General features: G+C 51.8%; 4 protein-coding genes across 5 annotated transcripts in view; 3 read left to right on the plus strand and 1 right to left on the minus strand.

Moving 5' to 3' along the window:
* Nucleotides 1-2,817, plus strand: part of LOC115399594 (neuroblast differentiation-associated protein AHNAK) — an 8,137-nt gene extending 5,320 nt beyond the window's left edge. Inside the window, exon 5 of the mRNA XM_030107079.1 lies at nt 1-2,817. This exon is cut by the window's left edge and continues 1,271 nt beyond it. Coding sequence (XP_029962939.1) covers nt 1-2,671 — 2,671 coding nt within the window. The 3' untranslated portion in view covers nt 2,672-2,817.
* Nucleotides 2,818-3,972: 1,155 nt separating this feature from the next.
* edaradd (EDAR-associated death domain) lies at nt 3,973-18,328 on the minus strand. Of its 2 annotated transcripts, none has more exons than XM_030107151.1 (6): nt 17,978-18,328; nt 9,716-9,774; nt 9,455-9,497; nt 9,058-9,131; nt 8,482-8,530; nt 3,973-4,689 (listed from the first exon to the last, which is right to left on the minus strand). In XM_030107151.1, exons 1-6 carry the CDS (start codon nt 18,012-18,014, stop codon nt 4,316-4,318), a joined length of 636 nt encoding a protein of 211 aa, XP_029963011.1. In that variant the 5' UTR covers nt 18,015-18,328; the 3' UTR covers nt 3,973-4,315. The 2 variants fall into 2 exon arrangements, with proteins under 2 accessions (XP_029963011.1, XP_029963010.1); XM_030107150.1 differs by having other exon boundaries at nt 9,058-9,134.
* Nucleotides 18,329-19,876: 1,548 nt separating this feature from the next.
* pdzd8 (PDZ domain containing 8) lies at nt 19,877-45,223 on the plus strand. Its single transcript, XM_030107082.1, has 5 exons — nt 19,877-20,940; nt 25,915-26,040; nt 27,516-27,618; nt 39,417-39,579; nt 39,670-45,223. Exons 1-5 carry the CDS (start codon nt 20,003-20,005, stop codon nt 42,030-42,032), a joined length of 3,693 nt encoding a protein of 1,230 aa, XP_029962942.1. The 5' UTR covers nt 19,877-20,002; the 3' UTR covers nt 42,033-45,223.
* Nucleotides 45,224-46,242: 1,019 nt separating this feature from the next.
* Nucleotides 46,243-47,688, plus strand: LOC115399390 (cilia- and flagella-associated protein 53-like). Its single transcript, XM_030106713.1, has 2 exons — nt 46,243-46,788; nt 46,903-47,688. Exons 1-2 carry the CDS (start codon nt 46,243-46,245, stop codon nt 47,686-47,688), a joined length of 1,332 nt encoding a protein of 443 aa, XP_029962573.1.
* Nucleotides 47,689-52,120: the final 4,432 nt, after the last annotated feature.

Genomic DNA, 52,120 nt, shown 5'->3' on the forward strand with positions numbered 1-52,120 from the left:
AATTCCAAATGTTGATGCCGACATTAATGCACCAGATGTTGACTTAACGTTACCCAAAGGAGATCTTGACATAGATGGTCCTGAAGTCCCTTCTGGTAAAATCAAGTTCCCAACTCTGAAAAAGCCAAAATTCAACTTGTTTGGGCCAAAGGTGACAAGCCCAGATGTTGACCTTGATGTTAGTGGAAAAGCCCCTGATCTCAGTGCTTCCCTTGACAAACCTGATGTTGATTTAAATTTGCCTGATGGTGACATTGATGTGAAAGCTCCAAGCGCAGACATCAAGGGCCCAAATGCCAAATGGCCTAGTTTAAAAAAGCCAAACTGGCCACTATCAGGCCCCAAGGTTAATGGTCCAGATATGAATGCTGATTTGTCTGCCCCAAATGTTGATTTGCCAGATGCTAATCTAAACTTGCCAGATGCTGAACTGAATGGCCCTAAATTAGATGTTAATGCTCCAGACATTGATGTAGATGCTCCAACAGGAAAACTGAAATGGTTCAATATCAAGAAACCTAAATTTGGCACACTGAAAGCACCAAAAGCTGACATTGATGCTGATTTGTCTGGCCCTAATATTGATTTTCCAGATGCTGATGTGAAGTTGCCAAGTGCTGAACTGAATGGCCCAGGTTTAGATGTAAATGCTCCAGACATTGATGTAGACGCTCCTTCTGGAAAGCTTAAATGGTTCAACGTGAAGAAACCTAAATTTGGCACATTGAAAGCACCAAAGGCTGACATTGATGCTGATTTGTCTGGCCCAAACATTGATTTGCCAGATGCTGATGTAAAGTTGCCAAGTGCTGAACTGAATGGCCCAGATTTAGATGTAAATGCTCCAGACATTGATGTAGATGCTCCTTCAGGAAAGCTTAAATGGTTCAACGTGAAGAAACCTAAATTTGGCACATTGAAAGTACCAAAGGCTGACATTGATGCTGATTTGTCTGGCCCAAACATTGATTTGCCAGATGCTGATGTAAAGTTGCCAAGTGCTGAACTGAATGGCCCAGATTTAGATGTAAATGCTCCAGACATTGATGTAGATGCTCCTTCAGGAAAGCTTAAATGGTTCAACATAAAGAAACCTAAATTTGGCACACTGAAAGCACCAAAAGGTGACATTGATGCTGATTTGTCTGCCCCAAAAATCGATGGTGGGATTGACACTCCAGGCATCGATATCGACTTTCCGAATGCCGATCTCAAAGGAACATCTGTGGATCTTGATGGTGCAGATATTAATGCTGATGCACCTGACTGGAAGCTAGGAAAATTAAAATTTCCAAAGTTTAAAGGGCCAAAAGTCAAGGGTCCTGAACTGGATGCTGATTTTAAAGGACCCGACATTGATGTCGGTCTTGATGTACCCAAGGTGGACTTGGACACCCCTGACGTTGACCTGAAGACACCCGGTCTCTCTTTGCCTGGAGGCAGTCTCGATACACCAGATCTCGATGTTAATTTACCAGAAGCTGGGGTTGATCTTCAAACTCCAGAGGTCCAAGGTGGGAAGTTAAAGTTTCCCAAGATGAAAATGCCAAAGTTTGGTTCCTCTGGACTAAAAGTGAAAGAACCTAATTTTGAGGTTGATGCTAACCTAAAGAGTCCAGATCTCTCCATAGACACAGAGATGCCCAATGCAGACCTAACAGCAGATGGGCTACGTCTGAACACTCCTGGATTGAATACCAGCACTCCAAATCTGGATGCAGGTATCGACTTACCAGGCTTGAACCTGGCAGGGCCTAGTGTAGAGGCACCCAGCTTTGATCTGCCAAAAGCACCAAATGTAGATGTCAGTTTACCAAAGGCAAATCTAGAAGCACCTAATGCCACAGTGAAATCCCCAAAACTGGATATGAGCCTGCCCAAAGGGCCTGATATTGACATCGGCGACTCCAAATTGCCTCATTTCAAGATCCCAAATGCTATGTCGGGTCTTGATGTTGACGCTGGAATAGACGCACCCAAGGTCGACATCGGCACTCACTCAGCAAATGCCAATATTTCTGCTCCTAATGTGGATGTGAAGCTTCCAGATGCAGATTTTAAAGGGCCCTCTGTTGGTGTGAAGGTGCCAGATGCTGACATAAGTCTCGAAAAGTCCAAAAAATCTCATTTCAAGCTTCCAAAGTTTGGTTGGGGTGGAGGATCCAAATCAAAATCTTTGGACGCTGACATCGATGCTAATCTTGAAGATGTGAACGGTGACGCTGATGTGTTATATAGTGACTTGGAGGTTCCTGCATTCAAGTTCCACACTCTGCCAAGAAACAGCATTGATGTGTTTGGAGGACTGGCCGATGCTTTTGGCATGTCCAGACAAAACTCAGAAGAGAAGGACTACGTCGTGAGCAAAGGGGTCCGCTTGCCAGTTCTGAATGCAACACACAGGGACGGAGAAAAGGTTGACATCTTGGAAAGGTTGAGAATGGCGAAAGAAAAAACTCCCTCAGCTAATGTCACACCAACTGAAGCCAAAAGCGCCATTGATTTGAAACTCTCCCCCTCTGGCCTTGATTCCTCTCTAGTAAGAGGAGGCACGTTCAAAGTAGACAAGCCGGAGGGAGCGCTGAACTTGGAGGCTCCTGAAATCTCCACAACCAATGAAAATGACAAATTCTCCCTGGGCCTTTCAAACATGCTCGTGCTTAACAACTAGGGATATCATGCTGACTAACTGTAGCTGAGTTAGCCCAAGAAATTAATCTTCTGTCCAAAAAAAAAAAAACCAAAACCCCACAACATGTAAATATATGTAACTAAACCCTACTCCACCCCAACAAAGAGCTGCTGCTGGTTCCTGCCGTGTATTAACGCCTTCTGATGAAGATAGGTTTTGTATATGAAGTAACCTGAATGTATGTTGTTATTTATGTGAGCTCGTCTGATTCTAACTGTTGAGAATGTTTCTGTTGAAGCCACTGTCTCAGTATTGCATGTGATCACAGCCAGCTGTTCCCATTAGAAGATACACATTCTGTGAGTGAACGTCCTTGATAACTCTCTACTCAGAAAATCACTCGTGTACTTTCTACAGTATGTCTTTGTGATTCTTTACTCATATGACACGGAATTTTAATGAAAACTTTATTTGGTAAAAGAAGTTTGTAAAAATGGGGGATTTAGAATTAGAATATTCAGAAAAGTGTTTATTGATCGCTGAAAAAATCTACAACTTCATTGGAAAGTGTGATTTTTTTTTTGTATTTCTAATGTATTTCCATAATTTGCATGCAAATAATTGACAACTCTACAGACTTTTCATGTAATCTTTGTATTAGCATAGAGAACTCTGCGTCTGTGTAAGAACACACTCTGGGTATGATTTTGTGTTACTGGAGTGTTCCTGATGTCACGGTTCAATAAAGATGAGAATGTGACGAGCGCCTCCTGTGCTGTGAATGAGCCTGGCATCCTTTCACCTTCACATGCTCACAGAAGTGTCCTGCTGTTTCTCACCTGCCGGGAGTTTGCATGTTCCACCTCAGGGCAATGGTGTACCTGCTGCCAGCCATAAAACACATCTAAATTCATTTTGGTCAGAGGGTTAATGTATATTTAGATTTCTTTTTTTAGTTGTTCTTTATTGTTTAAACAATGATCCGTTTGGAATTTTAGCATAAAAACTGAAGCCTTGTTGGGGACGCTGTCACCTGAGGGAGGAGCCGGCCTCCTGATACCAGCAGGTGGCGCTATGGCGGAGTGTAGTTGTTGTCACTTGGCTGGGATCAGATCCGGACTCGGATGCTATGATAATGATGTCTCAGTTCACTTCCTGTTTCATGGAGAACATTCCCCCAGCGCCTCGGTTTCAAATTCCAATCGAGTCCAGAGAACGACTGATTACCATGAATGTCTCTTTATTGACTGACTGATTGATTGTTATTGGCCATTATGAGTCCTCCTACACCCCGGGCACCAAACTGCCCCCCCCCCCCCCCCCCCACACACACACACACCCCACGTCAAAAGGCATTTATTTATTTATTATTTTACCTTTAAAAATAAAACGGTCATTTATTTAGTCCATGCTGGCCCCAGCTCCTGGGGGTCAAAGGTTCAGCTCAGGGTTCGAATCAGGGAACCTTCACTCTCCTGGAGGTCACCGCCGCATTGACTGATAAATTTATTAAAAGAACTTTTTCCCTTTTCTCATGAGGATATTGATCATGTTTCCATCACTGGATCAACCCCAGTAGCACCCGGTGGTTCAGACCGTTACACAGGAACCCCCCTCCAGAAAAATCTGACTCAAATTTTGATTTACACAGTTACACAAAGAGCCGCCCGCCCCGCCCTGCCATCAGCGCGCCTGCTGCCAGCGCGACGGCCAGTCCTTCTCCATCCAGCTCTGCAGCAGCCGCAGCACGTCGATGCGCTGGTACAGGCGGCACAGCTCGGTCAGCTCGCCCACCGTCTTCTGGTTGTAGCGAAGCAGGAACTCCTGGGTGGGGCTGTGGGACACGGAGCCCTGCGTCCGGTGCTCCAGCAGGGTCAGCTCGTCATAGCTCATGCCCCAGCGGCTGGCAAAGTTCTTCCAGTTCTTGATGGTGCAGTGGCTGGGGTCCAGCTTGAGCCGCAGCGAGTCCAGCAGGTCTTTGTCGTCCATCAGGTCGCTGATCTTGGGCGGCGGCGCTGAACAGCAGCACTTCAGGATCTGCAGCTCTTTGGGGTAATCTGGGGGGGAATAAAGGGAGACGGTCAGGGACACAAACATCTCAGCACCTTCAGCGCTCTGTCAGGATCGGCCCCCATCCTGGACCTCCTGTCGAGGCTCCATCTCGCCTCCCCTACGTCAAACATCCTGTCTGACTTCAGTTTCACACCCCAGAGTCATTTTCCAAATCACTTCATCTCTTGGACAAAAAAAGACAGGATGACTGAAATGAGAGAAAAGAGGAGAAAAAAAGAAGCAAAACTGCTCAGAGAAGAGATCCATCCATCCATCCATTTTCCACCGCTTATCCGGGACGAGATCACGGGGGCAGCAGTCTAAGCAGAGATGCCCCGACCTCCTGTCCCCAGACACTTCCTCCAGCTCTTCCGGGAGGATCCCAAAGTGTTCCCAGGCCAGCCGAGAGACATAGTCTCTCCAGCATGTCCTAGGTCTTCCCCGGTGTCTCCTCCCGGTGGGACATGCCCGAAACTCCTCCCCAGGGAGGTGTCCAGGAGGCATCCTAAAGAGATGCCTGAGCCACCTCAGCTGGCCCCTCTCGATGTGGAGGAGTAGCGGCTCTACTCCGAGCTCCTCTCTGGTGACTGAGCTCCTCCCCCTGTCTCTAAGGGAGCGCCCAGCCACCCTACAAAGGATCTTTGATCCGGGATCTTGTCCTTTCGGTCATGACCCAAAGCTCATGACCATAGATGAGGGTGGGAACGTAGATTGACCGGTGAATCCAGAGCTTTGCCTTTCGACTCAGCTCCCTCTTCACCACAACGGACCGATACAACGACCACATCACTGCAGACTCTGCACTGATCTGCCTGTCAATCTCACCTCCATCCGTCCCCCACTGTGAACAAGACCCCAAGATACTGAAACTCCTCCACTTGGGCCAGAGTCTCTCCACCAACCTGGAGAGGACAGACCATCTTCTTCCGGTCGAGGACCATGGCCTCATATTTGGAGGTGCTGATCCTCATCCCTGTCACTTCACACTCAGCTGCGAACCACCCCAGTGCATGCTGCAAGTCCAGGTTCGATGAAGCCAACAGGACAACATCATCTGCAAAAAGCAGAGATGAAATCCTGCGGTCCCCGAACCAGACCCCCTCCGGCCCCTGGCTGCACCTAGAAATTCTGCTCATAAAGATTATGAACAGAACCGGTGACAAAGGGCAGCCCTGCCGGAGTCCCATATGCACCAGGAACAGGTCCGACTTCCTGCCGGCAATGCGGACCAGACTCCTACTCCGCTCATACAGAGACCGGACGGCCCTTAACAAGGGGCCCCGGACTCCGAATTCCCGAAGCACCCCCCACAAGACACCACGAGGGACGTGGTCGAATGCCTTCTCCAAGTCCACAAAACACATGTGGACTGGTCGGGTGAACTCCCACGAACCCTTGAGCACCCTATGGAGGGTACAGAGCTGATCCAGTGTTTCACGACCAGGACGAAAACCACATTGTTCCTCCTGAATCCGAGGTTCGACTATCAGTCAAATCCTCCTCTCCAGAACCCTGGAATAGACTTTCCCAGGGGGGCTGAGGAGTGTGATTCCCCTATAGTTGGAGCACATCCTCCTGTCCCCATTTTTAAACAGGGGAACCACCACCCCTGTCTGCCAATCCAAAGGTTCTGTCCCCGACCGCCACACGATGTTGCAGAGACATGTCAACCAAGACAGTCCCTGCACATCCAGAGACTTGAGGTATTCGGGGCGAATCTCATCCACCCCCGGTGCCTTGCCACTGAGGAGCTTACCGACCACCTCGATGACTTCAACTTGGGTGATGGACGAGTCCACCTCTGAGATCTCAGCCTCTGCTTCCTCTGAGGAAGACATGGCGACAGGACTGAGGAGGTCCTCGAAGTATTCCTTCAATCGTCCTGTAATATCCCCAGTCGAGGTCAGCAGCTCCTCCTCCACTGTAAACATTGTTAGTGGAGACCTGCTTTCTCCTCCTGAGATGCCGGACGGTTGATCAGACCTTCTTCAAGGCCGACTGGTATTCTTCCTCCATAGCCTCCCAAACTCCTCCCAGACCCGAGTTTTTGCCTCCACAACCACTCGGGCTGCAGTTCGCTTGGCCTGCCGGTACCCGTCAGCTGCTTTGGGAGTCCCAAAAGCCAGCAAGGCTCGATAGGACTCCTTCTTCAGCTTGACAGCAGCCCTTACTTCCGGTGTCCACCACCGGGTTCGGGGGTTGCCGCCACAACAGCACTGGAGACCTGTAGACCACAGCTCCGGGCAGCTGCTTCGACAGTGGAGGTAGAGAACATGGTCCACTGGACTCAATGTCCCCAGCCTCCCTCGGGACATGAGAGAAGCTCTCCCGGAGGCGGGAGTTGAAAACCCTGCTGACAGAGGGTTCCACCAGACGTTCCCAGCAGACCCTCACAACAAGTTTGGGTCTGCCAAGTCTGTCCGGTTTCCTCCTCCGCCAGAGAATCCAACTCACCACCAGGTGGAGATCGGTCGACAGCTCTGCTTCTCTCTTCACCCGAGTGTCCAAGACAGGAGGTCAGAGGTCAGATGACATGACAACAAAGTCGATCATCGACCTCCAATCTAGAGTGTCCTGGTGCCAAGTGCACTTATGGACCCCCCTGTGCTCCAACATGGTGTTTGTTATGAACAAACTGTGACTAGCACAGAAGTCCAATAACAGAACACCACTCGGGTTCAGATCAGGGAGGCCGATCCAATCACCCCCTTCCAGGTCTCACTGCCACTGTCCACGTGGGCGTTGAAGTCCCCCAGTAGAACAATGGAGTCCCCAGTTGGAGCACTGTCCAGCACCCCTCCCAGGGACTCCAAGAAGGCCGGGTACTCTGCACTGCTGTTCGGCCCATAAGCCGAGACAACAGTGAGGCAGCTGTCCCCGACCCGAAGGCACAGGGATGCGACCCTTTCGTTCACTGGGGTGAACTCCAACACATGGTGGCTGAGCTGTGGGGCTATAAGCAAACCCACACCAGCCCGCCGCCTCTCACCGCGGGCAACGCCAGAGAAGTGGAGAGTCCAGCCCTTCTATAGAGGTTGCGTTCCAGAGCCCAGGCTGTGAGTGGAGGTGAGCCCTACTATATCTAGCCGGTATCTTTCAACCTCCCTCACAACCTCGGGCTCCTTCCCCCCCAACGAGGTGACATTCCATGTCCCTAGAGCCAGTCTCTGTGTCTGAGGATCGGGTTGCCGGGCACCCTGCTGTCGGCTGCCACCCAATTCACATTGCACCCAGCCCCTACGGTTCCCTCGGCGGGTGGTGAGCCCACCGGAGGGTCGGCCCACGTCGCCCCTTTGGGCTGAGCCCAGCCGGGCCCCGCAGAGAAGAGATGAAATAGTGAAAATGGTTAAAAAGCTCTTCCTTCCTGTGGCTGTAAGACTCTATAACTCCTCTCTGTAAACATTATTTGGTGTGTTTTGGTGACTTTCATCCTTTCAGTACCGGTATTAGCCACCAGTAATCTTGTACATTTTAATTGCGAAACTACTTATACAAATTTTACCCTGTTTTATTTGATATTTATCTTTAATCTGTGTGGAGCTTTTTTTATTTATTTTTATTTATCGTTTATTCTATTCTATAACGTCAAAACTGAAGGAAAAATACTGGAACAGAAGGATGGAACAGGTGAACCAGGTACACAATCAGCTGGAAAGGCCATGAACTGCTGCGCTGGCCTCGTTCAAAGGCGGAACATGTTTTCCAACCCTCCAGCCAGCTTCAGGCAGCACGTTTCAACAGGCAGAGGAATCAAACCACCAAACCCTCGGTCCCCCCAAATGCTCCGGCAGTCTCACCTGGCGACGTGGACGTCGGGCAGCAGCAGTCCTCCACGTCTTCCACCGGCTACAGGCAGAGAGCAGAGAGACAGCGGTGAGGACAGTAACCATGAAAACACTGTTTCCTCAGCAAATCACAACATAGAAAGTTTCATCTGAGGTGACGGATCGACTGATTGCAGCTGTTTCTGGCAGACTGATGTGTCTTCAGCCCCCCCCCCCACCCCCACCGTCACACAATTCGTGAGGTGTGTTTGTGCAGTGAAACATGTCTGGACAGAAGCCGCGCAGCAACTCGAGCACCTGAAAACCCCAGAGCCCGCCCCAGAGGGCGGCGTCCGCCGCCCCGAACCCCCCCCAAGTCCTGGTCTCATCCAGCACGCCGTCATCAGCCCTGCTGCTCTGCGTCTCCGCAGGGGGGCAGCTCCGAGTCGCTGTCTGAGTGTTTGGGGAGGGGTTGATCTGCTCGTCTGACAACAGAGAGCATTTCCAACACCTGTGGACGTCCATCACCTCGGATCGCGGTCCTATAGCCCCTCCTGCAGCCTGGTGAAAGCTCGTGCTCGTGCTCGTGCACGTGGCTGTGGTACCGACCTGTCTGATTCTGTCCTCCGAGGCGGGGCTCAGGTACCCAGGCGGCATGGAGCTCAGGTGGAGGGTCACGGCGTCTGCTGGAGGACAGGAGCAGATTCACATGGAGCCGACCTGGTTTATTTTCTCTCCTGGTTAAAATCGCTGAAAAGACCATGAACAGCTAAAACCGCTAAAAAGAGAGTAGTAATGAAACATCATGAAGGTACGGCTAACAGAACCATCACAATAACTCCTCTCCTGGCTCCAGCAGAGTTTTGCATTTGGGGGAAAGTGGGACAAAGGGCTGTTTGGACTGGAATGGAGTTCTCATCACGGCTAGTTGTTACTGTGATCCACCAGGATCCAGGTGGGACCAGGAGCCTGTTCGGACCGAGCATGAGGAACGTTCTTTATTTACCATGATGATCTGTGGCCTGCACCGGATAGTTGGCCTCCAGGGACTGTGGGAGAGACGAGAGACGACAGGACGGGGTTAAAAGAGAGGACGACCGACTGCGAGAAGAAGGAGTGTCTCCTGAAACTGAAGAAACAGACTGTGCCGTGTGCGGAGGGGGGAGGGGGGAGGGGAGGGGAGGGGAGGGGAGGGGAGGGGGGCCTGCCGCAACTTGTCGTGGACGGGCCCTCCGGCGCAGAACAGACTGAAAGACGGGCTGCTCACAAACTCTGCCAGGAAGCTGGTGGTGTCCATGTCCTCCACCGGGTCTGAGCTGCTCCGACCTGCACACAGCACAAGAACCAACACAGCACCGTCACTTGGCGTCAACTTTGCACCAGTTTCTTTCATTTCGGAAGCGAAGCCAAAGCAGGAACCACAGAAAAACCACATCCTGCAGCCGCGGATGAGAAGCAGCCTGAGCCTGAACGGAGGCGGCCGACTGATTCACCCGCTAAACATAGACAGCGAGGAGGAAGACGGACGTTTCCATGAGGCCATGTCATGTCACCACAACCAGCGTTCGAATCCCAACACAACTCATGACAGAGGAGCGTTTCATTAGCGATCAGACTTTATTTCCGGACAGTGTTATTAATCACCGTTGATAACTTTTCCACCACTTTGAAATGAAGGTTCTTATCTACAAACAGAGCCGCTCCACCTCCACTCTTCTCCTGTCTGTACCGACCATCTCAGAACCTTCCAGAACAAATCCATCCCCCTGTCAGTGTAACCAGGTTTCTGACACTGCAATGATGTTAAAAGGGTATTTGAACTGACTTGGAGTCTGTGATGCTTTGACAGTTTGCATACAGGCCTCTGCTGTTCGGATGGATCATTGAGTCTTCTCCCGATGGTCTGGGGTGAAGCTTCCTGGATCAGTTTGTCATCTCTTAGAAAGGCAATGTCTCCTCTTTCTCCAGCAGCTTACATTTTTGGCAACAGCTCTTTTCTCTTCTGGTGGACAGAGTTCAGTAAAGTCCTCATTAATGTAGATTGTTGTTCCCTTGAGGCGTTTTGCCTTCTGCATTGTACTTCCTGAACAACAGGTTTCCAGATAATCCCCTTTTTTCAGTCACAAGCACAGATATTTTAAAGATTTCCGCCTGCATGTCGCCATGGTGTTCGGATTTCTTGGCCTTGTTAAACTTGTTGTCCACCTCTTTCTGTGTGAAGTTCAGGCTTTGCTGTCCTGAACGTCCTTTAGATCTCATCAGTTCTTGTGTTTTCTGAGTCCATAATCAGTTTAATGAGGCCCTCAAGGCTCGAGTCTTGTTGTAACGGCACCCTGAACACAGCTTCCTGTTGTGTCAGAAGCTCCAAGTCATTTTGACAAGTGTCTCCCATCAGGCCACAGTCCTGGAGTGGTTTGCTCTCTCGTCTCACAGGCTCCGCTCCAGCTCTGTCCTGACGTTTGCATGTTCTCCCTCAGCATATATCTGATTTCTGCAGGACTCCAGCTTCCTCCCACAGTGTGTTAATGTGTGTTAATGTCCTCTGTGTGTGTCCTGTGGTGGACGGCTGTCCTGTCCAGGTAGATCAATCATTTGCTGAAATCATGAAATGAGCATTTTTTTTTTTTTTTTAAATTTAGTTCAAATTCTGTCATCAGCTTTTTGACTGCCAAATATCAAATCATCATTCTTTACATTTGAGGTTTCCTGGCATTTAAAACTCAGAATAAGATTAGTAGTTTAAAGTTGTATTTATGTTATCAGCCAATAAAACCGAACAGAGACTTGATCAGCTCAATAGAAAATCCAGAGAAGTTGGAATATGTGAAGCGGCCTGAAGACCCAAGGAAAAGCAGCATTACAGGAGACAATGGGAACACTGTGAGCCGTCCAATCAGACAGAATATTTGTGTTCACGGATGAGTTGGGAGAGCAGCACAAAGGCAGCTTTTCAGGCGCGGAAAGCCTCCGTCAGCCTCCGTCACTGTGAAGCCATTGTGCTCAAAGGCCTCCCGAGAACCGGCGGCTGTGGCCTTTCTTCAGTTACAGCCGTGACGGGGACTCTGGAGGAAACCGCACCGTGGATTAAATGATCAGGTGTTGCCGGCGTGCGGAGACAGTCGGACTGTTTCTGGTAGAGAGAAACTCGTGACAGACCGATGACGACAACGCCGCCGCCGCAAAGAGTTCACCACGAAGCTCCACAATGAGACGCTGGTGGAGGAATTTATCAATCGTCTGATTGCTCATAAAGTCGAAGCTGACAAGAATTAAAAGAGCAAACGGAGAGCTCCGGAAAAGATCGGAAGAACAAGACAGAGAATATCTCAGAGTGAAGTCTACAGATAAGAGTCACGTGGAGCCAGCTGGCGAAACGTTTCCACAACCACTGCGTGAAATATGGCGAGGTCCCGGGGTGTCCAACCCCCGATCAACCCTAGAGAAAGAGCAGTCGGTCCAGACCTGAGGCTGGGTCTGCTCTGCGTCTGGATCAAGACTAGAAGAGGAACCTCGAGACAGGAGAACCTTCAAGGTCTGCTGCTCCTGAGCAAGGGCTTGTTCAGATCCACCGTGAGGCTCCCATTAGAGACTCACTCACTCACTCACTCACTCACTCTGCTGGACGTCCACACCGGGGGGCTAAACATGCGGCCCGGGGACCTAAACCGGCCCAGAAAGTTGGACGAAGAAAACGTTCCTGGAGCGCTGTGTGAGGGTCGGTGTGGAAAGAGAATAAAGACAAGAGAACCGTGTATGATTTGTAGCTAAACGTGATTGTTGGCGGCGGCGTGTCGTTTTGGTGTTGGGCTGGAGCTCACTCTGGATCTGAGCAGCTCGTCGTCATCACACTTCTTGTTTTAGGGAGGTGAAGCCCCTCCGCCGGCTCTGACGCTGCCCACATAACGGGAAATGCTGACGCTGAGCTCTGCTCCCGCTGCCTGCACCACGAGGGAATTCCCTCAAAGGCAGCAGGTTATCATGAAATCAGCGATATTTATAGCCAACAGTCTTCACCTCTGACGATGTGAGGTAGTGCGTCCTCACTACTTTGGTTTTCCATTTGGGTCCACAGTTCAGATAGTACGATGGCCGAGTTGATTTCAAAATCTTCTGGACTGCAGAAGCAGGAGACGACCAGAGGTTCAGCTCCGAGCAGTTTTCTCTCTCTACCAACTCTCAGGTCCTTCACCTTGGTTCACTGGACCTCTGACATTTTAAAAACAGAATAAATACATGATGAAAACACTTTTTTAAAAAGGAGGATGGGCAGTGAAACAGAAAACACTAATGTGGAGGAGACAAACTGGGCTGCTGGTTTACGATCCAGCTGTCACTGCTCTAGGAGGAAATGAAGCAGAAATACTACAAACATCTCAGTAACAACAAAGTTTAAGATATATTAAAGTGAAAACAACATAGTCTGAGCTGTGCAGACGACCAGAGGCCTGCGGCGCCGAGACGGTTTCCCCTCATGGACGTACCGTCAGGGTTCACCTGGTTTACTGTGCTATGAGGCTGGCTCACCTCTAACCAGGTAAATCACCAGAACACCTCCTCTGAACAGCAGTCTCAACGCCCCGCCAATGACCAATCAGATCTCTTAACAAGACCCGGCCATTCTAGAGAGAATCCTGGTTGGTGGTCCTGGTTAGAAGATCCTGGTTCTTCACTTGTTCTCAAGTCCGTTTAGTTCCACCAGGATTGAATCTGAGATAATGAGCTTCAGAATAATGGTCACACAGCACGTCTTTAAGTTACTCGGTAACAGAGTTGGTCATTTCCTCCAGAATCCCCCCCTGGTTGTTGTCTCAGCAGCAGGGCTGCTTTCGTCCTGGTGATGTTTGAATTCTTCACATTTCAGTAGAATAACTGTCTGCTCCTCATGGTGAAGTAAGCTGCTCTGGTTGTGATTGGTCGGATGCTGCAAGCTCCGCCCCTTTGAGATGAATGCACGCTGATCAGCATGGGGTTGAATTACTGAGTTGATCGGTCCAGGTCCGGGTCGGCTGATGCAGCTTCCAAGAACAGGCCTCTGGAGGATTCCGGGTAAGACAACTGGTTTTCTGCGTCGTTTCCTGTTTGTGGAAGGTTTGAAGAGGTGTGAAGTTCTTCAGCCTGAGCAGAAACGCTGCCATTATTCTGTGATTCATTTTGCTCGTCTGGGTTTTTTCCTTCCTTCTGTGTTGACCTGGTGTCTGGTTTGTTATGTCCATTTCCTGTTCTGGGGATCTGTTTTCACCTGATCTTTCAGCGCCGGCATGCAGATCCTGTTTAAAACCATCCTGTTCATCAGCTGCCCAAACCTTTGAGAGTCAGGCCGGCAGTCCTAGTAGAGGAGAGTACTATTACTACTAGAGTAGACAGTAGAGTAGCCGCAGGTCAGTCTGTCACAGGGCACCAGCCAAACAAGCAAACCCCCAGAACCAGAACCCAGCCCGGCTTATCCCAAACGAGCCAAACCGCCACAAAGACAAGACGTCCACGGCTCAACGGCGCAGATGAGGAGCTGAAAGGTTGAAATGTGTGATTCAAGACAACAGAGGAGCTCCGGCAGCTCAAACTAAGGTCACCCCTCTACTCTACTCTACTCTGTTCTATTCTAACGGAAAAGTGTCACAATTGAAACAATTGAAAACTTGAGCAGCATGAGGTCTTAATGTTATGGCTCATCGACGTGCACTGACATTATTATTCCCTCTGCGAGCCGCTACTAGCTAGCTAAGTTATTTTTACCAGAATTAAGGATAATTCAGCTGAAATGTTGAGGGATTCCCCCTCATCACATTCATCCATTCACACACACTCACACATCAGTGGAGACAAGCTGCCATCCGAGACGGGATTCAAACCGCCAACCTCAACATCTATATGGTGAATACTGGGTTGGCCCTGTCGGGTCTCTGGTTGTGCAGTGCTGAGCGGGATGAGTGCAGCATTGTGCGCTGGGGGAATGCGGGGCGTGTGTCTGCATGCGGCTGCAGCGGTGGAGATGAAATATAAACCACATCACAGCGCTCCGCTTCGGGGCCATAATTCCACAGGTGAAGCCGGCTTCAGCGCCGTGGCCACCCAGGTCTGCCGGGAGGACGGCGCGCACGGCTCCGTCCTCTACCCGGCGCCGCACATGAATGGAAGGGAGACGGGCGGCAAGACGGGACCTGACGCAGAGACACACACGTCTAGACCCACAGCACACACACCTCCGCCAGGGAGGCGAGTGTGTCTGCTCAGGATCAGACTCGGGATTACCGACGCTCATCTTCGTCTTTGATGAAATGCGGCTCAGAGCAGGCGGATCAGCGTCACACATTCACACGTCCACACACACAAACCCTCACGGGAAGTGGACATCCACTAAACCCAGGGTCACACCCCACCTGTGGAGGTCAAACCCAAACCCTAACCCAGACATACGAAGCCGGCGCTGCTAACCAGGAGCATGAAGTGTTGCTTCTGCTCAGCACATCATGTGCCTGCATGTTCCCCTGCTCTGACACACACACCTCGAGTCAAATGCAGGGTGTGCGTGTGTGTGTGTGTGTGTGTTTCAGGCCACACAGGAAGTGATGATACATATTCCTGACCTGAGAAGGTGTCAGAAAATCAGTGAAGGTCATAAGCATCATCATCCCTGCAGTGGGAGTTACCTTTCCACTCGGAGTGACCTCACATTGACTCTGGAGTAAAAGTCAACCGGTTCTCTGGTCGCTCCGTCAGAGCCTGTGGTCTCTGGTGGTTTCCAGCCCCAGATTTTAAACCACTGCTCTACAACACACAGCGGCTCAGACACACCAGCACTGCACACAAGGTCAAGAGAGGCCGACAGATGACATGTTCCTCTGGATCAGCTGAGAGCCACAAGTCCCTACATAAGCTCCTCTATAGAGACTCTACAGCTCCTCTACACTCACCAGCCACTTTATTAAGTACACCTTGCTAGTACCGGGTTGGACCCCCTTTGCCTTCAGAACTCCCTTAATCCTTGGTGGCATAGATTCAACAAGGTACTGGAAACATTCCTCTGAGAGTTTGGTCCATAGTGACATGACATGATTTGTCGGCTGAACATCCATGATGCCAATCTCCTGTTCCACCACATCCCAGAGGTGCTCTATTGGATGGAGATCTGGTGACTGTGGAGGCTGTTTGAGTCCAGTGAACTCATTGTCATGTTCCAGAAACCAGTCTGAGATGATTGGAGCTGGATGACATGGCGCGTTATCCTGCTGGAAGCAGCCGTCAGGAGACGGCCCACTGTGGTCATCAAGGGACGGACAAGGTCAGCAACAATACTCAGGCAGGCTGTGGCGTTGCAACCATGCTCAGTTGGTACTAAGGGGCCCAAAGAGTGCCAGGAAAATACCCCCCACACCATTACACCACCACCACCAGCCTGAAGCATTGATACAAGGCAGGATGGATCCATGACGCCACATTCTGACCCGACCATCCGAATGTCACAGCAGAAATCCAGACTCATCAGACCAGGCAGCGTTTTTCCAATCTTCCATTGTCCCGTTTGGGTGAGCCTCAGTTCGCTGTTCTTGGCTGACAGGAGTGGCCCTGGTGTGGTGTTCTGCTGCTGGAACCCGTCTGCCTCCAGGTTCCACGTGTTCTGGTTCAGAGATGCTCTTCTGCAGACCTTGGTTGTAACGAGTGGTTCTTTGAGTTGATGCTGCCTTTCTTTCAGCTCCAACCAGTCTGGACATTCTCCTCTGACCTCTGGCTTCAGCAAGGCATCTTCGCCCACAGAACTGCCGGCCACTGGATATTTTCTCTTTTCCGGACTGTTCTCTGTAAACCCTAGAGATGGTTGGGTGAAAATCCCAGTAGAGCAGCAGTTTCTGAAACTCTCAGACCAACAACCCTGCCACGTTCAAAGTCACTTCAATCACCTTTCTTCCCCGTCTGATGCTCGGTTTGAACTGCAGCGGGTCGTCGGCACCATGCCTACAGGCCTAAATGCACGGAGTTGCTGCCATGTGATTGGCTGATTTGAAATTTGCGTTCACGAGCAGTTGGACAGCTGTGCCTCATCAAGTGGCCGGTGAGTGTATATGTAGTGACTGCCTCAGTACAGCACCCAAGGAGCTGCTTGGGGTCAAAGGTCATGCTCAGAGGGCCTCAATATAAGCGGAAATATTTGCTCCAGTGAACTTCGATGAGTGGCTTCACCGTGGTGCAGTGGTCAGCCTTCCTGCCTCACAGTGAAAATGCCTCTGTCTGATTCCCAGCTGTGAGGGTTCCTCCGTGGAGTTCGCATGTTCTCCCATGTGGAAGATGAACATCGGTTTCTGTGATCCGTTCAAGATCACCATGACCACAACAGCATTGCCACACACTCTGCCGCCTCAGACACACACTCTGCCGCCTCAGACACACACTCTGCCGCCTCAGACACACACTCTGCCGCCTCAGACACACACGGTGAGCACATTGATTCCATGATGAGGATGAATTTGCACCTTCACCACGGTGCGTTATTCACCCCTACCTACATATGGTTGAGATGAGGTGTTGGACCTTCTGATCCGCAGGAAGCTCCTGGAAATAGTCACACTTTGCCCCAAGCCTCTTTCGTGGAAATGTTTACATAGAACAAGAAAAATGCAGAAGACAACCATCTTGATGCTCCAGAGACGATCCAGCTTCGAACATGACCACACTCCAGTCCAGGGGCCGTTCAGGACGGAAAACGAGTCACTGATGAGGAAATAAAGCTTCGAAGCTACAGAAATCTAAAGAGAAATCTAAAGAAGGTGCCTTCACTCACTGGATCTCCTCCTGCTACAGCCCCTTCCCTGCTCCATTCACAAAAAGCCTTCCCTGGTCCAAGGTAGAAACGGGTGGCTTCAGGTGCATATTCTGACAGGTCCTGGAGGGAAAACGATCACCGAAACTGTTTCCAGAATTAGGCTTGAGGTATATTTTGAAAAAGCACCACAGTGAACTCAGGCCACGCAGGCTCACAGCTCGCTGCTAATCATGATCACACAAGCAGCTTGTTTCCATTTGCTGAACTCAACTGATGATAAAAGTGGGAGGAAGCTGTGGCGAGCTTTTTTATTTTTAGTGATGGCTTCTCGAAGTCGTCACTCATCATTTCCAGTCACCATCCTGAACCTGATGAAATGATTCAGCCTGCGGCCAGAGAGCCCACCGACAAGAAACAGCGTTCACACTGTTCAACGCTCTGGGTGAAATCCCACAAACACACTGAAAACACCCGGCAGCTTAGAACGCTGGAAACAAACGCTTTAAAAGCCCAGAGAGGAATGTGTCCACGCATCTCCAGGACCGCTGGACGGACACACACTGATGAAGACTTCCTCTTCTCCTCATGACCTTGGAGCTCATGAGGCTTCCTGCTCTGCTCTCAAAAAGCCACTGAGGGACTGATCTGTCTCACTAGATGACCTCTGAGGGTCAAACCAGAGGTCAGACCCAGGAGGGGGTCTGTCTATCTGGTCCAATACCTGGGGTTCTGGTCCACTCAGACTGATGAAGGCGAGGATGATGATGGACTCACCGAAAGCTTCCTGACACGCCGCGCTCAGGCTGCTCATCTTGGAGCTGCAGGAGAAACCAGGCCGAGGAGAAACCAGTCCGAGGGTCCCAGGAGGATCTGGTCTGAACCTGCTCTTAATCCGGTCTGACTCCAATATGAATCCAGTCTGGATCTGGTTCCGGTCTGGATGTGGATCCAGCTCCGGTCCAGACCTGGTCTGAGTGAGGTCTGGCTCTGGCTCAGCTCTGAGTCCGTTCTGGATCTGATCTGAGTCAGGTCTGGATCTGATCTGGATCTGATCTGGATCTGATCTGGATCAGGTCTGGCTCCGGTCTGAAAGCCTCTCCTCCGCTCCGAGCTCTCGCGCCCGGCGGCGGCTCACACACTGATCTCACACCTGAGCGCGAGCGGGGAGCACCTTTGATGTTGCGTTCAAAGCCGCTCGGAAATCCCGCTTCCTGCTCAGACTCTCCGCTTCCAGAAACAATCAATCTTTCAAATTTCTGCTTCAATTTTTTTTCCTTCCTTTTTACAGACTCTATTTAACGATCAAAATGTATGTATTAAACACTTTTTATTCATTAAAATGCAACTGAACATTCTTGAAATGTTAAGGTGGAGAATTTCTATAGTGACCAAACTCTCAGATGACTAGTTTTATTATACATACTGACAAACAAAAGCAGATGCATTGACATAATGTGAGGAAACACATGGATATATCAGCAGACACGAAGATATAATTTATGTAGACACATAAATAACATAAGTTAGAAACATAGACATTGAAATATAAACACATAGAAATATAAAAGTAGACAAAAACATAAAAGTAGATGCACAGACGCTTTAAGCTTCCTGAGCCGTTCTGACACGTTCTGTTGGATCCACTGCCTGCATGTTTACCTCCCGCCACTCCTGCACAGTGGTGGCTGCTGTTGTCACAGTCTAAAGCACATGTATTCTGGCTCTGGTGTTGGTATCTCTGCATGACTGTGAGGCTAAACGTGTGTGCACACACCGACTCTCATCAACACAAAACCTGGAGTCCAGCCATCCTCTGCAAAGACTCATCAGAGGGGGAAGGGAGCAGGAGCCACGGCAGAGACAAACTGAACCCCACGGGGGCCCTCTGCTGGACAGGAGAGCTGATGACATGTGAGAAGAGCCAGGAGCAAGCCTGGCACGAGGTCAGAGGTCAGAGTCAAGCCTCAGAGGAAGTGCTGCTGCTGGCAGCAAGCTGTGCTGGTGGCTGCAGCAGGCTTTTATCTTGATTCAACACGATGCACAGTGCAATCTTTAATTCCTGCAGTGCAAAATAAGAACGCAAACACACCTGCCACTGGGACATAACATGTCAGGAAAGCACACACACACACACACACACACACACACACACACACACACACACACACACACACACACACACACACACACACACACACACACACACACACACACACACAAAACACACCTCAAAAAGATAAATTTCATTTCACACATGCAGTCCAAGCTCCTTATTTAAACAGACACTGATTGCTTGTAAGTATAACTGAAAGTCCTTGTTTAAGACAGTGTTAATTTGCCCAAATTCATGCATGTAGGTTTATGGGTGTAAAACTAAAATGATGCTAAAATTATAAGAAAGTAACATGAAATTGTTCATCATTATATACAAAGAAACCAAAAAGTTCATGAAGCAATACAGTTTTCCATAGTTTCATGGTGAGATCATGAAGGTAAACCAGTGTGTCTTTGAGTGAATTATGAGTCCATGAAACCACTGTCCACCGTGCCAGCTAAACCCTGATGTTGTTTTCATTAAAAATCCGCGGCACCTTGAACGCACCAGAGGAGCATATTGTTCCACGTCATGACGCACGTCGCCGTGCCCCCGCTGTCCAATCAGGAGCGAGCAGAGCTCAGGAAGGAGCAGATAAATGGCAGCCGCTCCGAGCGCGTCCAGGTGGAACCCGCTTTGTTACCGCGGACGGGCGGAATGAGCCCCGCGTGAGTCCGGGACGCAGCGCCGACGGTCCGGCAGCCATGATCTACCTACTCGTCCTGTCCGCGCTGTCCGGGGCGCTGCTGACGCTCGTGCTGCAGTTCCTGCTGGTGTACCGGAGGGAGCCGGAGCCCGCAGGCAGGACGGAGCAGTACGTCAAAGTGCTTCCTGACGGCGCCCTCAAGGACTACTTCAGGAGCCCGCAGGGCCCCGGCGAGGCGGGCCAGCCGCAGCCCGACAGCCCGGGCCCCGCCGGCTGCGGGCCCGGCCGGCCGCTGGAGGCCGGGTCCGGGTCCGGCCCCGGCCCCGGCTCCGGGCGGCCGCTGGACGCGGCTGTCAGCGGCGGAAGCCCCAAACAGCAGCAGCAGCCCCCGCCGCCCCCTCCTGCCCCCAACGCCGAGCCCCCCGAGCCGGCCAAGCCGGAGACCTGCCATTTCCTGAACGCGATCTTCCTCTTCCTGTTCCGCGAGCTCCGGGACACCCCGCTGGTCCGGCACTGGCTCACCAAGAAGATCAAGGTGGAGTTCGAGGAGCTGCTGCAGACCAAGACGGCGGGCCGCCTGCTGGAGGGGCTCAGCCTGCGGGACATCTCCCTGGGGAACTCCCTGCCCGTCTTCAAGAGCGCCACCCTGCTCAAGCCCGTGCACGTGAACGAGGACGGCATGCCCGAGGAGCTCAACTTCGAGGTGGACCTGGAGTACAACGGCGGCTTCCACCTGGCCATCGACGTGGAGCTGGTGTTCGGCAAGTCCGCCTACCTGTTCGTCAAGATGAGGCGCGTGGTGGGCCGGCTCAGGCTGCAGTTCACGCGCATGCCCTTCTCCCATTGGTCCTTCTCCTTCCTGGAGGACCCGCTGGTGGACTTCGAGGTCAAGTCCCAGTTCGAGGGGAGGCCGCTGCCACAGCTCACCTCCATCATCGTCAACCAGCTGAAGAGGGTCATCAAGAAGAAACACACCCTGCCCAACTACAAGATCAGGTGGGCCACACACACACACACACACACACACACACACACACACACACACACACCAGCTGCGCATAAGGCCTGGTCTGTCCCCGGCTGGACAGGATGTGTGTGAGGATTACAGATCAGGCTGACTGGGCTCCGGTCCAGAGGATCCAGCTTCTTCTGCTGCTCCGGGCGGAGGGAGGGGGAGGAGGGGGGAGAACCATCCACTGCTCCACCGTGCCTCTAGCCATGGTCCTGAAGGGCCCCTGTCCTGAAGTAACCCGTGGTGTTTACACCCCCGTCGTCATGCCGACCGGATGGTCCTGATCTCATCGGAGTGTTTACATGGTTCTGGTTCATGGAGTCACAGCTGATGAGCCACGGGAGGCGGACTCTGCTCAGACATGAACACATGAACACAACAACCCGCGCATGGTCCTCCAGGTGTGGAGGTATCCCACAATCCACTGAGAGACTCAGGATGACACACGCTGATACACACCTGCCGGGTCTCCAGCATCATGAGTCACCTGCAGCTGGGGGCGGGGCTGGGGCGGGGCTGGGGGCGGGGCAGGGGCTGTCCAGATGTGGATGCAGAGGTTCCAGTGTTGAGGTTTTGCTGGTTGCTACATAGAGAGGCTGTTGGAACTGGAAGCAGGCGAGGTTCAGCTGCTGGACGCCAGGGTCACACTGTTAACGGGACTTTAACTAGAAGGGGGCGGGGCTTGGTCTCCACTTCTTCTCCCTCTTCTTTGGGCTGAAAGTGGCCTGTTTATCTGGAATGACCTGCTTCATCCTCCAGCTCGAGTGTGATTTGTGGAGCTAACGGCCTCTGAATCCCCTCCAGAGACCGAGTCTGTTGTTCTACCTGCTCTGCTCCCAGCCCACAGGGGGCAGTGTGGCGCTACCACACCGCCCCCACAGCCAGAGCAGAAGAGGAGATTCTCTTTCAGATCAAACCAGTCGTCTGGCTGTGGTAGGTTAGCTAAATTCACTCTGCTGAGCCGAGAGAGGATGATGATGATGATGAAGACAGAATCCGGACGGCAGAGCGACACCACCGAGGAAGAACCGAATCCAGCTGCTGCTCAGTCAGTGACGACAGACGCTCCGCTGCCAGGTTCCAACCAGGGATGCTCTGTATCTCAGGATCAGCGTCCACCATCAGGACTGATGTTGCATTGAACTTTGCCGACAACCACAGTTCTCGAATGTTTTTCCTGGTTTCTTCTTCTAAACATAGTTTGAGTTTATTTTCTTTAACTTGACCGTCTGAGCAGTTCAGCCTCCGCTGATCCAGTGTGTTCAGGACAGGCCTTGATGTGTCTGATTCAGTCCGTTTCACAGATTTCAGTAGAATTTTCTTTAAATTATCAAACCTTGTCGACGAAGGTTGTTTAGGAAGTTCAGGAAAGTAAAGAAATCCAGTGTTTAAAATCATCAGAGAAACTTGTTTTTATACCGCTATCGGTAAATATCGGCTGTTGAGCTCAGCTGTGACGGTGTTGGTCAGAGCACTCACAGCCTCGTCTTGCCCCCCCCCCCCCCCCCCCAGGTGGAGGAGGTTGGGGATGCGTGTCGGAGCGCCGCTGGCGTGGAAACACGGCGTGACGTGACGTAACGAGCAGCAGCTTCGCAGTGGAAGCTGGACCGGGGGATTTGCTGAGTGGCACAGATGGCAGCCGAGCCCGGAGGTGGAGGGGGGGGGGGGGGGGGGGGGGGGGGGGGGGGGGGCTGGAGGTAATCCAGGCTTTACTGCTACCAAAGTCACAAGTGCTGCTGCTGCTGCTGCACCGGCGCTCTTATTGTGAAATCACAGCTGAGTTATAGAATTTAAATAAGATCCGTTTGATCAGGATGCTGGGAAGTGAGGGGGATGCTGGGAAGTGAGGGGGATGCTGGGAAGTGAGGGGGATGCTGGGAAGTGAGGGGAATCTTCTTCTGGACTGTAACTGAAACATGACAGATTGCAGCGTATAACTGCAGGAACCCTCTGAAGACACACACACACACACACACACACACACACCCCTCTTCCTGTGGGGGGCTCTCTCCCTGAGGGACCTCCTTGCTGCCCCTCCGCTGTCGTTCATCCCGCAGACTGCAGTGTCGATGGGGAGCGCTTGTTTTATGTCGATGTGCGGCTGAGTTGATGATCTCTGGAACGACACGGCGGTTAGTGGCGGTTAACGGCGGCGCCTCGGTGGACGGCGGCCGCTCGCTCTGCACGGAGGAGGTCTGATGGCGGGTTGGACTCCGCCGTACTGATCTGCTGGTGCGAGGCAGGCCGGGCTGGACGGGTGGAGCAGTGGTTTACTCCGTCACTACCCAGCAGCATGTTCTCCCTGTGCCTGAGCACACCGCCGGAGTGTGTGCGAGCATGTGTGTGTGTGTCACGGGTTCTGTGCCTGGCGCACTGAGGGGTCCTGTGTACAAAGAGCCTCTGTCAGCCGGAACATTATGACCGGCGGCGGCGAGGAGCTCCGAGCGGCTCCAGGAGGAAGCAGGAGCTGCAGGAGGCTGAGGCGTCACTCCTCAGGCCGGCCGGCAGGTGGAGAAGACATGGCGGCAGTGCACGTGAGCTCTCAGTGTGATTGTGTTGGGGCGTGCGCACCCTCACGTCCCGCCTCACTGAAATAGCCCATAATCCCCGGGGCCGCTTCACGTGGAGTCCTCTGATCTCTGGAAGAGCGGGACGGGACCGAAACCTCAGTCTGCTGCACCGGGGGGGGGGGGGGGGGGGGGTGGGGGCTCCTCTTCCTCCTCCTCCTCTTCCTCCTCCTCCTCCTCCTCCTCCTCTTCCTCCTCCTCCTCCTCCTCCATCATCCAGGCTCCGGTGGGTCTGCTGCTCCAGACTGACTGGAAATGATCTGAACACTTAGCGCCGTCACATAACAGGGATTTAATATGTGGATCCTAATGGCTGCTGGGTCAGTGCGGAGTTAATACCCCAGCTGCACACACACACACGCACACACACACACACACACACACACACACAGCTACACGCTGACCCGGAGCTGTGTAGCCGCTGTACCTTTGCAGCGGGCGGAGTCAGTCGACGCTCTGAGGCGAGATGAGGCTTTTATCTTGAAAGGAAAACATGTGGGCTGATTTTAAACCCTTCAGATTAAGTCGGTCCAGCTGAAACGTGCTGGCATCCATCTGCGCTGCTGATGTCGTGAATCACAAAGTCAGACCTGACGAAGCCGTGTTTATTAAAGTCTCAGGCATAAAGCTGTCATTTTAAAGCTGAAATCAGTGTTTTGCACAAGTAGAAGGTGCAAACCCAGGTGTCAGGGTCAAGCCTGCAGCGGGGGTGGGCTGCGCCTCTGCCCGTTTCTAATGTGACCCCCCCAGGACCCAAAGTGCCCCATCCTGAAGCGTGTTTCTTCCTGGGACTGGTCTGGGATGTGGTCTGGACCTCCGTCCGGTCTTCTCCACCAGGACGCTGCACGGTGTCGTCTTTCTCTCTCTGGCTCCGTTCCTGCAGCAGCTCAGCCTCTAATCCCAACGTGGCGTCTCCCTGCCCACGTGTCCTGGAGCAGGGCACTCCTGTGTTTACCTGGACCCAGAATGAAGCCGTCTGAGGCTCGTGGCACGGTCCTCCGCCCGGCTCCACAAGAGGAGCAGAACCGGTTCTCCTCCTGGACTCGCCCAGCGGAGCGGCGGCGCTGCATTCCTGGACACGCCTCCCGGACGCCACGTCTCCGTCCAGACAGACAGAACTGGGTCCTCCTCCTCCGGTCCCGGAGTCACGGGAGGCTCCGGGCGTCTCCGAGGTGTTCAGGGCCCCCTCCAGGTGTGGGTCTTCTGAGTGTCGGAGCTCCGCCCCCCTTGATTCAGTCGTCGTGTCGGTAACCAGCAGCAGCTGAATGTAGAGCCGGACGGTTCTGAGTCCGGGAGAAGACCGGTTCTGCTGGAGTCCCATCAGACTGCAGAGTTCAGCCTGAGAGCTGAGAGGCACAGGGACGGGGGGGGGTCTCCTCCAGGGGGGGTCTCCAGACTTTCAGCCAAGTCCAGTAGTTCTGGAGCCAAAAAGAACTTTTAACCTGTAAAATGAGGCGACGCTCTGGAGTTTCATGTAGCTTTGATGCACAAGATGATGCATTCATGAAGTCGGGGTTCAGAATATCGACTGTTTTACTAATTTAACCTGGTTTTATACCTGATTTTAGTTTTAAGTATTTTTGACAATTTTGAAATGTTAGCCGTTTCAACTATTTTACCTCCTTTTCAGCAGTTTTTCATGATTTTTTTTCCAACCCTTTGCTCTTCTTTCAGAATTTCTTGACATTTGATGTTTGTAGCTACACCGGTCCAGAGCGATGGCCAGGCATCATGCAGATCTTTTTCCACTTTTATTTCATCTCTCCTCGTCCTTAGCTACCGTGAAAGCTCCAAAATAAAGAAAAATTAACATTTGCAAAACATCTTTCATTCTCAAAGTCTCTCACAAAACGTCCAGCGAAGAATGTCCAGCATTTAGACCGGTCCCAGCACAGCAGCGGAATGACAGGAAACATTCCATTGTCCATTCCCGGGTCACTGACTCAACATTGTAAACACCACAACACTGTATAGAAGTTTCCGTGCATCTCCTGGCCCATGTAGAACGTTGGAAAAAAAAAAAAACACACTTTGTAACCGTAGAACACTATCACCTCTTTCCCCATTTGTTGTGCTTTTAGCTATTTTTCCTAATTTTACTTGGCGGGTCCAGGCGGGTCCTCTGGTGGGGGGTTTGTCCAGGCGGGTCCTCTGGTAGGGGGTTTGTCCAGGCGGGTCCTCTGGTGGGGGGTCTGTCCAGGTGGGTCCTCTGGTGGGGGGTTTGTCCAGGCGGGTCCTCTGGTGGGGGGTTTGTCCAGGCGGGTCCTCTGGTGGGGGGTCTGTCCAGGCGGGTCCTCTGGTGGGGGGTCTGTCCAGGCGGGTCCTCTGGTGGGGGGTCTGTCCAGGCGGGTCCTCCCCTCACGTGTCCTCTGTCTCCCCCCGTCTCTGCAGGTACAAGCCCTTCTTCCCGTTCCAGGTCCAGCCGCCGCTGGGCTCGTTCTGCGACCTGGACCTGTCGCTGCAGGACAGCCGGCTGGTGGAGGGACGGCTCCGAGTGTCCCTCATGGAGTGCAGCAGGTGAGGTCTGGATCCAGAGGATCCGGGGGTCTGCAGGAGGCCGGGACCGGGTTCTCCAGGTGGGCCGGGCAGTCTGGGGCCCTGAAACGGTTCAGCATTAATAAGCGAACACACAGTGTGTGTTCTAAATAATCCGCACTGATCTCCAGCGGAGATGTTTGGTTTAATCTGAGCAGATTGATTGAACTCATAATAATCAGCCCGTCGTTAAATTAAATGATCAGCAGCGACCCGGCTCTCCTCTGGTTCGGATTGACTTTATAATCCTGACTGATCACATTTTATGAAGTTAAATTATTGACTAAAAAATTCATGAGAGATTCTGAAATAGACGGTGGAAAGATGCAGTGTGAGGACGAGGATGAAGAGCAGCTTCAGTGGTCTGGAGTTCTAGGATTGTTTGAGAACACGCCGTCATGGTTTAGTGTGAAGCAAACCTCCAGAGGTGAGGAGCATCACTCCGCCGCTGTGTTTTCACTAAACTCAGATGAAATGCTACTGTATTGAGTTCAGATGCAGTGAGAACCTCGGCCCAGCAGGGGGCAGCAGAGGCTCAAAGACACACGGAACCTGAGCAGAGATCTGCTAAAGAACCAGAAACACTGTGAGCTCTGAGCTGAGCTGTTACCAGGAGCCGTCAGGAAGACTCAGAGTGGCTCTTCATTTACAGCTGCGAGGGTCAGAGGTCAGAGGTCAGATCAGTGAAATGTGAAGCGCAAAGGGTCTCATCTGTCGTTCCACTTCCCTCCACCAGAGGGAGCCGCAGAGCTTCAGCTGAAGGAAACCACAGTATGACTGTTTCCATGGTAACGCTGTGATTATACTGGAGGACAGGAGGGGATCAGTGGGAGAGCAGCAGTGGAGTGAAAAGGTCCCCGGTTCAAGTCCGGTTTGAGGCCTCCTCCTCCCACAGTGTAAACCTGGAGAGGTGTGGAACTCCCTCTCTCCCCCCGTCAGATTACATGGAGTCCTGAGTCCAGCTCCGTCCTCGGGCCTTCATTAGTTTCCTACTTGAGCAAAGTGGGGAAAAATGGGAAGATTCCCAAAAAGCCTGGGAGCTTTCCCGTCAATCAGACGACGCTCTGAGATTCTGTCTGGTCTCCCTCTGGACTGATGGTTTAACTTCCTGGAAGCGCTCTGGCTGTGGGCCGGCGGCAGGACCGTCTCCGGAGCGTCAGAGCTGCAGAACAGGGTGGCGATCAGCAGACCTCAGTGACTCCAGTGCCTCCAGCCAGACATCAACAGACTGCCGTCTGGTCCAGATGTGACCCTGTCCGGTCTGGTCCAGATGTGACCCTGTCCGGTCTGGTCCAGATGTGACCCTGTCCGGTCTGGTCCAGATGTGACCCTGTCCGGTCTGGTCCAGATGTGACCCTGTCCGGTCTGGTCCAGATGTGACCCTGTCCGGTCTGGTCCAGATGTGACCCTGTCCGGTCTGGTCCAGATGTGACCCTGCTGTGTGTGTGTCCCTGCAGGTTGTTCATCCTGGGCTCCTACGACCGGGAGACGTACGTCCACTGCACGCTGGAGCTGAGCAGCCAGCAGTGGAAGGAGAAGACCCGCAGCTCCATCAAACAGGTCTCTGCTCCGTCCTGTCCTCCGGTCCCGTGCAGCTGAGGGCGGAGCCGCCCTGTGGTGCAGTGTGAGGCCTGGCTCCGCCCGCGGCAGATCGAGGGTTTTTAGACACGTGCTCAGGGAGAACATGCAGCCTGACAGGAGAGGACCTGTCTGTCCAGGTCCCAGGGTGAGGATGTCTCTGGTGAGTCCGTCACTGCTCTGATGATCATAATTCCAGCGTCTGTCTCATGTGAGGCGTCCGGCGGTGGACACCTCGTCTTCTTTCCGTCCGCTCTGATCAGATTGTCCCTCTGTTGACATTTTGAGTGGACCAGCAGGTTTTTTTTTTTTTCAGGCCCTCCGGCAAACCTTTTCTAATTGCAGCAATTTGGAGATATTCCAGTTATCACATCAGGCTGTTTGGAAGTGACTAATGAGCGTTTTCCAGGGAAATGTCAGCTGTAATTACCGCCTGGGCTCCAGCCAAGCCTCCCGACGCTCCTGCATGACATTTGCAGCCGCTCGCAGATAATCTGTATTGTGTCGAACAGTAATTGTCCTGTACTGTTTTCTTCTGCCGCTGCCTTTAATGACTGCGGGGAGTTGAACCGTCGACCAGCAGGGGGCAGTGATGCACCTGTCCATGTTTCTGAAATGCTCATTCTCATGTTGAGGATCCTGCAGAAAGTCACTGCTCCTTATGGAGGAGGCAGTTTGTGGCGTCTTGAGCCGTTTGTTCAGTTTTATCATAAAGAACAAAACAAAAAAGCCTCGTCTTTGTTCTTCCAGATCAGTCTCTGGCTTCACTGACGGACAGCCGTGTGGAGGATGAGCTTTTTAATGTCTCTTTGAACTGTGAGTCTCTGTAAGAGCTGGACTTCCACATGAGAGCTTCATATGATCAGACCCGGGGCTCCTCTGGGGTCTGGTCCTTCAGGAGGGGACCCGGGGTTCCTCTGGGGTCTGGTCCTTCAGGAGGGGACCCGGGGTTTCTGTGTTACCTGAGTAGAAACCAATACAACCTGATAGCTCTACAGCTGAGTCCGTTAGCCAGTCAGTTGTCGTCTTCCCGCTCTGAACCCTCAATAAGTCGGTCTGATTGGCTCTAAGACTTTCTGTGGACCCTGACTCGGATCTCTGATAGTCCAGAAATCCAGTCGCAGTCCCTGAAGAAGGACTCGGTCCATCACCAAACGGATCCAGTTATTAATAAAAATCAGATGATTTGTTTTGGGATCCTGGTCGGTCTCGAGTCTTCCTCCAGGTCTGGAGGACCTCTGCTCATCAGGACTAACCCAGGCCTGAGACGGTCCTGGTCTCTGCACCCTGTGACAATGGGAGTGGGCTGCAGGGGCGGCCGGACGCTGGATCGTCCCGGCGGAGCCTCTTCAAAGCCCTGGCTGTGCGGAGAGCGCTCTCAGAATGCAGATCCTGTGGCATTTCAGCTGATTATCAGCCCCGAGCAGAGAGTGTGTCCCAGCAGGTCTCTGTAGTCCGGATTAAAGGAGGGACCATCTGGGAAAGGTCAACTCGCCGTCTCCGTCTCCCCGATGACGGTCCGATAGCGGCTCCCTCATCCACACACACACACACACACACACACACACACACACACACACTCTCTCTCTCGCTCATCTTCTGCGTGTTGATGTCTTCCACGCCATTTCAATATCTCTGCCTTTTAACCCTGTCTGCCCTCCAGGAGGGGGCAGTAAGAGCCCTCAGGACCAGAGTCTGCCCCCTTCCCCCTCAGGATGTGGACTCTGTAGACCTGGTCTGGGTCTGAACGAGCCTCCCGTGTCTTTGCTTTGGCTGGCACTGGACCAGGTACCAGACCTGAGGCGGTCCTGAAGAGAAGCTGTGTCTCTGGTCTCGCCTGGCTCAGCTTGTGCTTGAGGTTTGCTGGTACCGGCCCGGGCCGCCCCCCCGAGGGCCCGGGCCGCCCCCCCGAGGGCCCGGGCCGCCCCCCCGAGGGCCCGGGCCGCCCCCCCGAGGGCCCGGGCCTGTCTCCGCAGGACAAGTTTAACTTTTTTTGACCTTTTTTAAAAAGCGGTTCCTGAGCAGGACCAGCTCTTCAGACCAAACCAAGGGTTGAAACGGTTCACTGCCTCATAAAGACTTCTCTTCTCAGTCCCAACCTGTCGGATAATTCTGCATCCAATAGGCAGGCCTGAATTCCTAAGCCCCGCCCCCATCACGGTGCACGTGCTCGTGCACATTCACTGTTTCTCCCCCCAACCAGCCAACGCCATCAGTCCTGGAATAATGTGAGCTGTCCGGGTGAACTGCATGTTGCCCCTGAGGGGCAGTTAGTGGACCAGTCAGCAGACAATGTAAAAGAAACGTTTATACACACACACACACACACACACACACACACACCCCTACCTCCTTAAATATGAAGGAAGACGGTGATGAATTAAAACATTTCTACGTGCAGAACATTGATTACAACCGTGTGTGTGTCTGTGTGTCTGTGTGTCTGTGTGTCTGTGTGTCTGTGTGTCTGTGTGTCTATCCTTGTTGGGGCCAAATGTCCCCACAAGGATAGCAAAACGTGGAACGACGTGCCTTGTGGGGACCTTTTTCCGGTCCTAAGTAGGAGAAACAGTGTTTTCTTGACCATGTTGTTGTTACTGAAAAAAGTAAAAGTGCAAAAACATTTCTTTAGGGTTAGGCTTTGTTGTGGTGTGGGTTAGGGTTAGGGTAAGGGTCAGGGTTAGGAGTTAGACATGAATGGGAGTCAATGGAAGGTCCCCACAAGGATAGAAATACAAGACTGTGTGTGTGTGTGTGTGTGTGTGTGTGTGTGTGTGTGTGTGTGCGCACATCGTCAGCCATGTTTGCACATCTGCCCTGTTGACTTCATTGTTGGCCCTCAGTGCTGATGACAGCTGGAGTGAAAGGGTGTGTGGGGGTGTGTATACAGTGTGTGTGTGAATAATGGAGGTTTCATAGCCCTGAAGGCAGGTCTCTGTTCTTCCTTGTGGTCTCTGTTTGTGAGGATTTCAGTCCTCTGCTGAACCAGGACTGGTCTCCACATCCAGTCCACTGACCCCTCCTGGGCTCAGGACTCGTTCTCTTCACACTCGCTAATATTATTGGATTTAACATCAGTAAAAACCAAAAGGCTTCATTCACGGTTTGTCTGGGATGTTGGTGTGAGCTCAGTCCGTCGGTACATCTCCACTGTGTCACCGCTCCGGTCCTCAGGTTCATACCCACTGTGGGTTTCAGGAGCAAAAACAAACTCATTTCTACCTGCATTTATAGTGTCTGTAAACACACACACACGCGCACACACACACACACCCTCCTTTCCCTTGCAGCGGCTGTTTGATGTTCCACTCACTGCGTCTTTGTGTCTTTAATCTGCTCTGTACACCCGATGAAAGACAGTTGAACACACACACACACACTCCTCATTGAGTTGTCTGGTAGCTGAAGCACCAAACCGGCTTCGTTCTTTGTTTCCATGAGGAAACATTCTGGACTGCAGGCACAATTCAACCATGAAGGTTATTTGTTCTTTTTGTTTGTGTTTTTTTTTTTTTTTTTTTTTTTTTTGAGGCTCTTGTTGCTCGTCTCTGACTCCACTGGGAGTTTGGACCACTGACCATGGACATGCTGTTAGTCGGCGGTTGGCGGTCTGCACGAGACACACAGCGGTGTATCATCTGCATACGATGACATTTTCATAGAGGATGGTGCGAAACACAAAACGAAAGGGGCCCAAGCCTGAGCCCTGGAGCACACCACATTTTATTCAATGTGAGGATGTGGGTGGTTTCATGGACAGAAATATGACATGATTGATGGATTCTTTTCCTTGTTGGACATGTGAGAGATTGTTAGATATGTGTGCTAACATGGAGGGCACGACAGTGTCTGTTCTGTAAACTATAGTAACCAGAGATTGGTTAAATGCTTCATTAGCATAAATTGAATAAAGCAGATTAAATAAAATTAGTACAGAAAAATATAACGGCCATTTTTACTCAACTGACCGACGAATAAAAAAAATAAATGAAACGGTGTCGAAGTTGTGAGTTGAGTGACGGCTCACCTGGAATCCTGTTTCCACCGGAGCAGTGAAGCAGAGGTTCTTTTCTTTGACATTTCTCCAGGTCTCACATGTGGAAACGCTGATGTGATTATATTTGGCCTTCTTCTAATGAATTAATAACCAGATGAGCGGGGCCAGAATCACGCCGTCGACGTGCACGTCCAGCCGTAATCAGATGTTATTCGTGGCATCGATCGCGGCAGGTGACACATCCGTCATCTGTTTCCGTGTTAGGTGTCAATTAGATGTCCGTTCTGAGTCCGAGCGTCGGCAGCCGATCGCTCAGCCGCACGCAGATTAAAGGCCTGAGAGGCTGCTCCCGCCGCCGCTTCGTTCCTCATCTCTAGTCTGCCGATCAATCCGGCGCACGGGAAGCTCGATGGAGCGGCCTGGGCGTGCATGACCGGCCGAGCGGCGGCCGCATTACGGCGGCCATGCTGCTGGCGGCGGGAGCGAGGGGCTTTCATTAAGGAAGAAATGGCCTGTTTGCAGGTAATCTGCTGGCTGATGGGCAACGACCCGCATCCCGCCCCGCCTGGCCGTCGCTCTGAAGACCAACCGTCACCGAGAGGAAGCTCTGGAGCTCAGGACCGGAGAGGATTCACGCTGGTTCCGGTTTTACTAAAAACCCGGTCCAGACTCGGGTTCAGCGTCTCGCTTGGTTTGATGTTGAGAGCCCGAGCCTCCCTATTGGCTCTGAGCGCAGACAGGAAGTGGATGAGGAGCTGTGCTGGCTTGATTGGCTTCATGCAGCTTCTCAACTCAGGTTGTTTGAGTATCAGCCGGTGCCGGTCCTTTACCAGTAGATACTTGCTGTTGCTGTATTGCTAATATATCTCTAGAAACAACTAACACTAATCCAAAACTAAAAGATGCTTTGCTTTGTCAGTCCCCTCTGAGTGCCCATCGCCTCTGTCCGTCCTCTCTGACTGTCCTTCCTCTCCCCCTCATGTCCCAGGCTGTCTCAGCTGCCATGTCGGAGGCCCGTCTGGTTTTCCTCCACGCTCATTCAGACTGATGCTAACCACTCCGATTATTTATGACTTCTTCTTTTCCCGCACAAAAATGACATTACGTGGGACATATTGGACACGATAACACGATAAAGGGTTTATTTTTGACTGGCCAGAGGACAAGTTTACTGGCGAGCCTCCCACGGAGCTCCTCTCTCTGCTGATACTCAGTAATCTGGATACTTTGAGTCAAGTCCAGTATTAATGTGTGTGGGGGCAACCAGGAGCTCATCTGCTAGATTCTCTTTAAACTACAGCCGTTACGAGACACCGAGTCAGATGGTTTCTGTTCTTAACCGGTTTAAATCTTAGTTCTTCTACTGACTGACTCAGTTTTTTAAACCAGACTTTTACCCAAATGATGTAGAAGTTCCAACGTGATGGCGTTTGAACACCGACATGAGGCAGATTTGAAACCAGCGACTGAATCCTGTGTTTCACCAAAAGAGATCTGAATATAGATGAGTGGTCTTCATCTACAGGCGGGTGCCGGCGGTCCCTCGTTCAGCCGGACGGCGCCGGCGGTCCTCGGTCTGCAGATGCTGGTGGTCTCAGGACGTGGAACCTTGTTGACTGAAGTTAGATGCGAGAACACAGAAATGTCAGTGGCGTGATAAGTAGATGGTGAAGTGGTGCGGCGGCGGCTTGAGGAGCCGGCAGCTGACGCCGGGCGGATAAGAGCCGGCGCTCACAGCCAAGTCCCAAATGCCAAAGTGATAAGAAGGAAGCCGCGCCGCCGCACGCTCTCCAGGATTTAGTTGTCATTTAATCAACCGGCATGATGTAACAGTCATGACAGATCATTATTTTCAATGGCGGGACAATGACAGCGCCACAGAAAGGAGCGTGTGGGCGACTCGGCCGCTGTCGTGTCCATACAAGTGCAAATTAGGCAGAACACCTTTTTGTTTGCCTGCGTCTCCATAACAACTCTTTGTTCTTTCAAGCTTTTGAAACCTGCTTCCTTTGATTAAAGACACACACACACACACACACACAGAGCGCGCACCGGCGTCCACATCCACACGCTCCAGACGCTGCGTCTGAGCAGCTTCACACACTCGCCAGCCGCAACGTCCGAAACAGTTGGAGGCGCCCCCATCGGTGGTCAAGCTGGAGCAAGGCGTGGCCCCGTTCTGATTTTCAGCCCAGCGGCGAAGCACGTCGGGTCTGAACGCCACAGCAGGGGGGAGAGAGGGAAATGGACAAATGGCTGAGAGGACGGACGTGTTTCTGAGACGCTTCACGCCTTCGGCAGCAGAACCTGTCCTTTAGTCATCAGGTTCGCTGCAGGTTGTTTCCTCCTCAGTTTAGCATTAAAACCTGCCTCGGCACTATCAGGTTTTAAAATGTCTTTCAGGAGCTTTTCCTCTCATCGCTTCTTGTCAGTACCAGGAAAAGCCTTCCCTGACCCGGGAGGAGCCCCCCCCCTCGCTGTCCACCAGTGGTGGGAGACGCTCGGCTGGAGTCGGTTTTTCCTGGAAAACGAGGCCGAACAATAAAATCAGCGTCCAGATCCGTCTGCCATCCTGCCGACTCGCCCCACGTGGCGAGGCCACACCTGAGAGCCCTGCAGCCCCCCCCCCCCCCCGTCACCACTGGGGCTGCTAATGGGACGTGGCAGAGAATAGCTCGCCGCTCGCCTCGCGGCGACTTGTGCCCTATAACCATACACAAATCGATTTGACATGTGGTATTAGATCAAATTACCGCGCAGCGCCGTGACGGGGAGAAGACCTGCCCGGCCCGGGGGGGCCGCGGGGCCGGGAGGGGGGGCAGACCAGACCGCCGCCAGCGTCCCTCCACGGAGCCCGCTCTTAGCCTGCTAATGCAATCTGCTGCGTGACGATTAGCAGGGCGCTCTGTTCCCCGCGCTAATGTGGTTTCTCTGAGCCAGACGCCGCGGCCGGTGGTTCTCCCTCAGAACGAACTGAACCGTGACGCCGGATCCACGCAGACCGGCGCCCTTTTAATGCTAGCTTCAGCGCTCGCGGGCTAGCTGGAGCTCGTCATCAGCCTTCAGTTATACAAGACGTTTCAGAGCAGGCTTTCCTGGGATTTTCCAGCCAGTGAGTCGGTGTTCAGGTGAATTCTTGATTTCTCAGGAAATGCTGGTCATTGAGGTCTGAGCCACGTCTTCCGGTTTTTGGAGCGGCTGCACTGTCTGTGATTTCAAATGCCTGAGATGCAGAATCACGGATTAGCCTTTGGTTTTCACAGGACTGATCATGTCTGCAGGAGTGTCACCCCGGTGTTAAACAGTGAATTCTACCGTGAAGACAGAAGAAAAAATGAATGGGGAATTGAATTGAAATCCAGCAGAGTTGGGAATGAGGGGACGTGTCTCAGCCTGTGAAAGAGGTGCGATCTGTTGGCTTTCAGGGAAAACAAACTCGGAAACTCTCCGCTCTGTGGTTCAAAAGATACTCCAAAGTGCATGATTCGCTGTGGCCCACCTCCACCCCAGATTTAAAGTGGATTCACCCCAAATCACTGACTCTATTCTATCAGAGGCCTTCATGTCAGTCCAGGTCTGAGACCTAGACCCAGCTGATGGTGAGCCGCTCACGCAGCTGAAATGAAGTCTCTGCTCTTCTTCTAACCTTTTTCAAAGAAAGGTTTGACTCCTGAGGCCGGTACAGTAGCTGACTAGATGGCGCCAACTGAGCAGGATAACTAAGAATATCTTTTATTGGACCAAAAATCTAATAGATTAACTAAATTTTAAATCACATCTCACAACATGAACTATTCAAAATCAATCAAATGCTAATTTCAATATCTGCAGGTAGTTTAGGTCTTCTCCGTTACTCTCTCGCATTTTCATTCTCTGACCTCAGAAAGTTGAAAAGCTGCCAGAGCTCTGATCTGAAACGTCCTGAGGACGGACTCACACACTCATACACTCACACACACACACACACACACACCCATCTTCACCGCCGTCTGCTCCGATCGTCTTGCTGCTCTCCGCTCAGCTCGTGACGTTGAATGTCGAACACGTGGCGTCGCTGAACGTTTTTCAAGGACGGGAATTAAAACCCGACTGTGTCCCCGGCTGTTGGTTTCCTCTGTAATTTTTTATTCCGCTGATTTAAGTAATCACACATTTGTATCTTTTATTATCGGCCTCTTGATGCGCTGTTACATCCTGACGCATTACCGCCTGTGGCCACGAGGTGTCACTGCACGGCAGCAGAACGCTGCTAGAGTTGGTTTGTGGAGACGTTTCTGAAGCCGACCGTTCTTTTAGAACATGAGGAAGTGGAGTGAGCCGCGGCGTCCGGGACTGGTTTCAGGAGGAATCTGAACTCATGAGTGCAGAGTAAGTGGGGGAGGCTCCTTTCATCAGGTGAGTGGGCTCCAGTGTGCAGCAGGAAGTGGAGCAGCAGTCTTTTATCACAATGAGTGTTTTATTGAGCCGATCAAAGGCGGGCCGGTCTGGCTTTCTGTCCTGCGGCCAGAGCCGGGCGCGGAGCGGCGAGCTGCCATTTCAACATATTAACCTTTCATTTGTTTTGGACGGCGGCGTGGATCAAAGAGGAGCGGCGTGTCCTCCGCAGAGATGCTGAAGTGCCGCCTCGGCGCCGCTGCCCTCCCTGTTCCTCGTTGCTGCTCCGCCGGAGCCCCGGTCCACTCGCTCGATGCTAACCTGGTTAGCTGCTCTGCTCTGCTGCTGCTGCTCTGCCCCGAGAGAAAGACCAAACACACCGCAATTAAAGTCCACAGAGAACCGGCTCAGATTAATGCAGCACCTCCAGAATCGTCTGTGGAAACGGCGTGGGTCTGATGTGGATCATCCTGAACTGAGTGATGATCTGAGACGAGGCTCCCGCTTCAAATCACCCGTCTGGACGGGAACGGTCTGCCTCGGCGGGAAGGGGGAGATGTGGATCAGGAGCGCCATGCGTGAAACGATAAAGTAATAAAGCAGATAAGCAGGAGAGGAGCCCGTCTGCACGAGCAGCGGCCTTATCGCAGCGCCTCTGTGCAGCGCAATATGAGGTGTGTGTGTGTGTATGTGTGTGTGCGCACTATTTACACTTGAGCAGAATGGACTCGGTGCTCGTCTCTCTGAATCCATCAAAGCTACAATGAGACGGTCATGCAACTGTTTACACACAGACAGAGGGATGCTGCCCCCCCAATACACACACACACACACACACACACACACACACACACCCCTCCTGTTGTCTCACTGCAGCATTTTAAATGTACTGGAGACTTTTTAATTAGACTCCACCACAACGCTGCCGTGTGGCATCAATCACTGTTTTTACTTTGACGAGGCTGATCTGATGAATCAGTGGAGTGTCGGAAATATCTCTGCCATCAGGACCCCCCCCCCCTTACCCTCCAAACTGTATCCTCCACTCCACCGTCCACCATGTGTCACATGTCATGTTTCCCTTGAGGGCACATGTCTTCTGCAGTCCATTCTGAAACACTTGGACCCGAGTCTGGGTCCAGCTCTGGGTCCTCAGGTCTTCCTCTGCATCCCGGCAGATGAAGATCTTCACTCTAAACCTCGACATGAATCCCTCCCATGTTTTTCCTGACTACTAATTGATGTTTCGGACCTCACATGTCTGTGAGGAGCTGACCTCAAAGGCTTTTATTTTGAAAAGAAACACCTGGAGCTTTTATTTTGGTGGGGCTTCCTGTTGCCTGGGGGATGATGGTCCCTTGTAACCTCATTCAGTCAGTCCTTCATGAGCCTCGGCTCATCTTCCTGGACCACAGCAGCGTGGAGGAGGCACCATCAGTGAGCTCTGCTGCAGACTGGGGGTCACAGAGTAGCAGAACTCTCAGCAGACCGTCAGTCCTGTGGAGGACAGCAGGAGACCTGGTCCAGGTCCAGGTCCAAGTCCAGGACCAGCTGCTCCTGAGGGGAGGAAATCACCAGTTACAGTCTCACTGTAGTAGGACGGAAAAGACCAGAACGGGTGCAGAAGCTACAGCTCTGAACCCGCACCCACTCCCACCCCCACCCACCCACCCCCACCCACCCGCAGCCGCAGTGCCAGCTCCGATGCTTATTCAAGGCCAGAGTAACTCGATCACTGCTTTCCAGCAGAACTGGAACGAGTGACAGCAGGAAATTACAGTCATCCGTCTCCGTCTCCCTCTTTTAAACTGAGACACCTGTGAGGTCTTCATCCTCCTCCTCCTCCTCGGCATCTTCCTCTCCACTCGGAAAGGCCCCCCACATCGGCCCGCGGCGAGCGGACGTTCTCCTCCCGAGGTGGGATCTGCTCCACCCCGGATGGACTGGCGCTCGTACGCCGCCGTCCGGACGGGCGCACGGCGAGTCGCCCGGTGTCACAACAGGTGTGAGGAGCCGTGTGGAGGCGGCCGGCGCACCGCCTGTGATTACAGCAGCCGGGGGCGGAGGCTTAATTGCGGCTCGCTCGTCTCCCGCAGAATTACCACTTTCAGTCTGAATCTGTCATCGGCGCTGAAGCCGGATGTCACTGCTGCTCTCCGTGGAGATGGCGCCGCCTCCTCCTCCTCCTCTGGATGAAGATGGAGGGAGGATGTCCCAGCTTTCATCTACAGCCACTGGTTTTGGTTTATCAAGCACAACAAATACTTTGAGCTTTGTTCTGCTTCCAGCACCGACTTGGCTGCTTCTCTCTACCTGCCATCCCTCCTCCGTCCACTAGTGGGAGCTGCAGAGGTTCACACAGCAGTGAAACAGCAGATGAAAAGGTTGGAGCTACACTTTAACCTGCTCCACCCAACCACATGGCCCCGTCACTGCAGGGACAGTGCTAAATGCTAAATGCTAACCTGTGGAGTACTGAAGGGATCAAATGACCTCCAGCTTCCACAGATGTTAACGCTCCATGCTCCTTGTGTCTCCTGACTCCCCGTCCTCTCCTGTTCTGTCTGTCTTCTCTGGACCGGATTAGCTTGTCCTCGCCTGATTGAAAGGTGATTTCCAGTAGTAGAGAAGGGCTTGGAGCTCTTGGTCCCAGGCTGTATTCTGTACCTGTTGAAGCTCATTTTTCAGAGCTGATTATGTCCTAATCTCTCATCTCGTAATATGTGTGATGAATCGAGGCTCATCCATCCACTTGAAGAGTCAAAATAAGGGAGGAAAGTTGCTGAATTTTCTTTGGCATCTTGCATAGAATCTCTGTCAATTAATGAGAAATGATTGAAGTTGGTGCCTGGTCCTTCACCACCTCTCCTCCATGTCGTCAGCTTTCTGCCAAACTGGCACCACGAGCGCATTAAGAATCGACTTGCAGGGTTTCCAGTTTCCATGAGGCTTCAAGACGTTCTTCTGTCTCTAGCTGCTTTCCATGGACTCACATTTAGACTTTTTTTTCTTTAAGTCTCAGTCTCGTGCGTTTCCAAGGAGAACATTTGGTTTTTGTATGATAAAATGTTTTCAAAATAAGGAAATCAAGAATTGTTTCCTTTAAAGGGATAATGAAGTTTTTACACTATTAATTTGTAAAAACGGATGCTTCCTGAATGTAGAGCTGAAAAACTTCAGTTTTCTGTGTCTGTGTCTGTGTGTGTGTGATCACAATGAATTCACAGAAATAGTGTGATTTAGGAAGTGAACATTCGGATTGAGGAGTTGAAATTACAGGATATAATCTATTTGATAGCAGAGCTTTGAACAGCAGGCAGTGGCGTCTGGCGTTTGCAGACGGCGAGCCCCACGAGTTGCTGGCGCTCCACTGACTGCTGGTTTTCTCTGCTCCCCTGTGTTGCTTCAGACGGAGGTCATCAAGGGGGCGTGCGGTAGCGTGGGCATGACGTTCAGACACGTTCCCGCCAGCGAGGGCGACGCCGTGCACGTCAGCATCGAGACCGTCACGCCCAACTCCCCTGCGGCCATGGCAGACCTGCAGAGGGGCGACCGGCTCATCGCCATCGGAGGTCTGACATCTCGCTGCACTGAACAAACATTTCGGATAGAAAGACAGCATATGAATCATATTTGAACGTCCTGTTTTTGTTTGTTTACAGGGGTCAAGGTGACGTCCTCAGTTCAAGTGCCCAAGCTGTTGAAGCAGGCTGGAGACAGGGTGGTGGTCCTGTACGAGAGGCCAGTCCGTCACCAGACCCCCTCTTCAGGAAACCTGCCCACTCTGCAGGAAGGGTTCGGGCAGCTGGAGGAAACAGGTTTTATTTCCCAACCAGGGGGCTATGAGGAAGACCCGGCCCCCATCACTACCCTCTCTGACATATCTGACAGCAAAGACATGGACTCCGAGTTCGAAGAGTTGATTGTGGACTCTAAATCTGGCCAGACTGGTGGCTGTAACACCAGTACCACAAATCCCAGTGACACCAAGGAGGATTTCCTACTCTCAGTAAACCAAAGCCCCAAAAGGACTGTGGCCACCTTGGCCTCGAAGCCTCTCGGTTCCATATCACCCATCCTCAACCGTAAGTTAAACCTAGTGGGTCTCCAGTCACCGTTAAAGCCCCAGCCCAAAGAATCTCCAAAGCCCTCTCCACATAAGACCAGTAGTGATTCAGGGGAGGGTCTTCAGCGCCCCACAGTCCCACCCCCGCCTCCACCCGCTCGGCCCCCAGTCCCACCAAGACCTCAGATCAGGCTCACATCAGCGTCGTCAGAAACCAGTCTGTTGGAAGGAGTTGATTCCGTTTCGGCTTCTCATGCGACGGTTCCTCCTACCGTGACGGCGGGCAGCACTTCTGAAAAGTCCCCTGAAAAAGCTCCTCTCGCTGGATCCGGTGACGACAAAGCCGGCCCTGAGAAGGTGTGTGTGAAAGCGGCTGATGTGAAGCAGCCTGCGAAGGCGGCAGAGTCCAGTGACGAGATGCTCAATCCTTCCACCGTGACCAGCAGCAGCAAGGCCGATCAGGCCAAAGACAAAGCCTCAGAGAGCTCCTGTAGTACTCGGGACAGTCTGGAAGACCACTCCCTTTGGGAATCGCCTGAGACCAAGTTTCGTAATCAGACGGCACGCTGGTCCAAAGCCTCGGTGGTGTTTGAAGTTGAAAGCAACCATAAGTACCTTAATGTGGCCCTGTGGTGCAAAGATCCCTTTAAGCTGGGCAGCTTGTTGTGCCTGGGCCACGTCAGCCTGCAGCTGGAGCACGTGGCCCTGGAATGTATGGCTACATCCTCAGCAGAGTACCAGAGCACCTTCAGGCTGGGGCCTCCGGAACCGCGAGCTAACGTCAGCCGCACCGCACTGCGCAGTCTCAGCACCCACAAGGGCTTCAACGAGAAGCTCTGCTACGGAGACGTTACGCTGAACTTCTGCTACTTGGCGGAGGGCGAGGTGGAGTATCCAGGGGGGCCGGCGGAGAGGGAGCGCGAGGGGAGCCTCCATGATGAGGAGATAAGGGAAAGGGAGAAGGAACTCGTCCCTTCGGCACCCCGCGACGACTTGGCCTACAGCACCATGCAGCTCGTCGAAGTGCGGCACAACTTCCAAGACACGCAATTCCAGAACCCCACCTGGTGCGAGTACTGCAAGAAGAAGGTTTGGACTAAGGCGGCCTCGCAGTGCATGATCTGCGCCTACGTTTGCCATAAGAAGTGCCAGGACAAGTGCCTCGCTGAAAACCCTTTCTGTGTGGCGGCGGCCGAACGTCGTGGGGCCGACCCCGAGGCCAAGTCCACCATCAACCGCGCCACCACGGGCCTGACGCGCCACATCATCAACACCAGCTCCCGCCTGCTCAACCTCCGCCAGGTGCCCAAGACCCGGCTGGTGGAGCAGGTGGCGGACGCGGTGCCCGGGGCGGTGGAGCCGTCGCCCAAGCAGACCCCCAACACGTCCGACAACGAGAGCAGCGACACCGAGACCTACACCAGCGGCGCCAGCCCCTCCAAGCAGCCCGCCGGCGCCGCCGCCGGCAGCAGCAAGCTGGTGCGCAAGGAGGGCGGCCTGGACGACAGCGTGTTCATCGCAGTCAAGGAGATCGGCCGGGACCTGTACCGGGGGCTCCCCACAGACGAGCGCTCGCAGAAGCTGGAGCTGATGCTGGACAAGCTGCAGCAGGAGATCGACCAGGAGCTGGAGCATAACAACGCCCTGCTGCTGGAGGAGAGGGAGGCCGCGGACCACCGGCGCAAGGCCCTCATCAGCACCGCCCTGTCCAAGTCCGGAGAGCGCCTCCAGGCCCTGACCCTGCTCATGATCCACTACCGGGCCGGCATCGAGGACCTGGAGTCGGTGGAGAGCACGTCTCCGTCAGAGCAGCACGGCTTCAAGGGCAAGGCGGAGGGCCTGGAGGAGGAGGGGCTGATGGGTCCGGAGGTGTACGACAGCGACATGAGCAGTCCCGTGGAGGTCCAGCTGCTGGACGACATCACCGAGGAGCAGATCTGCGTGGAGGCGCTCCACTGAGTCAGACTGCTCAACAGGAGGAAGGACAACTTGTGCTTCGAGCTTGTGCCTGCCAGCAGCATTTCGTCCGTGTTGTGATCAGATTTTTCAGCAGGACGTCTGAAATGTGAGGGATGTAAGGGAACGCCGCTTCATTCGCACGTCGATATTGTTTGGACCTGGAAATGAGGGTTGGCCTGAGGGAGTCTCTTCCCGCCGGGGATCATGGTGAACATCTTTACTTTTTTTTATTTGCACAGTGTGACGTTGTTTCTGTGCTCCACAGGTTTTTCAAAGGGAAGCTGGAAAGCTGCTCCGCTCTTCTGCCCTCGGTCGTGCTGCACGTTTGTCCATTGGTTTTATTTTGTGGCTTCAAAATGTCACTGTGAGCATTTAATTTAGTCTGCTTTCCTTTCTGTAACTGCATTGACATGAGGACTCCAGAAATTGTGGACGTTTGTTTGGTTTAATAGTCTGAAACAGGAAAATAACAAACTGAGTTTCACAAAACGGTCAACAACAACAAATACCGTTCAGGAAGTTGAGTAGATGGAAAATGTTGAACTCTTGTTTTAAAATCACACTTCAGGCTTGTCACAATCTGGTTTATTTGTAGTGAGGACCCAAGAAAGCAATTCCTTTCAATGCTAACGAGACTAAATCAATGTGTAAATACCACTTTTCACCACAAGATGGTGTAGTGAGTCACTTTACCTCCATCATGTGTTCATTTGAAGAGAAGAAGCTGCAAATTCTGACCGAGAAATTTGATGATAGCTGAAACGCCCTGCGCAGAAAGGGCCTTCCACTAATCTTTACTTTGTCTATCTGTTGGTTTCAGGTCAAGTCAAAGAACATTTATGCAATTTTTTACAAAGGCCGCAATGAATGTACCTGAAATCCGATCACAAAAAGCTGATTTACAGATTCTACTGTGGACTTCAGCTCTTAAGTATCCTCTGTATATTTGTAATACTGTTACAAATATCTGGAAATATAGGACATACCTGTGTTTGTCTCACTGCTTTGTGTTTACACTCGTTGGAAATGGTGTCATTTCCATTTTAAATGTGATTAAAGTGACTTGAAGTCAAACTAAAATGTAAACAAACCTGACGCATGATTTTAAAACTGGTTTGTGGAGGAGTTTCCTCTCGCTGGTCTCTGATTGAACCCGAGCTGCACTGGAAGCTCCTCCAGAGCCCTGCGCTGCGGGACTCGAACATATCTCATTCAGAGCACTTTGGACCGTCGTGTTGTAGAAACGACCGTCAGTAACTGTCCATAGATAACGCGTCTCTTTTTGGTTGGTTACTTTGTGTTTGATTTGTTTTTGGGTGCTTTCATTTTCTTGAATCTGTCCGTCTTTCTGCTGCTCGGTCTCGTTTTGTTGGGAGTTGAGGCCTCTCAGACTGAAGTCACGTTCTACTGCCTCGCTGCTTTTCGGTTTGAGGTGGATTAACGAAGCCGTGCGGGACTGTTCAGACGCACTGCTCCGCTCTGGAAAGGACCAGAACTAAAAACCTGGCATGACTTTCCTCCTCCGAGAGTCCCAGCTTTATGAGATCAGGTGTTTTCAGCCCGAGGAGCCCTCTGGATGTTTCCTCTCCAGGTCATTTCAGATGAGAAATGAGCCTCTGATCAGTTCTGCACGGAACAAACCGGAATGAAGATGAGCTGAACTTCCTGTTCAGCCAGCGGCAGTAAAACGTGACCTCTGAGGAAGATGGTCTGAGTGTTTCCTGGACTCTGGTTTCTGTCTGTGTGTTTTAATGCCCGTGTACGTTCCTCTTCTGTGCTTTGTGTGTTGAGCTGTTTGCCTCCACTCTCTCTTCTACATCCTGACACTGATTCTGTTATCAGAGGGGGAAATCTCCCACAACCTTTCTTCTGTCGTGAACATCGGTGGTTGCTTCGCCGGTCGGAGACGTCCTGGATGTTTCCTCAGGTCATGATTAAAGACGACCCTCAGTCTAGTCCCAGTCCCATACAACCTGCAGGCTGGATTGACAGAAGGTCCAGCCTCTTTTCACCTGATTCGGCTCATATCCAGATAGAACCAATCAGAAAAACCTCCACCTATGTTCAGAGAAACGTCACGGCACGACTTCATTCAATCGCATCTCTTGACCCGGTGTTGAATGTGACGGTGACGTCCGGACTCGGTTTTATCGTTGACTCGCTCCCGCTGCAGATCAGCACCTCTCAACCTGTGAGACCCTTCAAAACAATCAGAAACCGTCTTAGAAATGGACGAGTGGGAAACATTTTCACCTCCACAGATCATTTTCACTGGAGTACAGAGGTCAGGCCATGTGTTACATACATCACATTACTTCCCAGCAGATGTTCTGCTGTTCATCTGGAGGAAACCCAGATTAGGATTATTCTGCTTCTGGATGTTACTGCGAGTTTGGCTTCACGTGAATGTTTTGACCATTCAGACACTCATCCTCCAGAAGAGTTTTACCAAGTTTAGAAGCCCCTGACCTGTTTACGAATGAGCTCTGTGGGTTTCAGACTGCACTTTACAATTCTAGATTCAAACACATTTCACACGCTCAGACTAATCAATTGCTTGCTGCAGTCTCACAGAACTGAAGTCGATAAGAAATGAGCACGTGCACAGTTCCGCCTTCAGCCCGCAGCGTTAAAAACAGAAGAATCCTCGCGCAGCGTTCTCTCTGCATGTTGAGTCCACAGCAGGCCTGCAGTCCAGGAAGCAGAGACTCATTTCCTGTCCCTTCTGCTGTAGATATCGGCTCACTGGCTGCTCCACTGCTCAATCTCCCTCCATCTCTGTACGGCCAGAGTCTTTGTGCAATATTTTTGAAGGAGCCTAAGCTGATAATCAGGAATGAATCCCCTTGATTTGCCATGTTGTCTGTCTGGGGGTGTAACCCTGGGGGGGTGTGGGACCACTGAGACCCTCGGAGGAGGACCTCCTTCATCCGTAACGCCACTGCTGCTGCTGTAACGTGCGCTCACACACATCTCATCTTGACCCTGACAAAGGGCTCGTCCAGCATGACGGCCCGTCACGGCTTCCTGCGGCTCAACGCCCGCTGCTTTCTTTCTTTAGGTTTTGTTTTTTTTGTTGTTGCTGTTTTTTGGGTGTGTGTGTATATGAGGGATGTTCTACTTTAGTTTTCAAGAAAGTCTCATGTGATGAAGCTTTATTGTAAATAAGCTGAATAAACAAGGTGAAATGAGTTCCCATCGGAGTGCAGTGCGGTTCTTTCAGCTCAAGATGTGAACGGTAGTGGCTCTGCAGCTCCTCTGTACTCAGTCCTGCACCTTTTGGAGCAGCGCTACAAAAAGTCACATCAACGCCTGTCTAAATTCCAGGATTGGCGTTCTCTGGCTTTTCTCGGCGTTCTGGCAAAAGAATTCTGAGAAACTGGGAATTTTCTCCCTTGTATTCCGGATGAGAATCGCCCAAAAAACACAAAAATCATCCCCGAACAAGTCCACCATGCCTCCCCATACTTTCAGGTAGAGATGTCAATAAAATACCAAAACATAGGCATTGCTGTCCTGTATTCAGATGTGAAAATCTCATTTCAATATTTTCTACCGAATTTGAACTGTGAGCTTCAAAGTATGGAGAGATCCCATCCACTCCAATGCATTCTGGACAGATTTTCTGGCCTGAATTGAAAAGTTCACACGTTTTTACAAACTTCCTGTGGCTATAGGGACAATCCTACAGACAGGAAACTCTCAGGATAAATCCATGAAGGGCTTCTGACGCGGACAGTAACATTTCTTTTAACAATTTCGCCTCTCGGTTTGTGTAGAAATGACATTTCTTCAACCATGCAAACTGGATGAAAAACTGCTGATTCACTGTCATGGCTATTGGGTGCAGCTGGTCTCCATGGCAACAGACACACCTGCTGAGAGTAGCTGGTCTCCATGGCAACCGACACAGCTGCAGACTCTGTCATGGCTGATCTCAGATCAGAGCTCAGTGAGAGGAGAATGCAGGGCTGAGCGGCTTTCATCTGATGATGTCATCAAACATCAAAGTGAAGCAGAGGTTACTGGACGGAGACAGCAGGACTTCAGTCACTCTCACCAGAGTCACAGAGCGAGAGCGAGAGAGCAGTAGAACTCCAGTTAAACCAGAGAGAGAGAGCAGTAGAACTCCAGGTTAACCAGAGAGAGAGAGCAGTAGAATTCTAGTTAAACCAGAGAGAGAGAGCAGTAGAACTCCACAGACGAAAACATGAACCGCCGTTCTCAGAAAGACTGTGAGATCCACAATTCCTGGGAGCAGAGCACCCAGCAGCGCTTCCTCAGAAGAGAGGTGGACAGGAGAGTCCAGGGAGCTGTGAGCGCTGATCAGGCCCTCTTGGACAACAAAAGATTCAGGCTCCGCAAAATGCTGGAGGCCGAGGAGAGGCAGTACCTGCAGGAGCTCGAGGCCAAGAGGGAGACCGCCGCTGAGAAAAAAGACAAGATGTCTAAAAGACTCGGCGAGCTGAAGAAGAAGAGGGAGGCCGAGAGGCAGCAGCTGGTGGGCGAGAAACGGGAGCAGCAGTTCAGGAGACAGGACGTGGATTACCGAGATCTCCAGAGGAAGCGCTCGGAGCTGGAGGCCTCTGAGCATCAGAAAGCTCAGCTGAGGGTGAAGCAGGAGCAGCGGCAGCAGCAGCAGCAGGAGGAGCAGCTGTACGCTCAGCTGTGGGAGGCCGACCGTCAAGCCAAGGAGGAGCGCGAGCGCCGGGGAAAGGAGACCAGGAGGCAGGCCAACCTCAAGACCGCCCAGGAGGTTCTCGCTCAGAGCCAGGAAGCCCAGCAGAGGAGGACGGAGCAGAAGAAGGTGCTCCAGCAGCAGGAGGCGCAGCAGCTGCAGCAGCAGCAGGAGGCGCTCCTCCTGCAGCAGCAGCAGCAGCAGAGGAAGAAGACTCTGCAGAAGAAAACCTTCGTCCGGCAGCTGGACCGCGAGCTCCAGCTGAAGAAGCAGCGCGTGGCCAGAGAGCAGCGGGACGAGGAGCAGCTGAACCTCAGCGTCATGCGGCAGCTGCCGCCTCAGCTGCCGCAGCAGGATCCCGACCAGCCGCAGAAGGCCGAGCAGAAGAGGCTGCGGCTGAAGGAGGACCGGCTGCTGGACAGGAAGCAGCTGCAGCAGGCGAGGCAGGCCCAGAAGAAGACGGAGGAGCAGAGGGAGCGGCGGACCGAGGAGCAGCGCAAGGAGATCCAGCTGAAGAACGACGAGCAGCGGCGGCGACAGAGGCAGGCCTCCACCAAGCTGAAGGAGGAGGTGAAGGACTCCAACCGCCTGCGGGTCCAAAACAGGCTGAAGGAGAAACAGCTGCAAGCTGTGGAGCATCAGCGGCAGGTGGAGGAGCGACTCCAGAGCGAGGAGAGAGCCAGGCGGCAGGCTCAGGAGGAGAAGCTGCAGCAGACGCTCCACAAGGAGGCGTATGCAGCCGACCTGAGGGCTCAGATGCTGCAGCAGCCAAAGCAGCAGCAGCAGCAGCAGCGACGGCCCCCGATCAGAGGCGTCTCCGCCACCACGGGTCCGGGTCGCCTTCTCCCCAAGAGGAGCCGTCTGGAGCCCAATCGTCTGAGGCGCCCCGACCCGAGCCCCTCGACGCTCAACCCCATCACGGGCCTGCGGGCGTCTCGCACCGTCCTTCCAGCCATTCCTACCAGCATTCGGCGCTGAGCTCCGCCAGCAGAGCCGTCGACCAGCAGGATGGAGTGATCACCAGGAGCTTCGGTTTCATTCCAAAAAAAAAAAAAATCCCCAAAAACACTCAAAATCACAAAAACAAAAAACTCAAAAAACACAAAAACAAAATCATTTATGATGAAAAAACTTCCAGCAGAGCAGGTTCAATCCACAGTCTCCTGGCCGGACCAAGACGCAGTCACAGAGTCACAAGACACACAGATTATTTTCACAATAGTTAGATGAGAGGGACTCAGGAGGGAACCAGGAACAGGGACAGAAAGAGGTACCAAACGTGGAACAGGGACTAGGAAACAGGGACTTTTAGCTACACTGTAAAAAAGATTCAGACGTCTAACCCATAAAAAGTTCAGTCGCTACTTTGAAATTCAGAAAAAGTAAACTCCACTTCCAGAAAGCTGAGTTACAGAAGCTGCGTTATTATAAGTCTGCCATCAATGTCTCAAGATATTCTCAAGGTGAAAAGAACATCCATGTTTCTTTAGGTCTCTTTAGGCACAGAGAAAAGCTCCCTTCCCTAAAAGAACAACAGACTGGAAACACTGGCAGGGCCGTCGCTAGGTCTTTAGGAGGGGGGGGCTTCACCCCCAGGAGACGCACAGGACGAGCACAAAACTCCACAAACAGCGAGCAAACACTGAGAAATTATTCATTATTATTTCAGGTTGATTTTTTTACACAGTACAACTAAACATAAAGGTTTGCACAGTAACAGCATGTTGGAAACATATTTAAAATCAGCTTCTTCATCGGGTGATGCTGAGTCTAAACCAGCAGAATGAGTAGAGGTCATGACCTTTATCTGGAGTCTGGTTCCACTTAGAGCAGAGACAGATGAACAAGATGTCAGGAGAATCTTCAGCTGGAAGCAGATGAAGCCAGGAAGCCGAGTTAGAACAGACCCTGATCACCAAGAACCAGAGTTCAGAGAATAGAGGAGAGGAGAGAGTGAGGAGAACATCAGCCTGGAAACATGAATGGTGGATTTGGCTGTAACTTCAGAAAAAGTCCTTCTGATTTAGTGGTTGAGGAGGATCTTGGTCTGTCATCCATCACTGTCTGTCGTAACTTGAAGATGAAGGAAACACACTAGTTTAATAAAAATATTCACACTTTATTAGAGTTTTTCTTGACTCATAAGACACTGTTCCTGAAAAGCAGCTCACATTTCCCAAAACACTGCAATCTCTGTTCTTTATTAGGACACAGTTTGCAAAGTGCTGCACACATGTTAACAACACACTTTTTTGTACAAATTTTAACTTCATTTTTAAAATTATCACATACAGCAGTACATACATACAACAGTGGGACACTCAACTGCTGAATACAAAACACTGTGTTTTCATATGAAGTATTAAAAAAAACATGACGAATTGAACACAAATACATCCTATAATGAATCGGAGGGGCCACTGCAGTGCCTGACTGTACATTAGAAAACAAAAATAGTGTTAGACATAAAACACGGCGCTGTGCTCACGGAACAGTATGGAAGTATTGTTTGCATCGGTCCTCCCAGCCTGGTCTGCACATCAGGCTGTTTTCCCTGAGCAGACACGTGATCCAGCGTGCAGGATCAGCTGTTTGCCCAGGGAAGAACAATAAATCCAATGCAGTAGTAACATGATGTGCGTCAATAGCACAGCAAACCCTGGTAAAAGGGACCAGAACTGGATCAATGGAGTCAAATGTCTCTGTTTCTGTGTATCTTCAGGAGTATTGACGAGAATGCAGTTGAGCACACTCACTGTCTGCTGTAAACTTTTAGACTCCATGATCTTCAACATGTACTCTTGTAACAGGTAACACCTCAAAGTGTCGTGGAAAACATTTTGATTCTGCTGAAATAAACGTAAGCACCAGTCAATGAGTTGACCTTGTTCTGAACTTGGATCAAGATAAACAAAGTGTTCATACTTTGTGGCAAAAACAGGTAAAAAGTTTTAGCGTTAAAATGTAAGTTAAGTTGTGTTAATATATTCACTGCTTTAGATTTAGTATGAACTAAGGATAGTTGCAGTAAGCTTCAATAATGAGGGACGCTGCGCCTTCACATGCCTGCAGACACCTCTCTGCAGACGCCTCTCAGCAGACGCCTCTCTGCAGACACCTCTCGTAGACGCCTCTCAGCAGATGCCTCTCTGCAGACACCTCTCCTGCAGACGCCTCTTTGCAGACGCCTCTCAGGCAGATGTCTCTCTGCAGACGCCTCTCTACAGACGTCTCTCTGCAGACGTCTCTCTGCAGATGCCTCTCTGCAGACACCTCTCCTGCAGACGCCTCTTTGCAGACGCCTCTCAGGCAGATGTCTCTCTGCAGACGCCTCTCTACAGACGTCTCTCTACAAATGCCTCTCTGTAGACACCTCTACTGCAGACGCCTCTTTGCAGACGCCTCTTAGGCAGATGTCTCTCTGCAGACGCCTCTCTACAGACGTCTCTCTACAGACGTCTCTCTACAGATGCCTCTCTGCAGACACCTCTCCTGCAGACGCCTCTGTGCAGATGTCTCTCTGCAGACGTCTCTCTGCAGACGCCACTCAGCAGATACCTCTCTGCAGACACCTCTCTGCAGACGCCTCTCTGCAGACACCTCTCCTGCAGACGCCTCTGTGCAGATGTCTCTCAGCAGACACCTCTCCTGCAGATGCCTCTCAGCAGACGCCTCTCAGCAGACACCTCTCTGCAGACGCCTCTCTGCAGACGTCTCTCTGCAGATGCCTCTCTGCAGACACCTCTCCTGCAGACGCCTCTCTGCAGACGCCTCTCCTGCAGACGTCTCTCTGCAGACGCCTCTCCTGCAGACGCCTCTCAGCAGACACCTCTCCTGCAGACGCCTCTCTGCAGACACCTCTCCTGCAGACGCCTCTCTGCAGACACCTCTCGTAGACGCCTCTCTGCAGACGTCTCTCTGCAGACGCCTCTCCTGCAGACGCCTCTCAGCAGACACCTCTCCTGCAGATGCCTCTCTGCAGACACCTCTCCTGCAGACGCCTCTCTGCAGACGTCTCTCTACAAATGCCTCTCTGTAGACACCTCTCCTGCAGACGCCTCTTTGCAGATGCCTCTTAGGCAGATGTCTCTCTGCAGACGCCTCTCTACAGACGTCTCTCTACAGATGCCTCTCTGCAGACACCTCTCCTGCAGACGCCTCTGTGCAGATGTCTCTCTGCAGACGTCTCTCTGCAGACGCCTCTCAGCAGACACCTCTTTGCAGACACCTCTCTGCAGACGCCTCTCAGCAGACGCCTCTCTGCAGACACCTCTCTTGTAGACGCCTCTCTGCAGACGCCTCTCTGCAGACGTCTCTCTACAAATGCCTCTCTGTAGACACCTCTCCTGCAGACGCCTCTTTGCAGACGCCTCTTAGGCAGATGTCTCTCTGCAGACGCCTCTCTACAGACGTCTCTCTACAGATGCCTCTCTGCAGACACCTCTCCTGCAGACGCCTCTGTGCAGATGTCTCTCTGCAGACGTCTCTCTGCAGACGCCTCTCAGCAGACACCTCTCTGCAGACACCTCTCAGCAGATGTCTCTCTGCAGACGCCTCTCTGCAGACGCCTTTCTGCAGACTTGTCTCACACACACACTGTATTTCTTCACACTGATACCTCACTGTGTTGAGTATTTTCAGAACCTTGAGTCTCTGTGATTGCTTGAGCCATGATATCAATAAAAAGGAATTGGTTTCATCCACAGATGTGAAAACACCAATCCATTTAGAATCAACACATTTTGGCAAACACAATAGATCAATTAATAAAACCCCTGGATGTCCTCCATGTCTTCAGTTGGTTGTAGAAGTCCTCTCACTGTCTGTTTCCTCTGTGAAAATACAACATTTCTGCACCTAACACACAACGTCAGATTTTGGTTCATTATTTATTGTGCATTCTTTTCAACAGTAAAAACACAGTCTGGACAATATTGTAATGAAATAATGAGAGAAAATCCAAAAAAATTCTGTTACTGAGTCAGTCAGGGGTTAGTAGAGCTTAAAAAAAACTTTGAACTTTGTTTCTCCTCACTTTACTGTTGTCTTCACTTCATCAGCTTTCTTAACATTTAACCAGGTTCTTCTCGTTGCTTTGCCTGTTGTTTATTGTCCACAAACTTCAAGCTCATCTGCCCCTCCACTTCAATCCACATGAATAAACTTCACAACAAGGAAGTGCCGAGTGTTTGTGGAAATGAAGATCAGGTCTCCATGCTCAGTGTTCGAGAGTGATGCTCAGCAGGTGGTTGTAATGTTCTGGCTGATCAGTGTTTGTGCTGAGAATACACTGCAGCATGTAAAAGCATAAATGATGGCTTGGGGCAGAATGTGGAGAGGTTATTAGGACACAGACCCCCACAAATACCTCCTTCCTCCCCCACTACGACACACACACACACACACACAC

Source organism: Salarias fasciatus, chromosome 13, assembly GCF_902148845.1.
Source record: "Salarias fasciatus chromosome 13, fSalaFa1.1, whole genome shotgun sequence".
NCBI lineage: Eukaryota > Metazoa > Chordata > Actinopteri > Blenniiformes > Blenniidae > Salarias > Salarias fasciatus.

Coding starts and splice junctions, on each gene's coding strand:
- edaradd (XM_030107150.1), bottom strand. CDS start 18,014: ATGAGCAGCCTGAGCGCGGCGTGTCAGGAAGCTTTCG. Junction 9,775..17,977: donor GGCGTGTCAGGAAGCTTTCG/GTGAGTCCATCA, acceptor TGCTGTGTGCAG/GTCGGAGCAGCTCAGACCCG. Junction 9,135..9,454: donor GCAGGCCACAGATCATCATG/GTAAATAAAGAA, acceptor CCTGTCCTCCAG/CAGACGCCGTGACCCTCCAC.
- pdzd8 (XM_030107082.1), top strand. CDS start 20,003: ATGATCTACCTACTCGTCCTGTCCGCGCTGTCCGGGGCGCTGCTGACG. Junction 20,941..25,914: donor CTGCCCAACTACAAGATCAG/GTGGGCCACACA, acceptor CCGTCTCTGCAG/GTACAAGCCCTTCTTCCCGT. Junction 27,619..39,416: donor CCCGCAGCTCCATCAAACAG/GTCTCTGCTCCG, acceptor GTGTTGCTTCAG/ACGGAGGTCATCAAGGGGGC.
- LOC115399390 (XM_030106713.1), top strand. CDS start 46,243: ATGAACCGCCGTTCTCAGAAAGACTGTGAGATCCACAATTCCTGGGAG. Junction 46,789..46,902: donor ACCTCAAGACCGCCCAGGAG/GTTCTCGCTCAG, acceptor CTCCTGCAGCAG/CAGCAGCAGCAGAGGAAGAA.